General features: G+C 36.5%; 1 long non-coding RNA gene across 2 annotated transcripts; it reads left to right on the forward strand.

Moving 5' to 3' along the window:
- Window positions 1-4,432: 4,432 nt before the first annotated feature.
- Window positions 4,433-20,490, forward strand: LOC308192734. Of its 2 annotated transcripts, none has more exons than XR_013949059.1 (4): window positions 4,433-5,406; window positions 7,235-7,407; window positions 7,795-7,876; window positions 20,005-20,490. It is a non-coding gene; the product is annotated as an uncharacterized lncRNA (long non-coding RNA). The 2 variants fall into 2 exon arrangements; XR_013949060.1 differs by lacking the exon at window positions 20,005-20,490 and adding an exon at window positions 10,198-10,474.
- The last annotated feature ends 29,996 nt before the right edge of the window (window positions 20,491-50,486 follow it).

Genomic DNA, 50,486 nt, shown 5'->3' on the forward strand with positions numbered 1-50,486 from the left:
CTCAGTCAGATTTACTTTAGGTTTACCATCTCTACTCTTTTTTTTTTTTTTTCCCACATCAATAACCTGCTCAGTTTAAGTGACATTCACTTATTAACCTTAATTTAAATACAGTATTAAGTGTGTGCACTCCTCAGCTCTTGCTCTCCGTTATATACACATACACACGTGCACATTTACTTTGCATTTTCTTTAGTTAAAAATTCCAAACACTGTTCCTTCTTCTGAATTCATAGTTCATGGTAGCTGGAAAACATATATGTTGGTGAGGAAATAAAGCATATTCTTTTGCAACCCTAGAAAAAATCCAGTATAAAGTAGATAATTTTTTTCTAGTCTCAACAATATTTTTGTTTTTAATAAATTGCATTTAATGATCACTTGTTCTGTCCTAAATTATTAATCTGAAGTTATCCTTGGAGTAGGTCCATCAGACACTGCTGACTCATGTTGACCCTGCTGCCAGCCAATATCACCAGATCCCTTTCTGATGATCTGATCTCCAGCCACTTGTATCCCAGTCTGCATCTGTGTCCAGCATTACTCTATCCCAGATGCAGAACCCACCATTTACCTTTGTTGAACTTCATGCCATTGATGATTGCCCTGTGCCTCACTGTATCTACATTTCTCTGCAAGGCCTTTCATCCCTTCAGGGAGTCAAAAACAGCTCCCAGTTTGGCATCGTCAGAAAACTTGCTGAGGATGCGCTCCAGTCCTGCATCTAGAACTTTGTTTAAAATGTTGAACAGGACTGGCCCTAGAACTGAGCCCTGGGGAGCACAGCTAGTTACATGTGTGATATGTTCCAGAGCGTTACTAAAACCATTACTAAAAGTAAAACCAAAAGGTTTCATCCATATGAATAAATAAAGCAGTACCAAAGAGCAGATAACAAAATTCAATTCTGAACCTAAGAGGACAAAACACACAGATATATATCAGGATCTTCAGAATTCTTTTCAAGAATATTAACCCAATGCTAACACAAACCCACCTGTAAAATAGGGGTTATTCAAAGTAAAAATACTTCAAAAAACTTTACATTGTTCAAAAAAATTTCAGGTCTCTATTTGTAGTGTCCGTCCCCCCCCCTTTTTTTTTTCCAAAAAAATATATTAAATGTCTGTTGAATTCATTGCTTCATTTCTCATAGATCTTTTGCAAATGCTATTTTTATATTCAAAAGCAAAGATGATTTTAAAGGTCATGTAAAACTGAACCATTAATCAACCCAAACGTGGAAATGTCTAATATTTAGCACAACTGCTGTGTTTGCTTTTAGTTTTTCCATAGTTAGCAACACTAATAAACTGGTATCGCAGACCACATTTTCACAAAATACTGCATTTCTGAAGGACACAAACTACCAAAAGTACTGTACAAATTTTTGCAACATATACTAGTCTCCATGGACAATATAGAAAACCTTTTCAATTGTAGAAATCTTTAGAGCACAGCTCTCTTTACGCTCCCTTTAATTTTAATTATTTTTACTCACACTCCATAAGTTTCAATTTCTGGTTCTTTCAGTTCTTCATGTGCTCTCTGCTTTGTTATATAGACTCTACATAAAGTTACTAAATTTGGTAGCTTAAGTATTTCACCATTAGATTTATTCTAACTTTATTTCAGTAATAAGGAATAAATCTTCATTCAATTATGGGGGAGATTTAAAAGAAAGGGGATATTGTAAAATGTATTATATACTTCCAGCTTTCTATTTTTAAGATAACTGGCTAAGCCAGTGTAAATCTTACACTTAGTTTTAAGAATACTTTTTTTTTTTTTTTTTTTTTTCTCACAAGGCATTTTTTTAAGCCTTTTCTTCAAACCTCATTTTCTGTTACTAGCAACAGGATTGTAACTAGTTGTCATTCTAAGCCAAGCCAGTCAGTTCTGACAGGACACAAGAAATCCTCAATAATTATAAGCCTGTCAGCTTCCTTGCCAGTTCAAGCAGTACTTTTTAAGGACTTTCTGACTATATCTAAAGTTAATCCTTTCTCTTCTTCTGTGTGGTACACATTCATTTATTTTTATGTTGCATTTTGAGATATGCCTTGCAATGTAGAAATATCAAACAATTTGTAGAAATATCAGACAACTTGATTTACTACTGACAGGCATTCTTTGCAGTTTATGACTAAAGCAAGATTTTTTTTCCTTACATTAATCACAAGATTTATATGCCAATATCGTGAGAATGACCCACAAGCTTGTTTTTCACTTTCAAAACACTCAGTGATCTATCCTCAAAAGGACTGGTTTCAAAGTGGGTAAATTTTACCTTTTGAGGTGTTTTGAAAATATTGTAGAATTGAAAACAATAACTTGTTTTCAGGAGAAATAATAATAGGTTTAGAAAGGGTGGATTTTAAAATTAACATGCTTAATTAGCAATGTTTTCCTTTAAATGTGAGTGCCATCTACTATTTTGTGTCCACATAACCTAACACAGAGTACTTGTATACGCAACTTGTATTTCGGTTTTAAGATTTGGTTTCCTAAGAACAAAAGGCGAGAACTTATCTTTTAAACAATGCAAATAATACATATATATATATTATTTTGATAGACACAATGTCAAAGCCCTATTTGGATTTTGATGCAATACTTAAAAATGACTATGTAGGCATAACAACAGAATTGTTGCATCCCATATAGTTTGTCAGAATCTACAAGCACAGAAATATGTGTCTTTGCAGATTTCAGGTGGCTTTAGTAGGCTTCATCAACAGAATCACTAATATCTTTTCCATTGTTCTACAGCACATATAAAACACACAGGACAGTCAATCAAATATTTACACCTATTTCAAGCAAAATATACACTATCCCAAAATAGAAAACCAAGAAGAATCAAGCCTCAGATTTTCACCTGGGACTGTGTTTGTAATAGTTTCCTCTCATAAAATTTCTTCCTGCATTTTTTTCTTTGTTTCTTCTATATATAGCTGATACTTAAATATCCAGTTATGTCTCAATCAAAGAACTATTATGGAATATTAATTATGAAATTGCTTAATGTAAAATATTCTCTCACTTAAGCTTAAGGATTCATGAACTTTTCTAACATAACATTTGGTGTGTTTTTGTTCTTATTGTTAGTTTTTTCTCCCTACTATTTAGTTTCCCACTGAGTTTAGAAGAAGATCTTTAAAACATGGTGAAGCTAGAAAAATGGACCCATGTGAACATAATGAGGTTCAACGAGTCCAAGTGCAAGGTGCTGCACATGGGTCAGGGCAAAGACACGAGGACAGACTGGGAGAAGAACTCATGGAGAGCAGCCCTGCAGAGAAGGACTTGGGGGTTCTGGTGGATAAAAGCTCAACATGAGCCAGCAGTGTGTGCTTGCAGCCCAGAAGGCCGACTGCACCGTGGGCTGCATCAACAGAGGGGTGGCCAGCCCCTCTGTTGAGGGGAGAGGGAGGTGATTGTGCCCCTCTGCTCTGCCCTGGTGAGGCCCCACTTGGAGTGCTACGTCCAGGTCTGGGGCCACCAGCACAAGAAGGATGTGGAGCTGTTAGAGTGGGTCCAGAGGAGGGCCACAAAGATGATCAGAGGGCTGGAGCACCTCTCCTGTGAAGAAAGGCTGAGAGAGCTGGGGGTGCTCAGCCTGAAGAAGAGAAGGTTTCAGGATGAACTCATTGCAGCTTAAAGGGGGCTTATAAAAACTTGGAGAGCAACTTTTTGCAGATAATGATAAGATAATGGGGGATAATGATAAGACAAAGCTAAAAGAGGGGAGATTCAGATTAGTTATTAGGAAGACATTCTTTACTGTGAGGGTGGTGAGGCACTGGCACAGGTTGCCCAGAGAAGCTGTGGATCCTGGAGGTGTTCAAGGCCAGGCTGGACGGGGTCCTGGGCAACCTGATCTAGTGGGTGGCATCCCTGATCATGGCAGGGGGGTTGGAATCATAGACTCATAGAATGGTATGCATTGGAAGGGACCAACTACACAATGGTTGGAACTAGATGATATTTAAGGTCCCTTCCAACCCAAGCTGTACTATGATGTGATATGATTCTGTTTTTATAACCATGAGGCCACGTGGTTATGAGAGCAGAAGTAAATGCTATTAAAGTTTGTGTTTCACTTCCTTTTAACATAATGTGTTGGTCTGAGAAGTTTATTCTAGCCTAATATTAGGAAGCATAATTTATTCCAGCTGTAACAACAATCTATGTGACGCAACATAGACAGTTATTTTGTAATATTTTGTAATCATTTTATAAGCTTGGGCTAGCTGTATGCAAAATTTCAGTTTTCCAAAAGAATTCCCCCAAAACATTGGAAAGTTGTTGTTATATACAACCAACAAAGAAAACACCTCTGACATATCCTCAATGAATCCCCTTTTTTTCTTGGACTTTTTGGGGGGTTTATCATTACATAATATTACTTAAGTGGTTTTGAAGGAAATTCTTGTGTTTCTGGGGTGAGGAAGTGTTAAGATTGGAAAGTCTTTGCAACAGCTGTGTTTGTGAAAGTGGTAATGGTGCATGTCTTTGTGAACATTTAAATGTGCTGACAGTCCTTTCATTACTGAAAGTGTAATTTAAGACCTAATGGAAATATCAAACTCTGTTGCTGTATCTGTCAATGTGTCAGCATCAGAAGCAGTCTTGCCTTATTCTCCTTGTACTGCAGGAGTACAATTTGAACTTATGGTTACAGGTGGGTGAACACTGTCTCTAAGTCCCATCATTCTGACTCCTGAATAGTATTCAAGCCCTTACTTTTGAAACAGAAGCAGTCGAAGCCATGGACTTAAATGCTTTGCAAACACAATGCCTGTAGGTGTAAGGTCTTGCTAACAAAAAATTAGCTTTCCTGCCTACATGTGTGGACATTTCTGTTTTGTGTGGGTTTTTTTGTACAAAAAAAAAAAAAAAAATCCTGTCTAAATAACAATGTTGATGTGATCTAAACATATCAAGCAAATTCTCTGTCATCACCAAGAACCTTCATGTAAATTTATATTATGTTGGAGACTGGTCTTTATAAAGAAATAGATTAAGCCAAATTTAAGCCAAGCGTATGTAACTCTACTGCTTTCTTTTTTCTTTTTCTTTTTTTTTTTTTTCCTTAAAAATTGCAATGCATATTCATCTAAAAATTTGGAACTATACAGGTGGGATAACATCACAAATGTTCACACTTAATATAATTGCTTTAAGGTGTGTTGCTGAAAAGCATACAAAAACGTGGAAACAACTTAATTACAAAAAGCTGCACATGCAGCTGGGAGGGGACACAGCTAGGACCACTGACCCCAGCTGGCCAAAGAGGTATCCCACGACATATATGTCATGCTGAAAAATAAAACTGGGGGCAGTTGGCTGGGGGTGGGCTTGCCATTGCTTGGAGACTGGCTGGACATCAGTCAACTGATGGTGAGCATTTTTGTTGTACATCACTCATGTACACTTTGTTTTCTTTTCTTTGTTTTTATTCTTTATTTCTTATCAAACTGTCCTTATCTCAAACCATTCAGTTTTCTACCTTTTACTCTTCTGATTCTCTTCCCCCTGCATCTATCTGGGGAAGGAGGGTGAGGAGTAAATGAGCAGCTGTGTGATGGTTACCAGGGTTAAACCACAGCACTCAGTTACGGACTCTGGAATGCTTCCCATTCCCTGACACTGTCAGAGGGGCATGCTCTGGTGACATACTGACTGCAAAATCATGGTGTCCTTTAGAAAATGTTCCAGTGCTAGGCTGCATTATGAAAAGTATCACCAACAGTTTGAGGGAGACGCTCCTTCCCCACTACTCATCACTTATGAAACAGTTCTGGAGTTACGGTACACGTTTTGGATTCCTCATTACAAGAGAGACTTACTGGAGAGAATCCAGCTAAGGTCCACAAAGGTAACGAAGGGGCTGGAGCGTATCTCATACAAGGACATCAAGGAGATGCTGAGAGAGCTGAGGTTGTTTAGCCTGGAGGAAAGAAGTTTTAGGGGAAATCTTATCAGTGCATTTATAAAAAAGACAGAGGACTGTTCTCAGTGGCACCTAGTGGTTCGAACAATGAGCACAAATTGGTGACTGAATACAAGAGCAAGTTGCCTGGAGAGGTTATGGAGTGGTCTTTGGAAATGTTCAAAACATGACTGGATGTGGTCCTGGGGAACCTACTATAGCTGCCCCTGTCTTGAGCGGGGGTTTGGACTAGATGAAATTTGGACCAGAAATTCTTTTCGACTTCAACCATTGTGTGAGTCTGTGATTCTGTGATACTTTAGATGTCACTGTCTGGGCAGGGAGCAGGGATGGAAGGCACTCTGAAGAACCACATCTTCCCCTCAATGTATCTACAGGCTTGCATTGCTCCAATAGATATCTGCAGTTAATTACTGTGGAACCTAGCACCCACAGAACTACTTTTTAGAGTTTTATAGCGTATACATAATTTTGAAAAAAAATCTGCCCAAGATAGATGTCCTCATCCATCCGTATTAGTTCACTTATATATTTATTAATTCTGTTACAGATACAGGATCAGTGGCCTGGTTGTGCTGGAAGCTGTTGCATACTAATTATGCTATGCTATATTTGGAAGAAAATATGCACACATATATTTCTATATCTTCTTCTAACTGACATCTCAAATTAGAAATAACACTCTTTTCAGACTCTCAGTAGCCGGGACAATACAGAATGGTTATATAATAACCAAGAGACAGTTATAGGGAATGAAAAGTATGAAACTGTTTATTATTATTATTATTTTTATTTATTCATTACATACTGCTTCCTTCTAAATGTTTACTGTGAGCTCAGGGTATTTTTTTATACCACATGATAGTCCTTGGTCTTTTGATTTAATGGTTCACATCATTTATCGATCTTCACTGCTTCTGGTACCGACAGTACAATAAAACTGTCTGTTTCATCTGGTTAATACTGCTAATTTCTCCCCATTCCCTCCCCCCAACAGAAACACATCTGGGACATTGCACAGGCTTTAAATGAAGTGGTTGTTACCATGCTCACAGGGAAATAATTGAAGTAAATAAAATTAATTAGAATGCTTGTTGCCTGGAATGCATTCAGTAAAGAGCACCAAATCTGGTGAAGGGACTAGAAAACAAGGAGCAACTCAGGAAACAGGAATTATTTAGTCTTGAGAAAAGGAGGCTCAATGGAGACCTCATCACTCTCTACAACTACCTCTAAGGAGGTTGTAGTAAGGTGGGTGTTAGTCTCTTCTCTCAGGTGACAAATGATGGGACATGAGGAAATGGCCCTAAGTTGCACCAGGGAAGGTTTAGATCAAGGAGAACTTCTTCATGGAAACTGTGTTTAGGCATTGGAATGGGCTCCTAAAGGGAAATGGTGGAGTCCCCATTAGGGGACGTCATACATCCCTCATCATACATTTAAAGAAGGTAATATGCATGAAGGTTAAAGTTTTGTCTTCATTTTTTTTTTCTATTAATTTCTCAAGTCTTTTCAAGTAAAGGAAAAACATACAAACATACCAACAACAACAACAACAAAACAGGTGCTACAAGACTGAAAAAATTCCTCAAACTATCATAATAATCTATGGGAAATACGTATTGAGCAAGGACAAACTTCAGTACTGTTTTTCTTTTCTTTTTTTTTTAGAAAGAATGCTAAAAATACTAACAACTTTTTTTTTTTTTTTTTTTTTTTTTTTTTCCCTAAGTTTACCCCAGTAAACTCTAAGGTTAATTTCTGAAAATGTAGATATATTGCAATGTATGACACTTTTATTCTTCCCAGTAGTCAAAATGTGTTTACTACTGCAGGTATGAGAATTTCAAAAGTCAGATGGGAACAGACTAATTTAAGCCACAGAAGTTATGACAACAGTGTTCCAAGCAAGTAAAGGTAATTTTAAGTTCCTTCACCAAAAACAAGCAAACAAAAAAACACTTTGTTTTTATTACTGTGTTTTAGATTGATAAGAGAATACATGAGATTGAATAGATTTGTATACCACATACCATCCAACATATGTCTATATCAACAGTAAGACAGGAAATAATTCATTCTATGAGAAGACAGATGTTGGAGAAAGGTAGAATGAAGTGTTTGCTGAAGGCGTCTATCCGTAAGTGCTTTACACAGAGCAGTGAAGCAAGATCAGATGACCAGTTTTCATAAAACTAAAATTAAATGAGAGGAATCCAGGCCTCTGGATTCCTAATTTATAACACTTTATAATGTTATTATAATAACATTAATACTAATTTATAACACTTTAAAAAATAACTCTTTAAAAGTGACAGTCTTGGGTTTATGTAGCAAGGTTTTGGTAGCAGGGGAGCTGCAGGAGTGGCCTCTGTGAGCAGAGCCCAGCAGCTGCCCCAGGTCAGATCAGAGCCAGCTCCAGCCGGCTCCAAAGGGGACCTGCTGCTGGCCAGAGCCGAGCCAAGGAGCGACACTGGGTGGGCCTCTGGGAGAGCACACTGAAGAAAGGGAAAAAGCTGCTGTGCAACTGCAGCTGGGAGAGGAGTGAAAAATGACAGAGAAGCAGCCCTGCAGCCCCCAAGGTCAGTGCAGAAGGAGGGCAGGAGGTGCTCCAGGAGCTGGAGCAGAAGTTCCCTTGTGGCCTGTGGAGAGGCCCCTGGTGGAGCAGGCTGTCCCCCTGCAGCCCATGGGTCCCACACGGAGCAGATCTCCACGCTGCAGCCCATGGAGGAGCCCCAGGTGGAGCAGGTGGATGTGGCCTGGAGGAGGCTGCGGCCCATGGAGAGCCCCCGCAGGAGCAGGCCCCGGGCCGGAGCTGCAGCCCGTGGAGAGGAGCCCACGCAGGAGCAGGGGGTCTGGGGGGAGCTGCCGCCCGTGGGGGACCCGTGCTGGAGCAGTTTGCTCCTGGGGGATGGACCCCGTGGCACGGAGCCATGTGGGAGCAGTTCCTGAAGAGCTGCTGCTTGTGGGCAGCCCCTGCAGGATCAGTTCAGGAAGGATGGAATCCCATGGGAGGGATGCCTCCCTATGTTGAGTCAGTTTTACCCGTTATCATAATTGTTAAGTGATCTCCCTGTCCTTATCTCAACCCTTGAGCCCTTTCCATCACATTTTCTCCTCTTTTTTTTTTTTTTCTTTTTCTTTTTTCTTTGAGGAGGGAGAGTGAGAGAGCAGTTTTGGTGGAGTTTAGCTGCCCAGCAGGGTACAACCGTCACAGACACCAATATTTGACATGCCAAAATGTGGGATATTTTGACACATCAAGATGTCTTTCATATTTTTTTTTTGTATGATTTTATAAACAGAAATGTTTGGGATGCTGCATTATATACACAAGTCTGACAGGTTCAGGATGGTGTGTGTGACTGACAGTCAGCCTGATGTATTCTGGCACGAGTTACTTAGGCACGTTGTACGTAGTTGCTCTGTGTGAGGGCTGTTTACCTTGGGCTTTTGAACATCTAGCTGCATGTTTATAACAGCTGCTCAGAGCAGGAGCTCTAAATGTTTGAAAATCCCAGGAAAATGAGTAAAGGTATTTTCTCTCTTTTGGAATATAGTTTTTGGATGTGAGAAAAGGATATGAAATCTAGACTTAACACAATTCTAATTTACCTTTGGTGCTGGGGGCTTGTTTGGGTTTCATGTTTCGTGCACTTTCCTTCAGGGTTTATGCATAAGCACGATGTGTTAGCACAGAGATTAGTGACATAAAAACTTTCAACTAGGACAGCTGAAATGCTAGGTTCTGCAGTAAAGTGGATGCAATATCAACAGTGACATGGAAAAAAAGAACTTTTAAATTGAAATGAGTCCCTTCATCTTCTATTGCTTTCTTTTTCATTTAAACATAATATCTTTACTCAAATAGGATACAGCCAGAGGAAAAGCAGTTCATTTTCCTGACTGAAAAGAAAACTGTTCCAAATATTTGACATGATGATAACAAAAATGGTTGGCATCAAAACTTTCTTGTGTATAGCCAGTTACCATAGAAGAGTGTTTCCGTGTCTGGAGAAGACTTTGCTAGACAGCAATGAGTTTTTGAATAATTGGAAGCTAGCTACTGGGGTATGCAAAAGTAAATACTTGTAGTAGTGTAAAGAGATGATCCACACTTCCATGGGTGCATTCACACAGCAAATCAGTGTTAAAATGTTACTTTTGCCAGAATAATGTCTTCCATATAACTTGCACTAATTATACAATACTTTTTTTCTTCTTTATTCCTTCAACAGGTAATAAGTGTATTAGCTCACTGCTGATGAAAAATCAGAAGGTTTCTCAGATGACCACTGTATTTTTAGAATATTTTATCTTCAGGAATATGTGCAGTGATTAGCCTCATCCTTTCTGTTTAGCACTTCCCTGTGCTCCTGTTGTAATAATCTCTAACTTTAGTATTATTAAAGTCTTCTTTCTTGACATACAATCTACTCTTAAGACAATTACTTCTAAGTCGAAAGTGTAAAGTCTTAAGAGCAGAGGACCAAACCTTAGGCTCCCTTTACTCCAATAAATACCTCAAACACCTATAATAGTGTTATGTTTTCTGTAAGTGCTTTTCCTGCTTTTAGCTGCTGCCCCATCTTGGTCACTAGCAATTACAGGTATTGAACTTTACTGCTAGATAGTTGCAGACTCAAAAAGAGAAAAGGCTCATACACAGCCTGTTTTCTTCTTATTCTCCTTCCACAAGGTCATTATAAAGGCAGGCTCTTCCTGCTCTACTTGACAAGAAAATATCTCTTTATATATATATATATATATATGTCCATATGTATTTGTATATGTGGAGGAGGCAGGAAAAGAGGATTTTTTTTCTATATGTTTCTAACAATAACCAGAAGATTTGTCACCTCAGGCCTTCAAACAAAAAAACTCTGATTTCTAGTTGAGAGTTATTATTAACAGACCAGGGCATTCCCCACAGTGTCTGAGGCACAAAGACTAGGGAAGCATTTGAGTTTTCTTACTTCATCAAAGGAAAGAAACAAATACTCACAGAAAGGCATTCAAAACCTGTGTCTGGCATTGAAGAGTTAATCAAATTAAGCCTGTTTCTTCTTACTATACTGAGTAAAGGCCTTTGCAGTAAAGAATTGGTAAGAACAAGTTTTAGATGATCAGTGGTTTAATGCATCTCTTTCCTCCTTCTTTTTGCAACTCTGTGAATTGCTAAGCAAACAGCTTGTTTATAGGACAGGTTCCTGATTCTCCTTTCATTACCTTCTTAACACTCAAAATTCATTCTAAGATATGTTTGTTACAAAGAAAACAAACAAACAAAACAACTACTCTTTTCTCCACAATATCTTTTACCTGAATAATGCTGAGATATTCTGACCTACCTGTACGTTCTTCAGATTTAATTTCAATCTTTGTATGTAAAGACCATAAGTTAATATTATAGAACTATATACACAGAAATATGTAGAGAGAAGTTTCCCGTGTCTGCTATTCTATCTGCCAGCCCTTTGCAGATGCCTTGGGCACCTTAGGACATCTCAAATGGTAGTGATATGGTGCTAAGTTTAGACAAATAAATTAAGTCCCTGGCACATATAATGACACCTTCCATAGACAGTTCCGTACTCAATCTAGCTACACTACATGTAAAATAAAATTCAGATACTTTCTCACAAGGAATACATATAAAAGTGGACAGTTTAATTTGTAATGTAGGCGCACATCAGCAATGATTTCTAGAAATGTTTGTTTTATCACAGAACTTAACATGCATTTGTCCAAAAGGATTCAACTAAATCTTCTTTCAGTTTAGATACAACTTCTTTGCCCGTGCGTGGCAGGATTTCCAGTATACCATCGGTCAATGTTGCCAAGGCTTTTCTCCCCTACCATTGAATCTCTGAGTGATGTTTTTTGCTGTTACCTTGTTTGCTTTTACATGTTGTTTACATGTAATTTATGTTTAATTAGAAAGTACCTCATAATTCAACCCAATAACAAAGAGGGAATCAGAAATGCTGCCCATGAATACTGCTTCTTCTGATTTTTGTCTTGCATTTTACATGGACTGTTGGAGCTATACACTGTGACTTATTCAGTCAAGTAGCTTTGAGTGTTTTGAGAGTGAAAAAGGCTATAAAATTCCTAAACATAAGAATTTTATAATCATAGAATCATAGAATGGTTTGGGTTGGAAGATATCTTAAAGACCATCTAGTTCCAACCCCCCACTAGACCAGGTTGCTCAAAGCCCTATCCAACCTGGCCTTAAACACTTCCAGGGATGGGAAATCCACAACTTCTCTGGGCAACCTGTTCCAGTGCCTTACCACCTTCAGACTAAAGAATTTCTTCCTTATATCTAATACAAATTTTCCCTGTTTTAGTTTAAAGCCATTACTTTTTCTCCTGTCACCACGCTCCCCAGTAAAAGAGTCCCTTTTCTGCTTTCTTGTAGGCCCCCCTTTAGGTAGTGGAAGGCCTCTGTAAGGTCTCCCTGGAGCCTTCTCTTCTCCAGGCTAAACAACCCCAACTCCCTCAGCCTGTCTTCATAGGAGAGGTGCTCCAGCCCTTTGATCATTCATGTGGCCCTCCTCTGGATTTGCTCAAGTAGGTCTATGTCCTTCCTATGCTGGGGACCTCAGCCATTACCCCTTGTCCTATCACTACATGCCCTTGTAAAAAGTCCCCTGCAGCTTTCTTGTGGGCCCCCTTTAGGTACTGGAAAGCTGCTGTAAAGTCACTCCAGAGCCTTCTCTTCTCCAGGCCAAACACCCCCAACTTTTTTCAGCTCTTTCCATAGGAGAGGTGTTCCAGTCTTTTGATCATCCTCATGGCCTTCCTCTGGACTCACTCCAACAGGTCTATGGCCTTATGTTGGGGGCCTCAGAGCTGAATACAGTACTCCAGATGGGATCTTACAAGAGTGGAGTAGAGAGGAAGAGTCACCTTCCTCAACCTGTGGGTCCCATTTCTTTTGATGCAGCCTAGTATATGGTTGGCTTTCTGGGCTGCAAGTGCACATTGCTTGTTTATGTCAGTTTTTCATCAACTAACACACCCAAGTCCTTCTCCTCAGGGCTACTTTCAACCCATTCTCCACCCAGCCTGTATTTGTGCTTGGGATTGCCCTGGCCCAGATACAGAACCTTGCACTTGGCCTTTGTGAACTTCATGAGGTTTACATGGGCCCACCTCTCAAGCCTGTCAAGATCCCTTTGAATGGCATCCTTTCCCTCCAGTGTGTTGACCACACCACACAGCTTGGTGTCATCTGCAAACTTGCTGAGGGTGTGCTCAATCCTACTGTCCGTGTCACTGACAAGAAGTTAAATAGCACCAGTTCCAGTACAGACCTTTGAGAAATACCACTCGTCACTGGTCTCCACCTGGAAATTGAGGCATTGACCGCAAATCTTTGAGTGTGACCATCCAGCCAATTTTTTTATACACTGAGTGGTCTATCCATCAAATCTTGTACCTCCGGTTTAGAGACAAGATTGTCATGCAGGACAATGTCAAATGATTTGCTATAAACTCTGAAGTTCTGATGTTTAATAGTAAGACCTTGCAGAAATTTCCTTCACCTTCACAGCCCAGTGGAGCAGCTCTTTCCTCTTCCTTCTCAATACTTCTGCTAATTGCATGATGGTTAAAGAGAAAAGAAAGCAAATTTGTCTTTGTGCTTTTCAGTTTACTTCTACTCAATTTGAAGAAGAGCAGGCATCTTTTGCAAATGGTAAAGTGGTACTGGGAACTGCTTTCCCTCCAAGCTACTGGCTTCTTGCTCTATCAAAAATTCAGTCCTTTGACTAGTAAGTATTCATTCTGCTTTTTGTTGGTCTTATCTTTCCCTACAAGTCTCAGTGAACTATGCTCACTGTCTGCCTCTGCATATTATCATTTGTGGTATAGGAGATGTTTTCAGTCCACACCAGTGACGTCTTGATGGTTTGTTCTTGTTTTTGGTAGTATCTTATTTCTGCACCTGAAGTAGTCTTGCACCATAACTTTAGTGACTAATATCTCCTCAGACTGGTAAGTTTGATCACACTTTTTTTGTTGTTGATGTTCATCAGAAGAATCATTACAAAGCTATATATAGGCACCAAAATCAAAGGAGGCAGTTTTCTGGAGTTGTGGACAAGTATCTGCAGTTGTCACTGATGTTGGAAACGCTTACAAAAAGAGGTTTTGCTCAACAGCTGATAAGGAAGTGGTTGTTGTGTCACACAGTCTGAATTTTTTACCATTGGTACAGAACAACCTACCAGTTTGCACAGCTAGTAAAAATGGCACATCTGTTCTGTTTCTTACAAATCACAACAAACTGTGTTTTAGAGACACCATCCTGATACAAGGACAGGAGAAAGGTAGGCTCCAGGTACAGAATGTTGATCAATAGCATGAATAAAGCTCACAAACTGACCTGAGCAAAACACCAAATAAAACCCATGGCCAGACACTATATTTGGGACTAAAGCAATCTGGGACAGTCATCTGGCTAAGTGCCTGTAGAATATTAACCAAAATGAACACTAAAAATATCAGCAAATGTAATTCTGAATGTCTTTGCTTTTCTATCTGAATGAAGATAAATCAACTTAAGCACGGGAGTAATCAATGCTCCTTGTTCATCTGGACAGCAGAATTATTTCTATTTAAAATGCATACCAGTGAAACTAGATACTTTACTTTTTATCTGGTATTGAAGACAGAAGACCATGTGCCCTAGATAAATTGGGATTTTATGTTTGACACAGAAAAAAAAGGAAATTATTCACCAAAAAAAGAGTATAATTTAAAGATTTGGGTTACAGCTACAGCTACAGTTTAAGTAAGATAGACAAAATAACCTAATATTTCTTCTTTTGGTTTAGATTGTTCCATGACTATGCATTAATATGAAAGCCTCTAGACTGACATTTTAGGAACTAAATTATTCCTTTGCTCTCAGAATTGGTAGCACAAGATTGCAGACTTTGTTCTGTCATAACATCACAGTCCTGCCTAACAAGAAATGGGGCAGGATCTGTTGAGTGACATCCTCATGTGACATTGAGGATGTAAAATGCAAAAACTGCACTTTTGATCAAAAAGGATACCTAACGATAAGAGATTAAGAAAGCGCATTTGTCCAAACTGGCATCTTACTATCTCTCCCTCTCTTCCTCTTTTAATGGCCAGTTTCTCCTTAGACATCTGCTGTTTCCATGTGATTTGTTTCCATAAAACAATCCCTTGAAAGCATCAGAACAAGTTGATCAAAATTTTAAAATGGTAATGAAAATACTTACAGCTACAGCAGCCTGAAGAAGATGTTGAATAATGGCTAGCAGATAAAATCTTTGACAGTTTCAGAGTTAATGTCCTTGTTTATACAATAAGCATATCAAAATTAATCATTTTTCACTGTCTACACTAGATATTAAAATTCTCTGATGATTCTTCTTAATCTTAAAGTTTGTAACAAGAACAGAAAATGACATGAATCAATTTTCAGGAGAATGAGTGCTACTAACGATAGGGATATGTCTTGTCAGTGTAAAAACAAAGGCAAAATTTGTGTCCTTGATTTCTAGTACTATAAATAAATTGAATGCACAGAAGGGAGTAAGTCAGACCTTACCTCTATTGAAGTTAATATAATTTTGTGCTGAATAAATAAATCAGATTATTACCTAAAATATTTTTCTGCACTATTTCATAATTAGTTTAAAATCATACTTTGATTCTTTTTACTGTGCTGAAGATTAAAAAAAGGAAAGGGCCAAGTAAGAGGACTAAATATTCTGGCCAATTAGGAATTAAGGGAGCAAGAAGGGAATTAAGGGAGCAAGGAAAGGGCCAATTAAAAGGACTAAATATTCTGGCCAGTTAGGAATTAAGGGAGCAAAATGCACTATCTTCCATTTCTGTTTCCTTCTTAATATTGGTAAATCTGCTATAGTTTGAAGGTGCAATACTTTATGGTAAAGGTCTTATGAAATGGTCATAAGCAAAACTGTGAGAAAACATAGACATGATCATTCACCGTCGAGGGTGGAGAGACCTTGTAGAGAGAGCTTGACAAATTAGTTGGATGGGCAATCACCAACTTCATGAAATTTGACAAGAGCAAGTACCAGATTCTACACCTGGGACAGAGCAAGCCTGAATATGTATGTACAGGATGGGGGATGAGAGGCTGGAGAGCAGCCTCATTGAAAGGGATCTGAGGTTTCTGGTCAACAGCAAGTTGAATAAGTTTAAGTGAACTGTGTGTCCTGGCAGCCAAAAGGGCCAATCATATCCTGGGGTGTATCAAGCACAGCATTCCTAGCTGGCTGAGGAAAGTGATTGTCCCGCTGTACTCTGTGCTGGTGCAGCCTCACCTCAAGCACTGTGTGCAGTTTTGGCACTACAGTATAAGAAGGGTATAAAACTATTAAAGAGAGTTTAGAGAGTGTCCAAAGGAGGGCTACAAAGATGGTGAAGGGTCTAGAGGACAAGATATATGAGGGGTGGCTGAAGTCACTTTGATTGCTCAACCTAAAGAAAAATAGACTGAGGGGAGGCCTCATGGCAGCCTGCAGCTTCCCCATGAGGGGAGCGGGGCTGGGGGGCAGGCGCTGAGCTCTGCTCTCTCGGGACAGCGACAGGACCCAAGGGAACGGCATGGAGCTGGGACAGGGGAGGGTCAGGCTGGGTGTTAGGAAAAGGTTCTTCAACAAGAGTGTGGCTGGGCACTGGGACAGGCTCTCCAGAGAAATAGCAATGACACTAGGCCTGCTGAAGTTCAAGAAGCAAGTTGATAGCCTGCCATATAGAAATAATTTCCTTGTATTCTTGAGAGGAAACTGAGAATCCTTTAGTTACATCTTACTGTTCTCTTTAAATCTCAAACTTCGCATCTAGCTCTGCTACCACTGAAGTCTTCTTGAGGCTTCAAGACAGTATTCTTGAGAATGGTGAGCAGCTGGGAAGGTTCATCAGGTACCTGTGCTGATTCTGTCACTAGTTACCATTGCAGAATACTATTGCCCTAGAGCTGAGAGCAGAATGCATGGAGGTTATAAAATTGCACAGATTAGACTGCCAAAAATCACTTTCCTTTTTTTCTTTCTTTCTTTTTTTTTTTTTAATTTTAGATATGCCGCAGTAAAAAGGTAGTCAAAGTTAAGATAAAATGGACAGCAGTAAGAAAATCAAGACTATTTTAACTGTAGCACTGAGAAGGAAGATTTCTGTACAAGGAATGAAATCAAATGAATGTCCAGAACTTACTGCTCTTGTATTAAAGGAATGAAATCAATACTGGGAACAATGGGTGGAGACCAGACAGTGATTATCTACATGTATTAGTGAGCAGAATCTCACTGCCTTGGGAATGTGAGTTTATAATTCAATGTCTAGGTTACTGACACTCCTAAATAAGATTTATTTCTTGTCAATTTTAAATAAATAAATAAATAAATACAATGGGGAAAACAAAACAACAAAAGGAGAAAGGGAGAAAGTGACAATAAGAACAGATTAGCTAACTTTTTTTTTTATTATTATCCTGACCATAAATCCCTGAATAATTTAAAGAGTATCCAGTAAAATATCCTGTAAAAAGGCCCAATATATATATATTTTTTTCTGTTGTAATATATTTTATCAGGAATTAAAATGGTCATTACAGTCATTTGCAAAAGCAAAAGAAATCTCATCATTAGCTGAGCTGCTGAGCAAATGGTCCATATTAAGTGGTTCAATTCACAAGTTGCTTGGGGATGACAAAGTAGTAGGAAGTGATGAAGTAGTCATCAGGCTGGGTAGTCAAATCAGGAGAAAAATGATTAGTGGTATGTTTTGGAAGCAAACTGATACTATCAATATTCCTTTACAAATGGACCTTAAATGCAACAGCACTTTCATATTAAAATATATGGTAAGAACCTTATGAACAGTATTCTCACTGTCTATGTGTGAGATACAATGTTTATTCAGTTTTATATTCTGACTGTGACTTTCTGTGGGAACAGAAAATTGCAACAAATGGAAGAGGGGCTTCCTGTGTTCTTGAACACCTTGAAAATAATGCACTCAGAACATTAAATGTAATTCCCAAAGGGATGTAAGCATATGGTCTGGTTAAGTTATAAAAGATTAATGAATGAGACAGAAACAATAATCCAAGACTTTCTGATGAACTCGAGTATTTGAGGTGCTAATTAGCCATTGGTTTTCACCTTAGTTTGTAAGGCCAGAAAGAATCCCACTAAAGATGAGTACACCGAATGTACTGCCACTGCCACAGTCTTCCCCAATCAGTGCCTTACCTGGTTCAACATGAAGTCCAAGTAATGACCTTATTCCTAGAAACCTCAGGATTTTCTTCCAGCTTTTCTTCTAAAAGGAAGAGGAATGTTATATTACCTAAGCATCTGTTTTCTTGGTCATTCTCCTGACTTTGTCCTCTCATCATTCATAATCACACTCTAATTAATATTTTCATCCTCTATCTTTCAAGGTTCCTTAACTTCAGTTCTTGAAGGTATCTGGTTGTGATGGTATATCAGAGCATATTGGAATGCTGGAATAAAATAAAAAAATATGGAATTGTCCAGAGGAGGAACAATACATATTTCTGTAATCAAAAGAAAAACAATAATAAACTTTTCAATATATATTTTCTCCTGAAAAGAAAGTGCCTGGAAATGCTGAGGCAATAAATTTAGCTAGAAGTGGAAGAATTAGGAAGGAATAGACTTTGTCTCATGAAGATGTTGAAGAAAAATAGATACTAATGATATATAGCAAATGTTGGAAGAGGTTTTGAAATAGGATTTTTTTTTTCTTTTTAAATTTTTATCCCCAAATGATTTTTTGGTGAAGGACATATGTGACTGCTTGAGTTAGCATCTTCGATGAATTTCATCCTCAAAACAAATACATCTTCAGATAAAACCTCTGTATACTGAAAATAATGAAGGTGATGGCAAAAGCAAGAACTTATGACAAGAGCCTTTAGGTAGCCTGGTCATTATCTATTTCAAATGCATTCCTCATTCCTCTGGGGGGAGGCGGGGGGGAGAAGAGAGGGATTAATTGCTATTGACTATTGACATTAGACAAGTTTATATACTCTTATAGCTCAAGGGGAAAAAAAAAAAGTGTGAACAGTGATCCAGAATCTAATAAACAAATCAGTTGTTATTGAAAGTATATAACCAACCACCACAGCTACTAGTGTAAGTATGTGTAATTCTATAACATTAGAATTAATTAAAATAGTTCTGAATTTGGCTCAAAGATCATTTTTATGTCAAGGTTGAAAAACACTTCACATCCCTTAATGAGAAAATGTAGAATAGGTAAATATCTTTTAATTTAGATTTTGTTTTCCAAGCTCTCACTCATAGTAAAAACACCAGTATGACAGAATTGCTTAGGGTTAGGGCTGGTGCCAGAGAATTGTGCCTTATGCATATTATTGCTAATCCACCTTTTCCATAGTTAAAGATTTGAAATTCATCTAATGCAGACAAGTTGAACTTATTCCCTGAGCAAAGTGTTTCTGTAACAGGCAACTGCATAAAGTTGCTGCCACAGCACTGATTACTTGCCAAAGGATCATAACGTGGTTGGTAGGTAAGCAGGGCAGTGGCACCGGGAGATCCTATCAAAGAGAATTTCTGTAACACAGAGCTACCCCAATGGGAAGTGATATGAGACACCTTTCTTGATGTATTTCTTGGTATTTTCTTATTGTTTTGGGTAAGCTTGAGGGATTTAAAATCAAATGCTGTTCCATGTAACACAGTGAGAATTTGGCAGCTTGGTTTTGAATTTTAAAGCTATCTCACTTCAAGAGAACTGATTTTGAAATTTGCCTAGGTACTTAGAGATTTTCAAAAGAGCCTGGGTACTTAAATTCCATTTGGTGTCCATAGAAATTAAATTAATCTCTTTGAACATTTTTTAAATCGCGTTATCCCAGCTATAGCATAGTTGAACATGTAAGGTTCTTGAATTTCTTCAGCCAAGTAAGAAGCCTGCAATGGATATACCCTGAAATTGTAACCCACAACTTGATTTGCGTGTTATAGGAAGCACTATAGCAGGAGCCACCTGAAACAAAGGAAGACAGGCCCCACAAGCAGCTATACAAATGCAGCAGCAACTCAATCTGAACGGAATTTTGTGCCCAGTGACTCCAGACAACATGCTGCCTCTCCTGTCCTGCAGGATGACTATAACAGGCTGGGATAGAGTTAACTTTCCTCATAACTGCCTATATGGTGCTATGTTTTGCATTTGTGACAAAAACAGTGTTGATAATACCTGGATACTTCAGCTGTTGCTGAAGCTGTGATTACACAGCATCAAAACCTTCTGTTTCTCACACTGCTTGCTCAGCAAGTAAGCTGGGAGTGTACAAGAAGATGAGAGGGGACACAACCAGCACAGCTGACCCCAGCTGACCAAAGGGATATTCCATACTGTATAACATTCTGCTTAGCAATAAACACCTTTTTAATAGTACTTTTAAGTTATCTCCAGGTAAGTGCTGAAAATAAGTTGTGAAGTAAATAGACTTGTGTTGTGGTTTAACCCGGCTGGCAGCTAAACACCACACAGCCGTTCGCTCACCCTCCCCCCTCCCTCTATGGGATGGGGGAGAGAAACGGGAAAGTGAAGCCGGTGAGTTGAGATAAAGACAGTTTATTAAGACAGGAATATAAGGAATATAAGGAATATAATAATAACAATAATAATAATAATAGTGATAATGATAATAGTATTAACAATAATAATGTGTAAGAAAACAAGTGATGCACAATGCAATTGCTCACCACCCGCTGACCGATGCCCAGCCTATTCCCGAGCAGCTGGCCCCCCCACCCCGGCCAGCCACCCCTATATATTGTTTAGCATGACGTCAGATGGTATGGAATACCCCTTTGGCCAGTTTGGGTCAGCTGTCCTGGGTCTGTCCCCTCCCAGCTCCTGCTGCACCCCCAGCCTGCTCGCTGGCAGGACAGAGCAAGAAGCCGAAAAGTCCTTGGCCTGGTGTAAACACTGCTCTGCAACAATTAAAACATCAGCATGTTATCAGCGCTCTTCTCATCCTAATCCAAAACGTAGCACCCTACCAGCTACTATGAGCTACTTAACTCTGTCCTAACTGGAACCAGGACAACTTGGAACATCAAATATTATTCTATGAGCAGACCAGACCACATCACTATTGACCTTCAAGGTCAAAGCTATGTCAGTTATGAGGATTTAACATAGAATTGTGCTTTCACTGAGACTTGGCAGATCTGATGTCTATTCTCTCATGAAAATGAGTATACATTTTCTACATGATTTTCTAATAACTTGCATAGTATCATCTATTTCTTGTACACTTTACAATAAAATGGGAAAAGAAAAATTAAGGAAAGCAAAAACCGATCAACCAACCAAAATGCACAATGTCTAAATGATCAAATTATGCTTTCAGTGTTTTATTCTCTCTCTGTACAAAAATGTTTTTTATATCTTGTTGAAACTGCTGATGATAGAGCTCTTTTATGAGAAAAATAATTTCTATGCTGCAAAATACATTCCTTTTTTCAAGTCTTTTGAAATCTGAAGAAAGACACTGTTATAAATGAAAGTTGAAAGTTAGGGAAATTCAGTTCCACTGAAGACTATTCACAGCAGAAAAATTTATTTATCTATATATATATATATGTAGGGTGACAATTTAATTGCTCTGTATGAATGAGGTATATCTATTTCCTTTCTTGAGGGAATTTTTCAATGGTTTAAGTGATCAGAAAACAAGAAAACATTTTATTATAGTGAGATTTTAGTGAAAAGAACAATTCATATGCAAACCGAATAGTTTAGGAAATGTCTAATTAGTTGAATACCTAAAGTATGAACCAGTTAACAGCCCAGAACATGTTTAATTGTCTATTTCATATTATACACAATTACAATGCCAATTAGTTATGGATAATTTAACAATGGTTGCTACCATATGTAACATTTCAAATTAGATGTTGCAGATACAGTTATTGTGGTTCATCAGAACATCCTATTTTATATATTTATTTTTCAATACATTGTAAATAACTATTTTCTAAATCTTCTTCTGCACTTCTCTGATTTTAATTAGATTTTTTTTTCTCTCAAGAAAACAAACAGGTACTCTTCACTGTTTGATTTAAATTATATGGAAATTTCTATCTTAAATGATTTTGTGATATAGTTTTGAAGTGTGAAATGGAAGAAAAAGTAAATGCAGTGTTTATCAGATATTGTTAATGGAGGAGAGAATATCCAAATGTGGAATGAAGAGAGCTCAAAAGCAACAACACAGGACAGGAAAAGAAAGGGGAAAATGTACTTTAAAACATGAAATGGTAGGGAAATTATCTTTTGACTTAGGCTTATTGAGGTTTTCTGGGTGTGTAGATTTTTGTACATAATGCTAAACACAAGATATTGAAAAACGTTGTCTAGACTTTTTATTGACAGAATTAAGATTTCTCTTAATCTGTATTTATCTCCAAAACTTTTTCCATGACTCTACAAAAATAACACATCTTTTTCAGACACCTTTTTTTTTAAAAAAAAAAAAAATAGCTATTTTATTTTGCTTCATTTTATAGTCAATTTCATAATCATCCCAGAATGCCTAGAATGCAAAAAAAAAATAAAAATAAAAAAAAATAAAAAGGGAAAATGTTATAGCTTTTTGGTGAACACATTTCAAGCTTGTCTTCACTTGATTGAGGACTGTCTGACCAGCAAAAGTTCATTGGGTATCCTATTAGGGATTATGAGTATATTACTATTATACTAACTCATTAGCCCAAGCTGTCAGCTGTGAGCATTAGCCACTAAATAATTGCTTTGTACAGTTAAATTGCGTGTATCCACTTTGTTTGCAGGATCTCTTTCCTAGTGGTAAAAGTAGCTGAAAAAAGTGATCTAGAGATAGAGGATTAAAATACTTTTAGCCTTTAGCCATAGATTGATAAAAATATTTTATATAAACTATTGATGATGCTGTTCTAATTATTTTGAGCATACCTATTTTAACTGCAATCAATAACCTATGCAGATTTGTATGAAATAACAAATTCTTTTTTTTTGTCTATGAAGAACTTTCAATCAATTAATTTTTTGATTGCTCAGAATTGTAAATTTCAGTTTCACGTCATCAACCATGTATTTGAGATTAAAATAAATCAAATATTCACCTAATTTCCTGATTAAATCCTTCACTAAATTTCCCAGTGTTTATGTCAAGCCAGGTAGAGTGGGGATATGACTCCTGTGCCTAAATGTTCATAGCATATTATGTATTACTTAGCACTTTGCTCTGAGATATTTTTTATATCTTAACGACAAAAAACAACTATATGGCTTATGAAACCTTTATCTCTCAAAAAGTCTTATCCTATTGGGAATTTAGGGTCAGAAAGGAAAATCCAGTTGGACAGACCAGAAAAATGAATTAATTCCCTTCTAAGACAAAGTTTGTATACATTTCTGAAATAACCCTTCTAAGACAAAGTTTGTATACATTTCTGAAATAACGTGATTAATATATGAAAATTGAGATCATGTAACAAAAGTCCTTCTGTCAGAGCCCTAAAGATGAAGTAATTGTATTACTCATGAATACAACTCTGTGTCTTCCATAACAGAATTCTGTGTAAATGTAGAAAACCTTTTTCTTGGACTGGAGAGGACAATGAATATTAAGTGAACAAGCGTTATGAAATATTAACTGTAAGAAGACACACCTAGGAAATTAAAATTTGCTATGCACAATTTTATTGTTTCTTTTTGCTTTTGTAGATTTTTTTTCTACAATGGTTTTTGCTAAACTTCATCATGAGTTTGAAAATGTGAAAACAGATTCATATCTTATAAGGTAAGATATTGATTTATGAGATTGGGGTCTGGAAAAAAAAATAAAACTTGGCTCAGGGAGGAATGTGATTGAGTTGATCTAATGCTGTTTTCCTTTTTTTTTTTCTTTTTTTCTTTTCTCTTTTCTCTTCTTAAAAGAATTTTTATTCTGGAAAAGAAAAAGATGAATATATCTTAATTCAGCTACATTCTGTCAATTTCTCTCATTTCTTTCCTCTGAAAGCGTATGTGACAAGATTAAACTAAAATGGTTTATCATTACAGAAGGTGAAGAAACAATGGAAACAGTCATGAAAATCAAATGTGAATTTGAGATTTGAATTTTTAGGGAAAGATAATAAAAATGCAGTTGAATAGCTGTAACCTAGAAACAAATCTGCAAGAAATCTTTCTGCCACAAACAGACAGTGTTGCCAAACTGTCAGCTCAAATCTCAAAACTTTTATTCTTTGCTTTTAACTTTACTTTTAACAAAGCAAATGCTAAGAATTCCGTCCTTTGAAGGAAAGATACCTAATTTTAATTCAGAAAGTCATCTTTACATTGTCTTCATCTGACTCATGAACTCTGAGGGTTAGTGGGATTACTGGTGCTAGCAGCACTGGACCTTGAAAGGCTGCTGCAGCTGCAAAAGGATGTCTTGAACCATGTTTATTCACAGTTCAGTGATGGGCTGTTTGAGTGTGCCAGCATGTGTGAGTGCATGAGGTTTCAAAACAGGATTATAAACATGTACTTCTTATGCTGTCAAGTTTACAGATCCGGAGGTGATGCCATACATAGAAATCAGATCTGTGGTTGCTCTTCATTTAAAATGGAACCGTTGGTTGAAGACTGGCATTGTTTGACATTTAGTTATTTATTAGAAACAGGGGCAGATACTGAGGGATCATTTAATTTATGATGATATCCTACTTTTCTGTGTATTTTTTTTAATTAATTCATTGCGTTTTCCATCAATAGCCATGCATATTTCTTAGTTTTCTAAGTGATTTACACAGAGTTCATCTCTTAGCTACTGTCTCTCTAATTATGTGTATATGCAGTTCTTACAATGCAGCTGTCACTGATGAAAGCCATCTATAATGTCATACTTATATCAGAAACACAAACAATCCTGTTTCTTCACTTGCTGAGACTTAATTACTAGTGCTTTCACCCTCTATAGAGATTTACAAAGCAAAACAGATGTAAGAGCTGCTATATGCTGGCATTGCAGCAGTAGTAAATTGAAGGGACAACATCAGCCTGCAGTGGATGAACTGCCATGTTTTGAGATTATGTCATAATGGTAAATGAGTAGGAAAGGAGAAAAGCAGTGAAAAATCTGTTTCTATACAACTTAGAGTTTTATTATTTTTCTAATATGATTTTATTTAATTATATACTGTAATTTTTAACAGTGTTTTCTTTTACGTTGTATCCAATTTGCTTTTGGAATGTGTTGTTATTTGCATAGAACCATCTCATGTCCTGGAAGACTCCACTAAGCACTGAGCTACTGTATAAGATAGAGGTTTCCTCCAGGTATGGGGGAAATAACTGTGGATCACAGTCTTGTCAGAGCAGATTTGTGCTGAAGACACGTGGAAAGCCTTCTCTGGGATGGTAGTCAGGTTGTGAGTAACCTGGAGTAACCCATCTTTAGTGGGTGTTTAAGGTAACTACTGCTGAATATAGTGCTTCCAAGAAATCAAAAGGTTGCAACAAACAGAATTTTTTTCTTAAGAAAGATTGCCTTTGCTAGTCAAAGAACTGAGCTGAGTTTTTTTTCTCCAGTTAGCCCTTGTAATAAAAATAAAATAAATCTGAATAAAGAAAAGGACACCACCAACAATAAAGGGAATCAAAAATGTAGTTTTCTAAGGGACTCTGAAAACCTGAAGTCCAGCAGGGAATAAAAAAATAGTTCATTATACTTCCCTGCCTTCCTCTGGGCTAGTTCAGCCCTGCTAGATTTGCAGGACTTCTGCAGAAATTGTATGTGCTTTTCATTTATCTTCAGTGTTCTTGGCAGCACTTTTGCAGGACTTTCACTTATTTGTATATATTTATAAACAGAAGCTTTGTCTTCTGGCTATATAGGGAAGCCAGCCTACCTAATATTCACACACAGAATGTGTTTTTACTGGTCCAAAGTGAGTATGTTATTGAGCAGATAGGGAAATAATATCCCCTGGTATTACAGTCTACTAAGGCAGTTTTAACTACACCCTCATGAAAAGGTATAACTGTACATGAAAAGTACAGTTATAAACATTCAATACTATTTTCATTAACAACAACAAAAACAAACAAACAAAAAACCCACCACCACCACCACCAACAACAAAAAACTGTAGCCAAAAAGGAAAACTACTTTACTGAAATGCCTATTATATATTGACATAAGAAAAAAATATATATAATTACATGCTCAAAGAATATCAAAATAAATCTGATAATTTAACTGGATTTGAAAATGAAGAAAATTCTTATTTGATCTTTTTAATTTTTTTTCCCCCATAATTTTGTAAAAGTGACTATTTCTAGCTGTTAACTGTGGTCCAGCTCATTAAATAGAATTTACTAATCCTTTTAAAGGAGACAGGTATTTTTGATAGGTTTCTTAAATAAATCCTTAAATTAAAATCTTATCTGGAACAAAGGAATAATTAACAATTTATACATTAATTTTAAAAGTAAAGTAACATAATTTGACATGAAATAAATACAATAATCAACATGTTTTTTTCATGGACAATTGGATTACCTGCCAACTTAGAATTAATAACGTTTTTAAGAATAATTATAAATCAGTTTATACAAATGTGAAACAAAAGGTGATATCCTAAAGCATTCAGGAAATGTAAAAACGTGTGGTTTTTCCATACAAAGGGAACTTATACTTCTCTGACTGTTCACTGCTTCTTTGGACATCTGTTCTAATTCCATTTGTTTTCATGTATTTGTTTATAGAATAGCAATTGGTGATAGCACAGAAGTTTAATAAAGACCCAGAAAAAATGACTTATAAAACTTTCCCTTTGAAATAATTTATGAATTTCAATGGTGTATATGTATTATTTATGTTTTATTTTTCGTGTACTGTTTTCTTTTCTGTTCTCAAATAAGTGATGGAAGATTCAAATGCTTTGTCTCCATCTCCTGGTAGATGAGAACTAAACTAAATGTGTGGCCTGGCATACATGAACCCGAGAAAGAGAATGTAGAAGGAATTAAATTTCTGTTTTATTTATTTTTATTGTTTGTTTGTTTGCAGCTTTTGTCCATCTCTAAAATAATTCCAAGATATTATAATGTAGAGAAACAGAAAACAATAATAATTTTACTCAGACAATGTCAGAAGACCATATGACTTTGCCAATAACTTGTATCAGTTCATTAGTGCCAAATTTCCATGAAAATCAAATAAGTCTATGATATTTAGTGTAATGGAGAAATACCAGTTCATAGTAAATAAGTATTTGAAGATTTTAAAAAAAATCTTAGTATTTTAAATCAATTTTTTAAAACAAGCATGATTTTATTTTCATTTGTTAATAAGCCTAAAAATATTTTCATATCTGACTAGTTTACCTGGAAATAATGCACTTTTTAATGACATTTAATGTATGATAAATAACATTTATCTTATATGATTTACATGTAATTCTGCGCTTTGCTTACTTCCCTAGATTACATCACACAAATATATATTAGATCACATATCATACTCTCAAATGCTCTATGTAATTCATTTTAAGTATGAAGTGTAATAAATTTTAAAGGATGTATGACTTATTTCATTAAAAGCTAAGCTTAATACTGGTTAATACTGCTACCTAAATTGATTAACAGACAAGTGTAAGGAAGAATGTCTTTAAAGATAGTCTTAAGAGAATAAATTTATATTGCATCTCATGCCAGATTACCTTTGCATATAGCTTAAAATAACATATTTTTAAACTGGAAACCTTCTATGCATTAATGACATCATGTTCAAGCTGAAAATATTAAAACAGTCCTAAACTTGATATATCAACTCTCAGTCCATTTATCTGAATAATAACGTTTATTTGTATTATCTTGGTTTGGAGCTAAGTCTCCTTTCCAGGTGTGATCTGCCAAGGATGCTCCCTTTCCTCAAAAGAAATGGAATAACACACATTTTCTTTCTTACCGTTCTACCATTGGAATATTTTATTCAGGAGATCTTTCCAGTAAATTTGGCCTGTCTTCATATTTACTTGCAAATCTGAGTTGAAAGGAAAGATCTTTTGCCCATATACTGATACAGCTCATTTGAGATAAGTCCATGCTAATATACTGTTGAAACTGTATGTAGTTACAGTTCCATTTCTTGTAACAAGACTGACAGTTTGTCTACTGGAGTTATTAAAATTTCTTGAAAAAAGATATAGGAAAACTTTAAGTGATTTTCTCTACCAAATATGTCTGAATAGACAATACATTTTTGAATACATATTCACAAAATACAGCAGCATTACCTTAGTATCCAAATCCTCACTGAATATATAGGCAAATGTAGATCCATTATAAAGAGCATCATCTTTTGGGATTGAGTTCCTTATTTTATTTTTATTTTTATTTTAAATTATTAAAGAGCTGTTTACTATGTTAGAGGAATGAAAGAGATCTAGTGTCTACATGGGATGAATATCAGCATTTCTGTATTAGTCTATTATAGAATTACACTTGCATTCTCTGTTTCTTTTTTTCTTTTTTTTTTGGGGGGGGGGAGGTTGGGGGGGGGAGGGGAGAGGCAGGGGAGAAGTGAGAGGGAGCTTTGCCTGTTTTTGAGATTTAGCCAGTTACAGAAAGCAGTGCTGAAATAAAGTTCTCTGTTTATGGAAGAGTTATCCATAACAGTATCTGTAGCATCAGTTACAATTGCAAGGAATGTTCCCAGTAGTTTAATGTGTTGTTATTAGGTAAATTGTAAAATTTTACCATTTATTCTCCTTGTGGATCTCCAGTATTTTATCTATTTCCAAAATATCATCTACTAATTTTCATTATTAGTTCTGTTTCAGGCATCAAATTAAATAATATATAAATATTGTATGCAAATAATACATCTTTTAATATATTAAACAACAAAACATCTTTAACACTCCTGATGCACAGATCAACATTTATATTTATGAGTGGGGTTAGCAAAACGGGGAGTGGGCAAAATATTTTATTTTAGATTTCTTTCACTTATAAAATATTTTCTTTGAAGAATAAAGAAAATATAAATTCTGTAACTGAGCTTTACCAATAGAACTGGAGAGTTTTTTTGTCTTTGGAGAATGTTTAATAAAGAAGTGAAAACATGAAAATGCCACTTTTTTATTTACTTATCCAAGATGTGTTTAATTCAACTCATTTTATATTTCTCCAGAGGAAAATAGAATCTATCATTATGGTTATAACTAGTATTTTACTCATACAGAAAAAAGAATTATCCCAGCATAGGTTTTAATACTGCCTATCTCAGTTCTAACTTACAAGAAGAATGATAAATAAGATTTATAAAGACAGGCTACCTAGTTTAAAGAGTGCTTTGAAATATGTAGTACTAGAGGAAAGGTTACCTTTAGAAACCTGTGCTACAGATATTGATTTTAAAAATAGAGATGTACTTTAAAAAATTGTAAATAAAAGGAGGAAAACATTAAAGTTTTCCAGACAGCAAAGTCGTGACTTCACATTTTCTTTAATACTCAGTCAGTATTGCAGTACTGAAGTTCAAGGCTTACTGTATCATCAAATAGAAAATAAGTTTCCAAAGTCACACTTCTATTTATCATGGATAAACACATTTAAGGACACATATTGCACTAAACTGTCACTGTCAAAGCACTAATTACAAAATATTAGGGGTCAATTTCCCACATTAACATTAATGAAATCTCTGTATAGTCATTGAACAAAGTGTTATTGTGTAATAATAACATGCCCAGCAAGACTGTAAATCATAGCAATGAAAGCCTGTTCACACCTACAGTATGTGCATCATTACTCTGTAGCACCTGAACACACCTGATGTGATTATAAAATACATTTCCACTATATGAAAGACAAATAATTGTATATTGATTTAACTTATTGAGAACATTAGAATGTTTTCCTACAATCTACATTAGAATTCTGTAAAAAAATCCCCTCCCCTTCCCCCCCCCCCCCTTTTTTTTTTTTTTCCATCACATTGAATGTCCCAAGTGTTTGCAAAATACAGATAAGTTATGGAGTGTATGCTTCTGTTAGCCTACATTTTTTACAGAGTCCTGAATTGCTGTCAAAATACTCAAAGTTCTTTATGGGGTTGACTTTATCTTCCCATATACATTCACTTAAAAAAAAAAAAAAAGCTACCAATAACAGTGCAAAGTTTATGAATGTAAGATAAAGTATGATCAGAGAAGCTGGAGCTCAGCTATGTTATTTCACTTTCAAAAGATCAGAGAGGCCAGAATGAGTTCAAAGCACAGCTATTGTGTGTGGTCTTCCTTCACTAACGTCTTTGAATATATGCATTCACGTAAATCTCTTCTTTGAGCTGTGAGGAAGAAAATAAATGTAGATGTCTATGTGAAACATGAATCGCTTGTTTAGTATGTGAGTTTAAAAGTTTTCACCTTACAGTTTGAAAATATTGGTAACCAGGTTCTTCAACCACAGTGAGGAATGTACTTGGCTTGCAGAACTGCACTGTGAAATGGAAAATATTTTCTTCCTGTTTTCCTCCCTGACTTAGAGAACCGAGGGCAACAGAACTTCACACACTTTGGCTAATGTCATTAATTATTATACTTACGTAATATAGCCAGTATACTTAATACACTTATATTTTCCTGTTGGGTGAGCCTCTATTTTGTTTTTCCATACAATGTAATGGGAGCTTTTTTTCCATTTTATTTTTCACCTTCCTGAAGAAATACACATCACCTGGTGAGCAAAATGACCAGCCACCTCTCCAGCACCAACTGCTCAGAAGATTTAGGCTGAATTTACAAAATTTCTCAGAAACAGAGCTTATTCCGACATGTGTTTCACTTAATTCTAGCTACAGCCTCAAACAAAAGCCTACCTCATTCATCTGGCATCAGTGAATTTTAGATTTTTACTTCAAAGCATGGAGTTACTATGTATATATATATTATATATGTATATATATATAATAGAGTCAAATATTACTGAACTATATCATGGAGGGATGAATTTAATATGGGGACACAGCACCACCCTATCTGACAGGCAAGATGTTTCACTTCACTGCTCCCCCCCCAGGATATACTCTACACTGTGCCTGAACATCATCTTATTTTGCTGTTATAAAGATTTCTACACGAGAAGGTTACATTTCATTTATATTTGATGTGTGCGCTGGTCCCTTGTTCAACTTCATGACCCATGAGTGGTATCAGTATTTACATAGTTTTGAGGGGACTCAAATTCCTACAGGATTACATAAGAACTGAGCAATGACTTGAATAATGTTAATGTTTCCCAAATTATGGGCATAAATCCCTAAAGAGGTAGACTGGCATCTATGTGTATTTGAGAACCTGAACTTTAGTTATACGTATGAAATGCAGACTATTACTGGGTCCATGAGTGTCTTAAATAATACAAGGATAAAAGTAACAAGTTATTACCCAAGGCTGAAGATAACATGCCATTATTTTCCTTGAATATACATACTTACGTGTTCTGTAAATCCAAGGGTAATGCATTTTTAAAATAGATTCTAAAAAAAAAAAAAAAAAGAATAAAAATATATAGTTTAGTTATTATATTTGAGAATATAATAAACACATGATGTAATTTTATATTCATTATATTTTTCTTCTAGGTATTGAGTTTAGAAGGATTCTTGTTATTATTATTTGAAAGGCAGCACTGTAATTCTTACTTCTGTGCTTTCATGATAGGCTGTGGCACCTCTGATTACAATGTGTCACTTTCAAAGGACATGTAACAGACTTTCTAGCCAAAGTTTATATCCAGAATCTGCAAAGCTGTCAGAACTGTACAAAACACAGAGTACAAGGGCACTTATCTCAATAGCAGGAAAAAAAAAAAAGAGAGAGAGAGAGAAAGAAAGAGCAAGCAAGAAAGAAAGAGGGAGAAGGGAAGAAAGACAGAAAGGAAGGAAGAAAGAAAAGTTGGTCATATTAGCTGTATGATAAATGTCTGTGATAGTTTTTCCTTTGTTTTCTTCCGATGGTAACAGGGATGTGAAGGTTGTACAGCCAGGTGATGGCTTACTCATTGTATAATACAGTTAATGAGATGCATTTGTGAAATTAATATAATATGTCTGGTTCATAATGTACTGTAACACATGCATTACTTCATTGAATGATTTATAGGATCTCTACTGTGTTGTAATGCACTTCCTAGGGTAATAGATGAGATGGATTATCTCGTGTTTCCTAGCATAATGCAGCTTTAACATCACAAATGTAATTGGCTTATAAGACATCATATTTCCTTAAGCAACGACAATGATTTTGATGACAGGTGTCCCTTCATTAATTAAACATTTTTTTGGTTATATAATTCTAAGTATTTCCTAAACTTTTTTATTATTTACAAGCTTTCTTGTAACTTTGTTTCTACATACTACTCTACACTATATATAGTGTTAGATCATTGGAATAAAAACCTGCCCTTTAAAAGCAAAAATATATATCTTTTTTGTTTTTAATTAATTCATCCATGAACAATTCCTAGTCTAGATCAGTTTCTTAAGGAAATAGATCTTGTCCTAAAATTTTACCTTGAAGTGTCAGTCTCTCTTTGTTTCCCTTTCCTCCCATTCTCAATCTGGTCTGGCAGAGAGGTAGATGTCAAAACTGTTAAATATCTTCAGGTTTTGTGAATATTGCTAGCTGGTGCTGGCTGGAGGGATACGGACTGTAAGTGGTGTAATTGTGGTGAGAACTAAGGCCCACTTTTTCCCTGTTGAACAAATATGGCTCGTTAATCAGCAATATACCAAGCAGTCAAATTGCATAATCCTTTAAGAGTAGGAAGACAATTTGGGGAATGGACAGGGAGAGGGAGGGCAAGGCAGTCCAAGTCAGTGCAAGACCAGACAAAGTAAGGCAAGGGAAAGAATTTATTTTAGTGTCAGGGACTTTTAGAAAGATGCAGGAGAGGTCAATTTATCAAAGTAGGAGGATGCCGTAGGAAGCTGGGTCAGACAGAGCCTTTAGGTACAACTGGCTTACTTGTATGTTAAATATATCTGTAAAGCTGTTTTTGTTTGTTTGTTTTTAAACACACAGTCACAAAAGGTTTGAGAACTGGTCAGTTTCCTGCTGACTCTGGTTGCCTGCTTCAGTCCTGTACTCCAGACCCAATGTAGGGTTCTGGATCTGGTCATTGCTGCAGACTCCTGGAGAAGTCCCACAGTCTGCCCTCATGCTACAGTATCCTTGCTTGTTTTTCTATTTCCTTCTGCCCAGCATCAGATATGTATCCGAATTATACATATTTCACTGTTTTTGAGGAAGACTCAGTCTTTGACTTTCTACTGACACTTCCATTTTACTTAACCTGAGTGGCATAACAGGAAGTTTTCTTTCTTTGTACCTATTTATGTTGTTTTAATGAAACACTATACACAGTTCATGCATATAAATGACAAAGTTGTTGAAAATGGGCTTTTTAAGCCCTACTGTTTCAAGGTTTCAATTTCTTTGCAATATGTATTACTGTTCACAGCTAGCTGATTAAATGAAATGATGAAAATGTTTTATGAGCAGATAGGTCAAACCTTTACTATGTTTAGTTAAAGGAAGTTTAATTGTTCAAAATGATGAAAAATTAGGTAAGAGTTCATCATAAAATTTCCTTTATACGCCTGAATAAAAAGGAAGGTCCTTGGAGTGTACCACCAAGTCAAGCTTAAAGAAACTGAATGCCTTGCCACAGCGTTATTACAGGTTAGACTAAATAAGGAGTATATAGAACTTGGGTAAGTTATTTAAATTATATGTGAAAACTGAGCGGAATACTCTTTATATCATAAGTCAATGTCTAAGTGATGATTTAGCATATAAATAGACTGAGAAGTAAACAAATAAACAACATTCAACATACTATTTTATTTTATTTTATTTTATTTTATTTTATTTTATTTTATGCACACCTGAAAATACAGGTGGGTAATGGATGTATAAGGAAAGCTCTATGGATGAAAATCAGGTAGCTGGCCAGTTGGTCATTGGGTTCTGTCATGATTTTTGGCATGATTTAATGAAACAAAAGTCACATCTTCTAAAAATTCCTACTTGGAGATGTTGAAGACTGCCAAATTTCTTACATTTAAATATTGTTCCGTCACTTACACTTAGCTCATTTTTAAATTAAGTATTTCCAGAATTATTACCCTATATTGAAAATGCACAGTATCCTCAACTACAATTACTTGAAATGTAGGGGCTATACAAACAACAAACAGTGCAAAATAAATATTTAATCCATTAATTTATGGTGAAATGCACTTCTGAAGAAAATATAGTCTAATTTTATACAATAATATAAATATTTTAAGGAGCAAATTTTCAAATTCTTACTATTACCTCTCTTTGATGAGACATTTTCAGTAGAATAATAGAATAGTTCATCTTCCACAGCAGACAATTATGACTTATTTTACCATACACACTTTAAATAAAGACAGGAAAAAGGCAAGTGTAAGTGAGTAAACTCACTACACACATGTAAATTTTATGTTTTTATGTGGAAACAAATAAAACCCCATAAAATTTCCTTAACTTTTTCTCACTTGCTAGTTGTAAAACTTTGATAATTGCTACAATATATCCAAAATATGAAGTATGACAAGAAATGAGATTCCACTTAATGATGGCCCATTGTATTGTGTATTTATAAATGATGTCATTTTGGAATGCTAATCCCAAAATAAAAATGCCCAAATATATACACTGAACTTATACTTAAACAGCTAGTTTATTCAACTAACCTTCACGTTAGTTTCCTCTGTAAGAGACAGAATATGAGTTTAATAACATTTCCAGAGGTTAACATACCCAGCCTTTGGTGAACCAAGTTATAAAGTGAATGAGTTCCAGAATAAAGAACCCTCACAGAGAATTGCTCTTTCACATTACTTCTCTTAGAAAACCTTTCATTTGGGGGGAAGCAACTGGGAACTTGATTCTGCTGCAAAGAAAGAGGAGTCTAAGCTAGACTTCACAAGCAACTTGCTATCTGATTTGGCCTAAGAAATTTTATTTTTAGATATTAAACTTCTGGGAGCAGAGACTAACTTCAGTTACGTATTTAAAAAAAAAAAAAAAAAAGTCTTCTTTAATGGAGATGTCTGTGGGCTTAGACTCCCAGATGAAGTAAAGTCTTCCATTCTCCCACAAAAAGGTGCCCCTCTCCTCAGCAGGTCCTATTCAATTCCTATTAGTATATATATGTGATTCTTCTCTTCCTCTGCTGACTTTCTTTGTATTGAACTCTGAGGGACACCACTTTTCCTTTTACTTAGGTGTGCGATTTCTTCAGAAAAGCTAGATAGACACTAGTGAGAATACTTTTTTAAAAAGTAAATCCTGTACTTATCTTTTCATTTCTTTTCCTTGCCACATCTTTTTCAAGGAAAAGTAAAGTCAGATAAAAAGAGAAAAACCTAAAAAATTTGAAATGTTTCTCTGTCTCTCTCTCTTTTTAATCCACTGCCTGTAGCTGTAATGATTGTTCAGGTAAAACACACTTCATGAAATGATCTGTAATTATTTCTGTTAGAAATATTTCTAAAAAGTTCATTTTTGGAATAAATGTAATTGACGTGCTGAAATTTGAACATTTTCTTATACAGAAATAAATTAATGAATTGCTGTGGTTTGTTTTTGTTTTTGTTTTTGTTTTTAATCAGTAAGAAACCTGAAATCTTTTTTGAAACTCAGCATCTCTGATATTTTTAACCAAAATTGTATTGGTCTAGAAATTGGTAACCCATGAGTAGTTTATTGTCATTTATAAATAATTATCTGATATTCCAATCTGGAACTAACAAAAACAGCAACTGACCAAATGAAAAACAGAATTACTAGATTTTATGACAATTTGCATGTTCATGGTAAAGAGTTATTTGTTAAGTTTATGTCAGGTTAAAAAAAAAAAGTATTAAAGGAAAAACATTTTAGTCATTAAAAATGATAAATAGCCATTAACTATGTCTTTTCATATGCTATCTATTACGAGAGTAACCATGCTTAAGTAATAGAGTTTGATTTTTTGGTAGTAGGGGCTTTTTGGCTCTTCTCTGCATTATGGGCAAAGTCCTAGGAAAAAGTCCTATGATAAAAGATAACTAACACGATCTATTTTCAGAACTGTCTGTGGGCTTCTTAATAGCACTACATTTCTAAAGTTTAGACTCCAGTATTCTCTGTAGTGGAAATTTTCTATTCTGGGTCTCTCTGTTCTCTGGGAATAGCTTAGTATGTCTCAACAGAATCTAAGGATTCTGCTTGACAACTAGAAAGCAGAGTAAGCTAGATGAAAGGAAATGCTCTCAACCTAGGATGTGACTTTGCCCTTGTAGGGAGATATAGTTTTCTATGCTAACAGTAGATAATTTATTGCACTTGGGATATATAGCTTTTTTACCCAAGGTGAGAAATCTATGGTTTAACTTATGTCTTACGTATCTTCAGTGGGGTCTTATGTTCTCATGTTTTTCCTGTAAATGCACACGCAGATACACACAAACTGCCGTTTAAAAAATCACTGAAATGTTCTAGTGCATGCTCCAGTCACTTGAATTGTCATAAAAGAAAGGTCCAGTAATGGGTATCTTCTTTGGAAATGACATATGCACTATCTTCTGATGTCATAACTGAAGGAAAATTGCAACTGCTGCAGCCAAGATTAAATTGTTCCTGGACATAAAGAGAGCTTTAGAAGCCAGAGAAACTAAGAAAACTGAGTTACTTGACCCGAAGGTTAGGTAGAAGCTGAGGGTGGCCTTGCAGTGTCTCACTGTCAGTTTTAAATGCCTAATCTTGCAATAAATCGTACATATAGGCATTCACATCTTGCCTGTGTTATGTCCAATGTCACTATTCTGCATTGGTTCTCACTTGTGTTCTGCTATAATACTTATAAAGTGTTTACACTTCTATAATCTGAAAGAACAGTTACGCTAGACCTGTAGACACTAGACTAGATCAGTAAAGGCACCAAATAAATTGAACTTTAAACAAGTACTGACAGTAGTCTCTCTGGAAATTGCTGAAATATAAACAGTATATTATGTAAATAATATACATATAATATTGTCTCCCAGATGTTTAAAATTTTAGGTTCTGATGCTCAATCAAGTTAACAGTCACTAAGATTAGTGAAACAATACATATCTTCAAGGGTCTGTGGAGTCCTAGGTGTTCTTCAGTCCTTCAGGTGTTTACTAGAGGGATAAGTTTTTCAGATTTTGCACCTCTTTGGTATCCACTACTTAGCCAATGATACGGGGAATTACATCAATTATTTTCACAGAATCACAGAATCACAGAATTGTAGGGGTTGGAAGGGACCTTCAGAGATCATCGGGTCCAACCCCCCTGCCAAAGCAGGTTCCTTAGAGCAGGCTGCACAGGTAGGCGTCCAGATGGGCCTTGAATATCTCCAGAGAAGGAGACTCCACAACCTCCCCAGGCAGCCTGTTCCAGTGCTCTGTCACCCTCACCATGAAGAAGTTCTTTCGCATGTTGGTGTGGAACTTCCTGTGCTCAGTTTTGTGGCCATTACCCCTTGTCCTGTCCCCACAGACCACTGAAAAGAGGTTGACCAAATCCCTCTGTCTCCCACACTTTAGGTATTTATAAACATTGATAAGATCCCCTCTCAGTCTTCTTTTCTCCAGGCTGAACAGACCCAGGTCTCTCAACCTTTCCTCATAGGGAAGATGCTCCAGGCCCTGTATCATCTTTGTGGCCCTCCGATGGACTTTTTCCAGGAGACCCCTGTCTTTTTTGTACTGGGGAGCCCAGAACTGGACACAGTACTCCAGGTGAGGCCTGAGCAGGGCAGAGTAGAGGGGGAGGATCACCTCCCTTGACCTGCTGGCCATGCTCCTTTTAATGCACGCCAGGATCCCATTGGCCCTCTTGGCTACCAGGGCACACTGCTGGCTCATGGTCAACGGGTCGTCCGCCAGGAACCCCAGGTCCTTCTCCTTAGAGCTCCTTTCCAGCAGGTCGCCCCCCAGCTGTACTGATACATGTGGTTGTTCCTTCCCAGGTGCAGGACTCTACACTTGCTCTTATTAAACCTCATTTGGTTTCTTCCTGCCCATCTCTCCAGCCGGTCCAGGTCTCGCTGAATGGCAGCACAGCCTTATGGTGTGTCAGCCACTCCTCCCAGCTTTGTGTCATCGGCGTACTTGTAGAGGGTGGACACCGTTCCCTCATCAAAGTCGTTGATGAAGATGTTGAACAGCACCGGACCCAGCACCGACCCCTGGGGAACACCGCTAGTCACAGGTCTCCAGGACTCTGCGCTGCCGATCACCACCCTCTGAGCTCGGCCAGTCAGCCAGTTCTCAACCCACCTTACTGTCCACTCATCTATCCCACAGTTTCTCAGCTTTGCTAGCAGGATGTCATGGGAGACAGTATCAAAAGCCTGGCTAAAGTCAAGGTAGATGACATCCACTGCTCTCCCCCCATTTACCCAGCTGGTGATGCCATCATAGAAGACAACGAGGTTGGTCAATGTCATTTTGTGAATGACACAAAAGTAAGGGTCCAGTGAACATGGGGGACACACCTTTAAAGAGCTGGGGGAAATAAGAAATGTTCATTCAATACACATAACTACAGAATGATAAATCCCAAGACAGCAAAACAAATTGAAATGTGAGTGACTGCTAAATGAAATGATACTACAGCATGTAGTATCTTTGAGCTTAAGTATGGTGACAATAGAGTGGAGTGTTTACGGGTAGGAATCAGGGGGAAGGTCAACAAGGTAAATATCATGGTGGGAGTCTGTCATACGCCACCCAGACAAGATGAAGAGTCAGATGAAATATTATATAAACACCTGGGAGAAGTCCCAAAATCACTAGCCCTTGTTTTCATGGAGGACTTCAACTTACCAGATGTCTGCTGAGAATAAAATACAGCAGAGAGGAAACAGTCTAGGAGGATTCTAGAGTGTGTGGAACTTCCTGACACAGCTGGTGAATGAGCAAACTAGGGAAGATGCCCCTCTGGATCTTTTGCTTGTGAACAGAGAAGGACTTGTGGGTGATGTGAAGGTTAGAAGCCGTCTTGGGCGTAACAATCACAAATTAATAGATTTTTGATTCTTGGAAATGTAAGGAGAGGTGTTAACAGAACAGTCACCTTGGACTTTGGGAGAACAAACTTTGTCCTGTTTAAGAGTTGACAGAGTTCATTGGTTGACAGAGTCCCTTGGGAGGTAGTCCTGAAACACTGTCCAGCATCCAGAAAGGCTGGACTCTCTTCAAGAAGGAAAACTTAAAGGCACAGGAACAAGCTGTCCCCATGTGCTGAAAGATGAGCTAGCAGGGAAGACCAGTCTACACTGAATGCTCATGTTCAGGCGAGCATTGATTAGCACCCCCAGACCCTTTTCCTCTGCACAGCTTTCCAGCAACTCTGCCCCAAGCCTGTAGTGCTGCATGGGATTGTTGTGGCCAAAGTGTAGGACCCAGCACTTAGCCATGTTGAACCTCATCCCATTGGCCTCTGCCCATCGACCTAACCTGTCCAGGTTCACCTGCAGGGCCTTCCTACCCTCCGGCAGATTGATACTTCCCCCCAACTTGGTGTCATTTGCAAACTTACTGAGGGTGCACTCAATTCCCTCATCCAAATCATCAATAAAGATATTAAAGAGGATGGGCTCCAACACTGACCCCTGGGGAAAACCACTGGTCGCCAGCTGGATTTCACTGCATTCACCACCACACTCTGGGCCTGGCCATCCAGCCAGTTTTTAACCCACCAAAGCATGTACCTGTCCAAGGCATGGGCTGCCAGCTTCTCTAGGAAAATATTATGGGAGACCATGTCAAAGGCCTTGCTGAAGTCTAGGTAGACTAAGTCAACAGGCTCTCCCTCATCTACCAGGTGGGTCACCTGGTCATAGAAGGAGATGGGGTTGGTCGGGCAGGACTTGCCTTTCATGAACCCATGCTGACTGGGCCTGATCCCCCAGCTGTCCTGCATACATTGCATGATTGCCTTCAAGATGACCTGTTCCATCACCTTCCCTGGCACCAAGGTCAGGCTGACAGGCCTGTAGTTCCTTGGTTCCTCCTTACAACCCTTATAGATGGGTGTCACATTAGCAAGTCTCCAGTCATCCTTGTTAATGTAACTAGGAGAGAAAGGATTAAATAGTCTTCATCAAGAAAGGTTTTAATTCGAAAGTCTCATATCCACAACCATCAGGTAATACAAAAGAGGTTGTATAGAATAACCCTCTAGTTCAAGTGTTGAAGTTCAGCTGTAGCAGAAAGAGAAAAGGGGAACTGAGGGAGTAGGTTCAAATCCTCTCAGGCAGAAGAGAAAACCAAGTTGAATGGTAGGTAAAAACTAGGGAGAATATTTACACCGAAAGAATGCATAAGAAATAATTTTGTTAAAACTTAGCAATAACAACCATAATTAGAAACAGGTGTCACTGTGTAATGGAAATAGGTACTATGAATCTGGGGAGGGATTAAGTTTGAGACAGTGTTCAGAATTTTCCATTAGCTGAAGCAGCGTCTACCGTTAATTTATTTGCTTTTTTAGATCATACCTTTTTTTTAGTCAGTAGCTTTTCCTCAGACGTTTCACAGGAGATGTCTAGATATTCAATACTAACAAAAAATCTAACTGAAAGCTATTAAGTTAATTTTGGATAACTTTGTGGGAGTAAATTTCCACTAAATTAATTTCCATGGAGCACTACTGAAGAAGCACTTTGCAGCTGTGATGCTATGTATTGTAGAAGTCAATAGTTGAATGCTGGAGAGTGAAGGGTTCCAGAGAGGCTGAAGAAACAATGAAAAAGATAAGATCTTGCATATTTCATGTAATGTAAGCTAAATCTACCTGTGGTCCAGACTGGGATGCAACTCAGAAGTAAGGGTAGCCCTCATCTTAGATCTTATTTATGCACGCTGAAGTTAATGGAATCTCATGAGCTATGTGTAAAGTTATTATCAGTCACTAAAAGTGATGGCACTTGGACACATGATTCCTAATATAATTCATAAAATCCTTACAGGTGAAATTCCAGGAATTTTACCTTGTGTGTCTTTATCTTGATTAACCTTTTTATAATAAATCTCGGAAAAATGACGAGTTAAAAAACAGAAAAAAAAAAACCATCCCAAATTAAGTTCATATATATTTGCTTAAATCAATTACTTTTTGTAAATGCATGTGACAAAAGCAATATTCAAGTCAATTCACATCATTTTGTTGTTAAAATAACTTTTTTTTTTTTTTTGTATTGGGACTCTTACAGAAGTTCCTTGAAAACTCGTCTTATTTATATATGTCTTATTTACATGTATGGCTAGTCATTTTTTTCTGAAAATCAGACTACTTCCTTCTGGCTTATGTATATGGCTCATTACCTTCAACAAACTCCTGGGTGAAAACTTGCTTATTTTCTGCAATGTGGTTTCAGAATAGTGAATAAAAGCAGGCAATGTGGACTGTATGGGTATAACTGTGAACATCTTGGTCCTGCAATTTGTATTTAGATAACATCTTTAAGCAACTGAGATAATTGTTTTTATCTATCTATTATTTTCTATTTTAATACCTCAGTAACACAAGCAAAGCATGATTAGGATGGGCCCAAATTCTTATCAGTGCAAAATAAATCATAATCCTTATTCTAAAGGGCTTATCAAGAAAGAGGGAGGGGTAAAAAATAAAAGAAGAATTTTATGACTGAGCTAATGACCTGATACATTTCTGATCAGAAGAACTAAAACTTCAAGATACCGAAGAGCTACTTTTGCATCACTGGTCTTTTCTGGGTAGAAGTGTATCTCAGATATCAAGAAGAGTACCTCACCTCAACTGAAATTCAGCATAGTGACTATCCAGGTCAAAAGACACTCTGAACACCATAAACTTACCTAGTTTTTGTTAAAAGGGTTTTCTTGAGGCTTGAATATTGTATATGGTTAATGATGGTTGTATAAGATCATTTTCACTTAAAAAGATTTAATGAGTGCTGTGTTAATATTTCCTACAAGTGTATTGCTTTCTTTGAAAAAAAAATTTAAAAGAAACTTTCTGACTAGGGGAAAAAAAAATAGAGATAAATGATTTAATATAAACTACTATTAAAAAATCACTTCACTTTAAGCTAGTAACCAAAAAACCTCCAGTGTATGTAATAATTTGACTTTGTAACTCTGGAAACAAATTACTTAGTAGATACCTGACCCCACTCCACCCCACCCTTTTTGAAAAAAAAACCTAATTCTTTAGTATACTCAGGTGCCATGAATTAGGGAAGAGAAGAGAAGAGAAGAGAAGAGAAGAGAAGAGAAGAGAAGAGAAGAGAAGAGAAGAGAAGAGAAGAGAAGAGAAGAGAAGAGAAGAGAAGAGAAGAGAAGAGAAGAGAAGAGAAGAGAAGAGAACCTTAAGAAAGTTAAAGGGAAATAATTTTTACGAACGGATAGCATACTAATTAGAAATTATGTGTTTCTTGTTTTCTTCAGAAAAAAAAATAGCTGAAGAAAAGTGTTTTCTTTTTTTTTTCTAAATTATTAAATATGCATTTCCTGTTAAGTTTGATCCTCACTGCACTTATCTCATAATCAAAATATACTAAATGAGAGAAATGTTCATTTTTCTCATCTGCAAAGCACAAAGGAGAATGTCACTTTAAATCTCAAAGAAGACACTTGTTCAGAACATAGTAGATAACTGCCTAAATGGTATATTCACACAGACACACATATGAATTTAACTGGGAACATAATGTTTCAATCAGAAGTGGAAATTATAGATCCATATTTAGAAGTCTTGCCATTGTGATATCAAAGTGAGTGTTTACATCTTGCTCTGTTGGTGGCTATTCCACAACATTTTACCATTTTCTTTGGATATCCAATAAAATATTTTCTGCCCAATAACTACTAACTTCTTTACTGCCCAAGTGGAAATGTGAATATATCTTTTATCATCTAGTTATCATGTACATTGTTTGCATTGAGGACTTACAGAAAATACCACAACATACCAGAAGAAAACTGAAGTCTTTAAGCGAACAACTTCCATAGTATTTCGAGGGCTAAAGAAAAAAAAAAATGTAGCGAACAAATCCAGGACAGCATTCAAACCAAGAACAAAAAAAAAAAAAAAAAAGCACCGTAATAAAAGTGTTATGCTTTGTAATCTTTTAGGCTTTGTTGAAGCCTAACCCTGCATCTCTGTGCACTTGAGTAGCCTCATGTTGCACTCCCTGTTTGCCCTTCCACATGGCATTCTTTTTCAAATGCCAGAGAATTGTCTCCTGATATACATGACAGTACAATGACTCTAGGTCTGACTTACTACAACACCTACAACACCATGTCTTCTTACTGTCATGGAGCTGCAGTTGCGGAGAGCAGAATTTGTTCTGATTCTCATCAATGTGCTATCTGATTCATCTCATAGCCTGGCTAACACAGTGCGACTCCATGCTTCAAGAACTCAGAATAATACATTGGATATGTGTGTGCACTTTTGTGTGCTTGCATGTTGTGTTTTGTTATGCTTGTGCAAGGTTTCAAATATCTTTAAGGTATTCTTAAAATATTTAATACAGATTTTAAATACTTCACTACAAAAAAAAAAAAAAAGACTTCTCCTATAAAGACAGGCCGAGGGAGTTGGGATTGTTCAGCCTGGAGAAGAGAAGGCTCCTGGGAAACCTTATAGCGGCCTTCCTGTACGTAAAGGGCGCCTGCAGAAAAGCTGGAGAGGGACTCTTCATCAGAGAGTGTAGTGACAGGATTAGGCGTAGTGGTTTTAAACTGAAAGAGGGTAGATTTAGGTTAGATATTGAAAAGGAGTTCTTTACTCAGAGGGTGGTGAGGCACTGGCACAAGTTGCCCAGAGAAGCTGTGGATTCCTCATCCCTGGATGTGTTCAAGGCCAGACTGGATGGGGCTTTGAGCAGCCTGGTCTAGTGGGAGGTGTCCCTGCCCATGTCAAGGGGGCTGGAATTATATGATCCTTTCCAACCCAAACTATTCTGTGATTCTGTGTAAAGACAAAAAGCTAAGATATGGTCACAGCAATATCCAAAGAAATGCGTTAAAAGAGATAGAGGTAGTCAGATACCTAAATATAAAACAAATGTGGAAAATCAAAGGAATAAGAGGCCGCATTGTAGTAACAAATGTAATATAGCTAGGACCGCTCTCTAGCATTAAGTTCAAAAGATATGGAAAGCCCATCTGCATGCTATTAAATTCTCCTGCCAACTGGAACAAAGATGTATCCAAAATGCATGTTAAGGGTGGTCTCTAACCAAGCTACCTGGACTGCGCCTTGAAGTTCTTTGGGTGAAAACTATCTATGCACCAGCAAATCCAGGCCATCCTAAGAATATAGCAAGTTAGATGATCAATTCCAGTGCTCTAGAAAATTCCTTCCCATGTTTAGTTTATATTATAGGCAGACAACAGACAACATAGATAAAAAAGGAATATTTAAGATCAAACTTTTCTGACTCTTTCATTAGCTATGTTTTTTTAACATGAAAGAAAAGAAATGTATAATTAAAAGCCATATTCTTAATTTACTGGCATTAAAGAGCAATATTAAAAATTGAAAATAGAAAACAGTGCAGGAAAATTTTGCAGGACATCACAGTACTTCCAGATCCTTGCCAGATATTCTTGCTAGATATACAGTAAACACAGAGTCCCCTATCCTTTCCATAGAACAGGTAGTACAAGAAATAATGATCTGTTATGACAGTACAACTATGCCTGAAGTAATAAACTAATTTCACTAAACTAAGCCTACCTGTGCAAGTGCTTGTGCTGTGTTCTGGCTGCAGCTTTGTGTCATTTCCCTTGTATAAAAAGAAAGGTTTTAAATCACCATTTTATCTAGGGAACATCTACGACATCTCATCTTACACAAATAGTTCCAGCACATATGAGATACTGACCTATACTGTCATCTTCTCCTGTGCAATTTAACAGCAATTTTAGACTGTATCCCACTATTGCAACAGACTTCCTTTGAAAAATCCCTGTGACTCATGGTTATCATCCTACAGACTGCAACTACTGCTTCAGCTGTTGCAGACTTACTGAGATACTTTTGACCCAGAACTGATATTGTCATAGCTGTGGCAAAGACCTCACAAAAGAAAAACAGAAAAAATCAATCATTTTCCTCTTTGTTGTTGCTCTGAGGTTGATGTTGAGTAGCATAAAATAGACAGGAAAATAGTCTGCATAAAATTTATTATTTTCTAAACTTTTGGAAAATTCTTTGAGGACTAGCTGCCAAAGGTCCTTGATGGAGTCCAAAAGTTTAGTTTTTTTTTTTTTTTTTGCCCTTTTTTTTTTTTTAATCACTAGTTTGTGGAAGTTATTAAGACTATACTTATAAACCCAAACAAAATTAAAAAATTTTAATCCGATATTCTGACATATGCCATTGTTTGGCTGTTACAGCATGTATATTTGAGAGATGAGGAGCTGTGAACCTAAATCTGGTTCACAGAACCCATTTCAACTTCTACATGTTCTAGAATCTTACCAACTGTTTTATTTACAAAACCTGTTGAGGTTAAAGAGCTTTCTTTTCTGCTGAAGGGTTTGTGAGCATTTCAGTTTTTATATACCCTTTAAAATTCCACACAAATAGAGGTAAAGCTGGTCTGTATTTCTGGTATTATGTTGATAATTTTGCTTTGTGGCTTTTCTTGTGAGCAGATGGAGATAACTGTATAAAACTGTATTTCAGAAACTGGTTAAATAAACGGCAATACCTCTGAGTAAACAACATGTTGACCTACCCCCTGTGATGGGGAGTGAGGGGATGCAAGAGATTAGAAAAGAAGGGCTTAGCATAATGTGTTTTAGGTTTTTAACTGATTATGGTTATCTAGTTCCTCATCAATAAACAAAAAGAATTGTGAATAATTACTACTTTGGCTTTTTACTCCTACCCAATGTCAGGGAGCAGGGACAGCCAGCTGCTTCTTACATGACAGGGAGCAGAGCAGGATACCTCCCCTGGCAGGCCTGGCTGGGCAGGCAGCTGAGGGGGCAGGCCCTGGGTGGGAGCCAGGCTCAGGTGAGAGCCCAAATCACCACACAATTACAATGATGAGAAAGGGCAGAAACCAGGCTAGGACACTAGCCTGTGGGTGGGGGTGAGGATCATGTGTGGTGAGGTGAACCAGCCAGTGTCATTCCTTTTGGAATGGTCAACTTGAATATTTTTATTGTCTAGTTTTGAGGCAAAATCTTAACATCTATTAAAGTCTTGATAAATATTACTTAGTATTTGTATTTCAAGGTAATTGTTGGTTTATTGATGGTCTCCTATTGAGAAAAAAAAATTCTGAACACTAAAAAACAGATAAATCAATAACAGTGTTTATGTAAAATAAATTCATGTATAAATAAATCTTTAAAAAAAAGGTAATAGGAAAAAACATATGTCTGCTTTTTGACCAAAATAAGAAGGGGGCACCAAAAAACTAAGTGAATTAGACAACTGAAACAGATAAAATGTACAGAAGTAAGAGAGTTTGATTCTACTTACTGATGGAAATTTACTATGGTGGACCACAAATAACATCACTAATATCCAAAGAATTGCACAAGTGTGAATTACAGGTCCTCAGGAAATTATTTCTTCTGCAGTAAGTAGGAGAATTAAACAATTCAAATATGCCAAGCAAAAAAAAAAAAATCTGAATATGTTAACAAAGCAGATTAGACCCATCTTAGAAATTAGGGGTGATATAGGCAGACAGAATTGTAACGAAAATAAAATATTCACTTTGCATGAAGATGTCAAATAACCTTTTGAAGCATGTGATACATTCTAGCAAAATATATTTGCAGAACAGGAAGATTCAGTTAAAATCAAAAAAATGTCAACATTTGTGAAAAAACTCCAAAGTATATCAAAGGTAGAGCTTAAAACCCTAGAGAAAAATTCAGAAATACTGGCTTTTATCCTGTAACTGAAAACATCGTTGATATTGGAGAGTTTTTACTCCTGTCCTTTTTCCCTTTCATTCTCATCCCTTCCTTTCTCCCACCAATTTTCCCTTCTTTTTTTCTTTCCCTGATTTTAAAAGAAAGTACCACCAAAATAATGCATCCCTCAATATATACAAATGAACACCATTCTATTTGATCTAAAGGAGTTTGGTTCAAGTGATATATTCATCAATCAAATGAAGCATTTAGCTATGAATTTTCAGCTCTGACCTTAATTCTGCTATTAATCAGTACTAATTTAGCGACCTCACAGCAAACACTCTCATTAATGCAGGATCAGTTATCTTTGAGCTCCGTCTCTTGCTCACTACTTTTTACTTGATGCTTTTATGCATCAAGCTCTATGTAATCTGCAATTTCAAACAATGAAGATAAATCTTAGTTTCAATTTGAAATCTTCATCTGGATTTTTCTATGCTGTTTGTATTGGATGGGATAGCAGGGATGAAGATGAGACTTTTATTGAAATACAAATCTATGCTGTCTATGATTTATAGAAATAAATGCCAATGCTCCTGCAAACAGTGTCTGAAATATGGGGTACCTACCATATTAACTAGTTAAATCCCATGTATCTGCATAAAACTTAAGTATATTAGTGTAGCAGATGATTAAACAAAGAAATTGTATACGAGGGCTCAAAAGGAAACATAATTAATCTGTGCCTGCTGTAACAAAACCTGAAAATTTCCTAGGTTATATGATTCATAGGAAAAACTGCTTATCCAAGATTGGTATTTCCCTAGTGGGAACCTATTAATATCTGAAGTCTGTACATACAGATCAGACAAAAGGATTTTAAATGCCTAGCTTTGTGATACCACTTGAACTAGTTTTGTCATTTGAAAAAAAATCTTCCTATTTAGAACTCTGTCACATCAATCTCTCCTTACTTTGTCCACTGAAAGCTGTGTTTTCATTTTTTGTTGTTATTGTTCTTTCTAACACTGTTTGAACACACTTAAGTATTTACAGCAGACCCGTAACTGACTGTTTTTCCCAGTCACTTTCTGGAAAGCCTTACAAACCATATGCCTGAGTTTCTGTTCAGCCCTTGCTCTATTCAAACATGTCCATGGCAGTGTCTTCTATTATTTTAGCTGATATTAGACAAAGAAAAAATTAGGATATATTTCTAAGGTATACTGCAAAGACAACTGTAATCATATTACTCATTCTCCTGGCTGACCATAAGCAATACAGACTGATTAGCTCAAAGTAAACAGTTATCAATATGATAATCCTGATGAAAAGATAAGTCTACCAATGTGTCAGCTAGAATATGTTTTATTATCCTGACACAATTAGCTTGATACTTCCTCTGACTGCCATTGTGACTGAGTTTCAGTGGTGATCTGAGGTTTAGACAGAACTATTGAGTAACGTCATGCAGTATCAGAACACATTTGGGACTGACATTTTTTCTGTTGAGTCCTCTGACACTCACTGTATCATCAGACCAGTAGAAATATATTTGTAGGAGTGAAAGAGTACCATGAGGAATGTACTCCTATATGTGAACTCTATTCAGAATTACAAGGAGGGATTGACACAAAAGAAGTTTTTGCCATGGTAGGTCTACTGCAGATGCTCCAAAAGTCTTAAGTTTACTGAGAATGCCTGTGTGAACAAGATAAAAGCACATATGTTTTTAATAGGAGGAAGCAAAACTAACAATCTTTATTTTGGCACCACCTGCCAAATTAGGGAAAGCATCATTCAGGTCAGGTTTTTGAAAAGAACAGAAAAACATTTTTTATTTTTTTTTCCCACTAACCTGACAGTCTTGTACAAAAAGACAACTTGACTCAGAATAAATTTAAAGGAAGAGCAAATAAGGCTAGACAGCTACAGTATAACTCTCTGGAAAAGCATATTCAGGGTTTTAGGGAAAGGTAGAAGCGTGCTGAAAACGCTGACGGTTCCTAAAGAAAGCAATGCCAACAAGGGCAAAGTCACAAAGAAGTACCACCAGTGTGAGGTAAGAAAAGGTTGAAAGTTCTGACATTCGCACTTAAATGAGCATACCTGGAATCATTTTCCTTTGACATTGAAACAAATTGAATAGATTTTATCAGAATGTATGCAACAAAGCTGGAAAAAAAACAAAAAACAAACAATAATGTTTTCTAAGAAGGACTTTTGAGGTCACTCATTACAATACTTGAATCTTTGTGCTATATAGTCAACTGGATGAATATAGCAGAAACTGCTTTAAGCACTGACAGGCTCTTCAGCTAGTTAATAAGAAAAACAGAGGGAATAAATGGAAAGGACCAATAGGATTTATAGTAGCAATATCTTCAGAAAATATTTTACTTAATAAAGTAATATGAAATTTTTGCATGCATGTCATAATACTTTGATAAAATTAGGCATTGATACTTCACTATTCTATTCTAATTATTTTTCAGATAAATTCCCTTTAGCCATTCCTGAAACAAATAAAAATCAGTCCGTATCTCAGGTTAAAAGGTTTATGACTGAACCCACCATATATATATATATAAACATATATATATATATACATACCTTTTTTTTGTTTCCTATACAATTTAAAATTAATTCTTACTTTGAAATAGATTTACAAACCTGAGACAAATGTATTTGTTGCACTATTGGTTCATCATTTTTCTATAGGTCTCCCCTGTCTATTCCTGTCATAGCAGTCTTGTAAATGGAAGGTAGATGGGTTGCAGGACATGAAATGGTTATCATGCTCTCAGGTATTGTTTTTTCATAACAGCAGAGACATAGTCTTGAGGATTCTGATTTAAAATAATAATTCTATAAACAATTATATATCCCCCTTTTTTTAAAAAAAAAAAAAAGATTATAAGCCATACAACACTTTGAAGTTCACAGCTGTTTCACAGAGCAGACTTATATGACATTCTCAATATCGAAATGCAAGCAAACAATGCAGACATAGACTTAGACTAAACTCCAGACTTTGTTAAGAAGCAGCCAGTTTGCATTATATTTAAGTGGAGCCAGTTAAGCAAAGCCTGAACTACACTGTTGCTAAGCCCATCCCGCTGGGATTCAGATGAGAACTTCAAGAGCAATGTATGCTATTCCCTGCATATGAATGAAGTACTGCCAGAGGGTAACAAAAGGTTTTTCCCCAATACCTATCAGACAGGAAGACTGCATGAAATACATCTTGATGGAAAGCAAATATATTTTTTACTAAAATCATGAAGAGAAAAACAGTCCTAATATTTTTTTCACTAATAATTATCATAAAATGACACAATAATATTATATAAAATACAATACCACTGTGTTTGCTATCACTATAGATGTTAATTTAATGCTTTATTATGTACGCATTGATAATAGAGCCTGTTTTTTTTTTTTTTTTTTCGTGCTAAA

Source organism: Anser brachyrhynchus, assembly GCF_964034855.1.
Source record: "Anser brachyrhynchus genome assembly, chromosome: 3".
Classification (NCBI taxonomy): domain Eukaryota; kingdom Metazoa; phylum Chordata; class Aves; order Anseriformes; family Anatidae; genus Anser; species Anser brachyrhynchus.